This window comes from Nannobrachium achirus, assembly GCF_963921795.1.
Source record: "Nannobrachium achirus genome assembly, chromosome: 17".
NCBI lineage: Eukaryota > Metazoa > Chordata > Actinopteri > Myctophiformes > Myctophidae > Nannobrachium > Nannobrachium achirus.
The window spans coordinates 36,025,400-36,097,488 of NC_137824.1; the positions used below are offsets into that span (position 1 = coordinate 36,025,400).

The window sequence follows — 72,089 nt, forward strand, 5'->3', positions numbered from 1 at the left end:
ACAAACATTCACAGTCACACCGCATCAAATCGTGACATTAAATGACAGGCACACAACAGATTCATCATTATTCGCCTCTGAACAACAGAGAGTCCAACCGAACACTAACTTTTTCAGTTTTCACAAAACAAAGACAGTTTGGAGAGGAAGTAAGTGTTTCCTACAGCTTCAATGCCTGACCTGCATCGCCCACTCAGTAATCAGAACATATAGATCAATGAATCTGCCTAAGCAACACCTGGACCTCCCTCTGGCGCGCTGTGGGGAATCTGTCAAAGAGGTTCAGAGCTTTTGCCATTATGGCCACCTCTGATTAGAGACAAAGGTGTTTGTACCTCCTGGAGGTTCAGCCAATGTCTCTTCAAAACTATCGTTCCTGGCAGAATGTATCCTCTGCAGAATGCAGAAACAAAGCTAAATATATCACGCCCACGTCTGACAAACTTCTGACCAATCGCACTGTCTGAACTTAATTGCCTAGTCAGAGCATCTTGGAGGTACAAGAACAGCCAGACAAAGTTCTGAATGACGTCATTTTGTAGCTATCGCCCAACGCCTACCTTGTCTGAACGGTAACCGGTCTACTTGCCGGAAAACATTCCGCCTAGATTTCTTTCCGCCAACATCACACTGACCGCTTGGAGGAACGGTTCAAGTATTCTTGTAATTGTTTTACTGAGGATCAGGTTAGATATAACTTCAGGGTTAAGCATAGCTTTACCTATGGTTAAGGTTAGGAATAAGGTTAGGTTAAACCGTTTAGGAATACCAGGCAGAGACCGTTCTACCGTTCCGCCGGATAGACGCCTGCCCTACGGCAAATGCGTTTTCCGGCAAGTCTTCTGGTATTCGTCTGAACCACTAGCCATTCAAGGTGACTGAACTGTTTTAATGACATCCTTTAGGAAATATGTGGTAATAGTGTGTAATTGGCAGGAAGAGGATTTCATTTGAGATATGGTTTCGATGAAATCTGATTTAAGAGTATAGGGGTTCAAACTAGGTGAGTATTTTAACACACTCGTGCAACGGCACATAGATTAGGCTTAAAAAGTCATCATGAAAATCACAAGAGTTAAAATGAAAAACATCACATGGTAGACTAATACAGTACAACAGGGTGTTGATGTTTCTGTGTGAGAGAACTATTGGAGATACACCTCAAGCAAGTTTAAAAGCCGCTCTGTGATATTTGAGGACCGTTGTGTTTTTATGCAAGGTTTGAAAATGTAAAAGAGAGGGGGGAGGGGTGTAATGGAAACATCATCTCTCTCAAACAAAATGGTAAATGGAGAGGCAAGTAGCTGGGCAGTGTCATGTGATGCTAACTGACGCAGATATGACGACATAAAGGCCTACACCATTGAATGGGTGCCTTTGAAAGCGTTTGGCAGGATGGATCGCTCTGTGCAACACATAAGTCAAATCTATTTTCTTACAAGGGCAACACGCAACAGGCATAATAACCCTATCCCGAGGCTGCCATTTTTTCTCTCTCATACACTGCTCCATATGGACTTCTCTTACAGACGGTTCCATAGTTCATATCATATGCAAGTTCTGCATAGTTGATTGCTGCTTCTTCCCTTAAGTGATTCCGGATGTGGTGAGCATCAAAGGATACTGGCTAGTTCACCAAGTCATGAGTTCCCTTCCTTCCACGTGCCATGATGAAACCCTAAAACAGCGCTGCTTCAGAGGAGATGAGCTAAGTATGTTGTCATTGGAGGAAAAGGAGAGCAGACAAGAGACAGCTGGCCTCCTGTGATCCGAGGTATTCATGCTATCACAACCCGATGATCTGTCAGATGAGTGCTCCCCTCTCCTTCCTTCAGACCCATGGAGATATATGCAGGTGTGTGTGTGTGTGCGTGTAACACACACACACACACACACACACACACACACACACACATAAACACAGAGAGAGAGAGAGCAAATACTTAAAAAAAAATCATGGGGTGCCCGCTGGCCTACTGGTCCAGGCGCATACCACTTAGGCATTGCCACATAGGCATGGATGTGTGATCATTTATGTTCAAAGAGATGTTTATTTTCATATTTATGGGATGGCTGATATTCCATTGCTGGGAGTGACCTGGCAATGATTGAGACCCCACCCAACAATCACCCCATCAGGCTAGACTGATTGGGGTGTGGACACTTACAAAATGTTTGCTGCACCTGGGTGCCCGAGGGCTGCCAGACCAGTGTGAAACACTGAGAGGAGAGGAGCAAGAGGATGTTTTCCCAAGACCTTGCTTTCTGAAGTCTATGATAGATTATTGCAGTTTAGTGGCTAGTTCTTTTGAAGACTACGGAAGACCACTGAAGGATATTGGATCTTTTCCATCTCCCTATTCCATTGGATGAATGAACAGTTCCATGGAGGATTATTATACGGACCTTGAATCTGAGATCAAGAGGTGGTAAGAGGGGAATTGCCATCCCCACCACATAGACTGAGTTCCTTTTGTTTATTTTTTGGACATTTAAGTTGAATTATCAAAAGTGCCTGGACACTTAAGCTGAACAAGCTCCCCTTAGTTGAACCTTTTTGAGGACTTATTATTTGATTTTTGAGTAAGTGAACACTTTCTTATTTTAAGTTTTATTTGTTTATGTATTTAATTCATTAATTTCAGCTAATGCTATTTTCCTAATTACCTTTTGATTTATTCTATACTGACCCACCACCTCCCTCATTTTGCTATAACTAATGCTTCTGTTTATATAGTTGCAACCGCTATATCCTTTGCCGCATGTCACTCCCCGTCTCTCCCCTCATTTCCTGTCAGTCTACTGTCCTATCAATAAAGGCATAAAAGCCCAAAAACAAATCTTAAAAAAAGGAAAAAAAAGTATTTTCATGAATTTATTATGGACATCTCTGAAAATGTGACTAAATTTGTAAATATAAACTGCATGGCAGTTGTGTCACTGCCATGATCAGGAAGAAATAGCAAGCTATCACCTACTGCTGCTGAGAGAACATTGGTCAGGATGGTCAAGAGTAAACCGAGAACCACAAGCAGGACAGCAATGAATTAGAAGCTGCTGGAACACAGGTGTCAGTGTCCACAGTCAAGTGTGTTTTACAAGCGTTTTTTTTACAAGAGGCTGCCATGCAAGATGGAAGCCCTTACTTCAGAAGCGGCACCTTAAAGAGGTGGTGCCATAGCTTTGTTCTTTTTCTGGTTTTCATGTGTCTAGGAGGTTGACAGTATTTTATTAGACCCCCTGATGTGGTTTTTATGAGCAATTTTGTATTCCATTTGCATTTTATATTTCTTCCTGGAGGCTGACACCTTGTGGGTCAAAAGTGCCAATCCAAAAACACAGATTAAATTACATCATATAATCATCCCTTCCCCTTTTGCCATTCACTCAACACTGTGGGTGTGGCTAACTTCAGCTGGGTCACCACCCACCTAAACAACCAGGCATACTTAATGAACTGGTGGGTGTGGCCAACAAAAAACCTAATTTTAACTCTTTCTGTACACTCTTTTGGAAAAAATCCTCCTCCTTGTATAATCATAATACCTGATAATCCTGTTTTAGGGGGGAAATAAGTCATGGCACTGCATCTTTAAAGGAGTAGTTCACCCCCAAAATGACTTTTTTTTCTATTGTTATTATTTTGTCTTAGGAATGCGACAAAAACCAAAAAATATTATTGAACTCTAGTCTCCATGGCGTGACTAATCAATAGAAAAAAAGTCATTTTGGGGGTGAACTACTCCTCACCCTCGACTGAAGGCTCGACTGAAGTTTGCTGCTGATCACATGGACAGAGACAAGGCCTTCTAGAGGAAACTTCTGTGGTCAGATGAAACTAAAATTATACAACTTGTTTTTTCCGACGAAGCAATCTGATTGGTTGAAATAGCTCTCTACCCGTTCACCTTCTGCGCTACCTACGGGCACCTTCGGGCTCATGTCTGCAGCAACACAGGGCGGTACAATAATCACGTTAACCCACACCCTCTCGTGTAATATTGCTTGATTGAACACTACACACAACTGTCAGGCATGGTGCTGGTAGTATTATGCTCTGGGCCTGTTTCGCAAAGTAAAGGCAACAAGTAAGAAGCCCTAAGGGCGAGAAGTGACCGTCAGGTCACGCTGAAACAACAGAGCTGCTTGTTATAGAACAGCATAAGGAGAGACAAAGCTGACTGAGCAGTGTTTGCTTAAACAGTGTGTTAAACAACAATCTGAGCTGTCTGTGAAAGCCACAACCAATCAGCGACGCGCCACATACAGTAGGGTTACCAACCGCCCGTAAAATACGGGATCGTCGCGTTTTTGGAAACTAAAAGACGTGTCCCGTATTGAACAGATATGGGGCACGCTTTGTCCCGTATTTTAAGGTTGGGGGATTAAATATGATTGACGGGCGATTTAATTGAAAAATGATGGCGATTCTGCTGTCAGCTTCAACCCTGCTCTAGTGCTGCTGTCCCATCGTTGCTGTGTGAGGCGCTGTGCACGTCTGTGTGTTTGTAACTTTCAGTGTAGCTAAGACACAGTCTCCGCCCCTACACCAAACCCATAGGCTGTAGGTTCAGACCACAAGTTGCCTCTGAGCGAGCATGCGACTGTACTCAGCTCAGAACATAACTTAATGTCTAAAAGACCGTGTGACAGAAGATTATGTACAAACAGATTAGTCATGAATCCATGATAGCCTAAACAACAAAGTGAAAAAGCAGGCAAGCAAGCAGCATAGAAGCCATGGGACTGGGAGCACTGACACTGTAGCCTTCCTTGCCTGCCAACTTAAGCGAACCCAAACTGGCTAACAAACATGGTATGTGAAATAACATGATGAGCATGTGTTGATTTTCTTTTTAAAACCTAATGGTTATTACTGTATGCCAATATGACTAGTGTTGGGTAACCAGGCAGAGAGTGGGCACATGATAATAAGGTATATGCTTTGGGAAATGGAGAGAAATAAGGATGAATTTAAGTCTTATAATGATGTACCATTGTACATAGGTGCCCAGATGTCCCTAGTGCCCACCTACCCTGTATACAATTTGAACTTGTTAAGGCCTCATTTCAACTGCTATAAAACCTGTGGATGTCATAATGGCATTAACAATAAGCTACATTTTGGAGGTTCAAATCATTTATAGCCTACTTAACATTATTTCATACCATTTTCCAAAGCATTTTATTATTTACTTTTGCAGTTTTACATTGGCAGTTGTTAGCAAAATGTGAAAAACATAAATACATATCTGGTGTGGTGTATGACTGAAGCATTGCATTTAATGTCCTTGTGATTATGGTCTGAATAGAACTTGTTACAACCATGTTAGTTGTGATGTAGTTGTCTAATGCAGGTGTATGTAAGCCATGTTGTGTTTGTATTGTGTGTTATAGGTACTAGAAGCTGGGCCGCCCTTCGGGCATACATACATACACATTCACAGAGATTTTGTGTTGACTCATGTGGCGTACGTGATGTCAGAGCCTTTTATGAAGTGATGTCACAATGACTCAGCGCTTGCGCCGATTTCCTCCGGAACAGCCTGATGTCAACAATCAGCTCCGCATAAGGAGATTCCGAACGTTTCGCGCCGGTTTCGGAAAACCGCGAGTCGGGTCGGGTCGAGGCCCGGCACTGCACTCCGCGCGGCGGCGGGGAACGCGCGTGCCGAATCTGAAGCCGGTGGGACGAACGGTTCTCGAGATACGCGGATTACAAACAAACAGACAGACAGACAGAGATTTGTCGCATTTATAGATAGATAACTGTGCCAACATGCAGTTTTCTATGCATTTCAGGGGTTTTTACCCCCAAAACCCCCCAAAAATGTGTCTGCCCGGGTGGCCGGGACGTGTCCCTTATTTGAAACTGGGAGTTGGCAAGTTTGGCAACCCTAGTACCACAGACCCATGTGGGTGAGTGTTACACCAAATATGTTACTTACAACTTTTTGTGACCTGCCTTCATGGATGGAATGGGAAGGAGGAACTGAAGTCGATAGGTAACGAAATGTGTATTAGCGTAGCTCACTGAACGGGACGGACGGACAGACATGAGGTGGACGTTTTGATACTAAATGCTCCCTGACGTTCGCAATAATGGAGGATTCTTCCTCAATTCTTCAGGAAACTCTCAAATCATCAGCCAGAAGATTGGGTCTCAATAGTGGTAGAAAAAGGGATGGATAAATCTGTCTCGAATTAAGGTTTTATAGTCCTGACCCTAACCCCATCCATTGAGAAACAAGTCCATGTCAGAAAGCCAACACATTTTGATGAATTGCACTAATTCCGGTCACCGATTCAACCAGAAGCTTCCCGGAAGCTTGTGGATTACCAAAAGTGTCTAATTAGGTTGTAAATAGTCCAGGGACGTGCAACCAAAGTTTAAGAAACACAGGATAAGATGTTGATTTCCTGTGTGTGTGTGTGTGTGTGTGTGTGTGTGTGTGTGTGTGTGTGTGTGTGTGTGTGTGTGTGTGTGTGTGTGTGTGTGTGTGTGTGTGTGTGTGTGTGTGTGTGTGTGTGTGTGTGTGTGTGTGTGTGTGTGTGTGTGTGTGTGTGTGCGCTAATCAACCTATCACAGAAATGTTTTCGAAATTATTGGAAAAACTGTGATGACATAAAGTGTGTGTGTACACAGATTAAAGGGAAAACAAACATAATGAGTGGAGAAACATAACCAAAAGTTCCATACAGGTTGATCACATAATAAGATTCAACAATCAACATCACATCATGCTCTGTGGCATGTACTGTATTATGCAAATGTGATTTTCAAACAAGATGGCAAGGGGAAAATATCTAAGTGACTATGAAAACAGAGTTCATATTTGGGTCATGGATGGCAGGGGCTTCAATCACAGTGTTTCAAACAGGAACAGTGACTGAAGTGACATCTGCATTTTGATCTGTATGGGTAAGACATCAGTCAAAAGCGGTAGAAAGACAGCGAACGTTGGATGACTAGCTGTGATGCTCAAGCATTGGGGCAATATGTAAGGAAAAACAGAAGAGCAACTCTTCCTCAGATGACGGAGAATGTCAATACGGGACGTGATCAAACTGTGTCAATAAGAACAAACTGGCGACAACTGCATAGTGATGTTATGGTAGCGTTACATACATTTGAGAGTTCAGTGGTGCAAAAACCATAGGGCATATCAGTGGAGGTGGCGTGGCTATTGGTGCCACTATATATATATATATATATATATATATATATATATATATATACACACATATATATACATACATATATAAATAATCTCCCATTCATTTTCCCCATAGACTTGTACAAAAGTATTTATAACGATTATTTTAAGCCTAGAATCAAGCCATCCAGGGTCCTGGTGAATCATGACCATTTGATTCTGTGAAAAGAAAAAAAGAATAGAGTATATCATATAATTAAATATTCAGGCCGATTCTTGCAAAACACATTTTTGGACACTGCTCCTAAACTTTTTGCCCTAAAATCACACAAATCGGTACACAGTATGTCTACACTCATCCCATCAACATGAATCTGTCCCATATAGCGCCACCTTCAGGCCGATTTTTAAAAACACATTTTTGGACACTGCTCCTACAGATTTTGCCCTAAAATCACAAAAATCACTACACAGTATGTCTACACTCATGTCATCAACATGGATCAGGAAGATTTTGGAAAAACTAATTTTTGCCCTATTTGTGGAGTCTTACTGGTATAATTAAATATTCAAATATATATATATATATTTTTTTTCCTTTTTTTTTTTACATAATTAAATTAATTTGTGGTCATAATGATTTACCAGGATCCTAGATGGCTTGATTCTATGCTTAAAACAATTGATATAAATATTTTTGTAAAAGTCTATGGGGAAAATGAAAGGGGCACCAGTAAACCACGTCCACTGCTATGCCCTATCGGCCGTGGTGTAGAGAGATGTGGAGAAAATGTGATATGGCCAGATGAGTCATCCTTCAGTATTCTCTACAAGCGGGCGAGTGCATGTGCACCGTACACCAGGAGAATGGTGCAGGGCAGGCCCGAATGCTCCACACCTTCAGTGAGGCGTCTGCATGGTGGCTGTTATTCTGTGGGGGGCATTTTCCTGACAAGGTTTTGGTCCACTAGAGCAGTGGTTCTCAACCTGGGGGGCGGCTCTCCATTCCGACATGTCTCCAGAATGGAGACATGTAACCCTCAACCTGTGGGTCGGGACCCCAAGGGTGGTCCCCAAATTATTTTGGGGGGTCCTCAGATGATAAACTTAATGTGCAACATTGTTTCCTCACTCAAGTGTGCAGATACACTCAAGTGTATATGCACATTTCTTAAGTGACAATTTGAGGAACTTTTTTAATATTGGTCAAATTGTCAAATATTAGAGGCAGAAATTGTGATCTATATGCTCACAACGCCTCGCAAACGCGAGGCGTTGTGAGCATGTAGATCGGCTATTTTCACAATAGAACCATGTTATACAAAATGTCATGTCTCAGGGTGAAATATGTTGAAATGTGATTATTTTGGGGGTCGTGGGCGTGGCCTGAAAAGGTTGAGAACCACTGCACTAGAGCAGTGGTTCTTCTCAACCTTTTCAGGCCGTGACCCCCAAAATAATCATATTTTAACCCCCAAACACCTTGACGAGCACTAAGAGTCGAGGAATTACATTTTGTATGACACGGTTCTTTGTGAAAATAGCAGATCTACGGCTATTTTCACAATTTCTGCCTCTAATATTTGACAATTTGGCCGATGTTGAATTTTTAGAGGTATTAAAACGTCCTTGAATTGTCACTTTAGATATGTGCATGTACCATCTATATACTCAAACTTTATGTTGTTCTGTTTACAACAATTCAAGTTAATAATTTGGGGACCACCCTGGGGTCCCTACAAGTGTGGCTATGCAACATGTTGTGAGCTTGTAGATCTGATATTTTGTACTTTTGCTTTTGGTACTTTAAGTAAATTCTGATGCCAACACTTTCATACTTTTACTCAAGTACATTTTGAATTCCGGACTTTTACTTGTAACAGAGTATTTCTATATCACAGCATTGATAATTTTACTAAAGTAAAAAAATCAGAGTAGGTCCACCACTGCCATTTTCCAGCACTGAACCTGTTCTGGTGGCTTGTGGTGGTCCAACAACTTGATAAGACAAGTTATGCTCTCTCGCACTCTGTTCAGCATTCACAGTCACCTCACACACAGCTCATGCTCCCACTGTGCTTTGAGGTTATAGGCCTATCTTTGTAGCGGTTTATATGAGTAGCGGCACACACACACACACACACACACAAAAAGAATGAACCTTGAACCCAATGAACCACATGGAAATGTCAAGGCATCACCATGAGACTTGGAATAAGGTTAGAGGGGATTATCTATGCACTTTAGGGGTAGGAGCGATAGGTTTCTACTCTTCAAGAATAAAGGGATAGAGAAGCAGGCGTTGACGCCTCAGCCCTGCTTCGTGCTTCATTTGTGCTTCATTGTGAACCTGTCACTTGTAGATTTTTCTCTTCTTTTTTTACTTCAAGTTATTTTCATTGAAGATCAGACCATTTCGTGGTCTTTATATATTAGGGATACAATTCCAGGGATACAATTCCAGGCAAGATATTTGGTTCCATTTCCAGGAATCTTGCAGCCATCATTTAATTATATCTTGCAGCCATCATTTAATTGTATCACATATAAATGATATACAACACCATGCTATTTGCTATAGGGGATATGATGGGAATTCCTGTACATTAGGCTCCTCAGTTAGGCAAAAGCAACAATTGAGAGAACGCATTGAACTATTACAATGGCATGTTGTTAGTAGGAAGGAGATGTCACTGGGTTTATGAAGTAAAATCTCATGAATTCTGAACACCTTTTCTGATGTTTCTAAGACTGACAGCCGAAAATAGTATATCGACAACATGTCGCATGTGCTGCAGGGTTCATCGCCATGTTGACTTGTGCTGGAACTTTTTGTCAAAGTTCCATTTTTGCCAGGGGGGGAATAACGTTTATGTTACCAGAAACACAAAGAGATAGCCCTGAATGACCACAGAAGGTCTGTATTACGAGAGTGTACAAATCCATTTGTACACTCAGAGTTATGGGGGTCCTCGCAAATAACATGTTTGAGAACCCTAGTGCTTTGCTAGTGGACTCATAATGTGCCATAGTGTCGTAGTAAATCAGTGACATACATATTCTGAAGAAAACCCGGAGACTGACATTGAGTAATTGCTTATTAAGATCAAGATAAGAACATTAAAATGGTGTGTAAAACTGAAAATTAAAATTCGCCACGGACAAGGCCAAGTCTTTGCCATGGACAGTACTGTTTGACACTGTACAACGGACTGCCAACATTCACCACACTGACCCCTATGGACAGAATTTGGAACTTGATTGTAATGTTTTCTTGGAAAGCCATTTCATTTTTTCTTGTTTTTTGGTCTTACCAGTGTCTCTTCCAGCCCCCCAAAAAAACTAATTCATTGACTCTAAGCCTTGCCTTTCATTTCATTGATTTTCTGAATGGGCGTGTCTGAACGGTACTCTTTTGAAATCTTTCCACAGCCTATATAGATATAGATAGATACCTTTATTATCCCAAGGGGGAAATTCAGTAAAATAAGCCTAGGTAGGCAGTGGGCTCATTTCCTATTGGGCCCCCTCGGAGCGGTACTTTTTAGGAGGCTATATTCTATCGAGACTATATATATATATATATATATATATATATATATATATATATATATAGAGGAGGTGGAACCATGAGCTAAAGTGGTGTTAAAATTGGAACGATGCAGAGAAGATTACGATTGACTCTACACGGTTCTCATCGTGGTTAATGTTCTCTGTATTGTTCCAATTTTAGCCCAAAGACAGCGCCTCGTTGCCAACAAAGCGCATTTTGGTATTGCATTAAACGGCTTGGAATTAGAGAACATGAAATTTCAATATCCGAGTGGTTGTTTAGGCTAAAACCTGTGTACAACCGTATTATGGACCAATATTTATATAAAATATATATTTTGAACAGCATGGTGTGGCCCCTTTAAAAAGCATTTGGATGTAAGGGCCCCAGGTGGAACTGTACCGCTCAACATTCTGTCGTGGTTTGCAGCTCTAGTCTGGGCGTCTTTCAACAACCACAGTAGCCTATTCCAGGAGCATTCCTGAACTGCTGGATTAATTTGTGAATTATTAAATCATGATGTAATAGCTTAAAAAGTTAAAACACAAAATGGAACATTTAAGTAGAACTTTATGGAAGCTCTCCATAAAATTCACTACAACTATAAGATGGCCTGGTAATTCATCATCTTTTTTTTCCTTTTACATAGACAAATTCTCTTTTTTTCATGATTATGGGATGAAACAACAAGTCATTGTATCAGATACTCATATTTGTCTCCCTCTATAGGCTGACTCTAGGTTGACAACCATCATGTTACAAAGCATCTTCTAAATCAGTGGTTCTCAACCTGAGGGGTCGGGACCTCCAGGGGGGGTCCCCAAATTAGTTTGGTGGGTCCCCAGATGATTAACTAAATGTGCAACATTGTTTTCTCACTCAACAGTAAACAAACCAACATAAAGTTAAATTGTATAGAGCATACATGGGCAACTGGCGGCCCAGGGGCCACATGCGGCCCCCACCTTCACTTAATGCGGCCCTCTGGTTACTGCAGTGTGAGTGACTATTTTGATTTCAGCTGTTACAATTCCAAACATGCAAACATGACCTGCTTTTATTACTTCTACATACTTCTACACTACATTAGTAGCTTAATGACTAGCACTGGTCTTTTTCATGTCCAATGCATTTGTATTTAAGTTCATAAAGTTAACATAACAACATATACACGCATTTGAAAATAAATACAAATGTTACTTTTCAGGATTCCAATTCAAGAATAGCAAAGAAAAAAGATCGGATTCCCATTCAAAAATAGCAGATCTACAAGCTCAAGACGCGTTTTGAGCTTGTAGATTGGCTAGTTTTGTGACCCTCTGGAGTGAGTGTGAAAATATAGTGGCCCTCTCCATCATCAAAGTTGCCCACCCCTGGTATAGAGGGTATCTGCACGTTTCTAAAGTGTCAATTTAAGGACTTCTTAATACCTCTAAAATGACAAATTAAACATTGGCCAAATTGTCAAAAATTAGAGGCGGAATTTTGAAAATAGACGATCTACATGCTCTTAACACCTCGTAACGCGAGGCGTTGTGAGTATGTAGATCTGCACTTTTCACAATAGAACCGAAATGTAATGCCTCAACTCTTAGTGCTCGTCATGGTGGTGTAGGGGGGGGGGGTCCCAGTTAAAATAGGATAGCATGGTCGTGGCATGAAAAGGTTGAGAACCATTGTTGGCATAATTACACTTTTTTTCCTTTTTCTTTTTACTAATAGGCGTAGTGTGGGGATAAAAGGCTTAAAATGATACATACCGGTAGACTGTTAAGGGCTTGATAATATACTTTGCACTGCGACACAACATGGTTAGCTTGAAGCTCAGATATTTTCTGACAACTGTGTTCAACTACAACAACAAAGTAGAAATCTGGATCATTAATGTTAAATCTGTGTCACTTTAGATTTGAACCACTTCAACCATTATTTTATGCTTTAACTATTAAAAAATAGCAGATATACAAGCTCACAGCGTGCCACTGTGTGTCACGTTGCGAGCTGGTAGATCTATTTTTGAAAAATCGTGAACATTCATGCAAGTCTCGATTGACCCGATTCTGTCTTCTAAATCCTTCCTCTAAATCAGTGGTTCTCAAACCTTTTCATGTCAAGGACCCCCAAAATTAAATGTATTTGGCCAGGGACCCGTCTCAAAATATGTTGTTCCAGGGACCCCCCAGAAGCAAATATTTTAGTTACAAAGGTTCGCTTTTAAAAATATATATTCAAATATATATTCAAAAATAGTAGATCTACAAGCTTGCAGCGCGACACTCGGTGCCGCGCTGTGAGCTTGTATATCTGCTATTTTTCAATAGTTAAAGCATAAAATAATTCCAGGGCTAAATGGGGTGAAGAGTTCAAGTCATCTACTTTGCAAATGATTATATGTACTTTTGCCAAACACCAAAAGATGATACAAAATAAATAACATTTCCTCCCTTTTTTCATAAATCCTTTATTTTAATATATGAAAGGAGCATATCGTTTAACACAATATACAGTGTAACAGACCATGTTCCACAATTATTATACAAATCCTTTGTTTCTTGACCAGGGCTACCCTTTGGACTAGGCAGGACTAAGTTAAAATAATGGATGTCAGTATGATGTAAGTTTCATACATTCTCCGGCAAGCCAGGGTCAACCAAGAAAGAAGACAAAACAGGGAACAAAAAGCTACTATATAGGCTAATTTAAAAGAGGAATGCTTGGTGCGTCTTCTGTGAAAGGAAAGTGTCCATAAAGAATCACATCTGTATCCTTTTTAATTGGAAACAAAGCCGCAGGAGTTGCAAGTCAGCTGTCTCAAGAGCAAACCCCCGTCGCAGGCAATTTAAAGGCTTTCACACAACAGAAAGAAAAGCAAAAACATTAAAAAAAAGAGAATTACGGGTGGTGCTTTGACCAACAAGTGATATGAAAAGAAATGACGCCTGTAAACTGTGCTGATAGCCACTGTACAGAAAAGAGTCCATTACACAGATTCTCTGAGGATTACAGACTGATGCGAAGCGATGTCCGCACACCGTGAGGTAGACGCGGTGATGTTCTACACCGCCGCAAAGCCATGTGGGAAATGTAAACACAAACATCTTAAACCTACTAAAACATCCACAGCCCCAACTTAAAAAATGATTTTTTTTACACCAAAGATCATTCAAATCACCAGAAGTACTGTGGTGTATATTTGTAATAGATTATTACAATGATAAACCTGTTTGGGTAGATAGTGGTGATGCATCCTACTTTTAAAACCGTTTTGGTAGGAAAATGTCAAGCATATAGAGTAAAATCAAGCAGTTTTGTGTTCAATTATAAAAATAAACAGCATAATTAAAATTCATGTATACAAAGTCACTGGTAGGCATCCCACGCACATCTAGGAGCGATAAAGAGGTGACAAAACAGAACGCACAATGGAATGCTCATGTACACAAACAAGATTATGAGAACAAAGGTCTTAATAGAAAGCCATAATATAAAATCAAAATAATTATCTCTAAGACATAATCTTTAATTCACATTCCTTAATTTCACATCTGTTGTGCATTGTGCTGCATAAGGGTAGAGAGAATAAACCAAGTATGGAGCAATAGGTCCACTCAGATAAAGACTGCTATATTCAAGGTTTGCATAAGGCTTCTCCTCCGGTAATGACCTGAATCCCCAACAGGGAGAGGAGAGAAATCAAATCAGGCTTTTCACAAAATCAGGCATTTCACGTTGCAAGGCCATTCGGATAAAACGACGAAACACAATTAGCAACTGAATCCCTCACCCATTAGAGTAATAAAACAAGATCCACTAGAGGTGGTAAAAGAAACTAAGTATTCTAAGTAACTCAACAATCTGAATATGAAAATACTCTGCCAGCTAGTGACAGAAGCAGTATTTCATGGTAACCATCTAGTTTAGGGCAGGGCGATATGGACAAAATCTAAATCATCACAATATTTTTTGACCAAATACCTCGATATCAATATAGTGACACTAATGGTATTGTGACCATAATATCAAAATATAAAATAGATTCATATATAGAATAGGGAATAATGGAATTAAAAATAGGGAAAACAGCAGATCTAAATCCCAGACGATATATAGTCTTGTATCACAACATCGATACATATATCAACATATTGCCCAGCCTTAATCTAGTTGCATTCATAATTTCATATACAGGATGATGCCATTGCTGCAGGGTGAACAGGGGAGCACTGCAGTTCTCCACAAGACAGACAGCCTCAGCTTTCCACCTGCCCTCAGCCGGATCCATAAAATCACTGCGAGGATGCCCTCTATTTCATTGTGCACAACGGAACAACGATCCCCGCGAGCACAAACAGAGCTTTGTTGTGTGGGAAGAGATCCTGAGTGAGGAAACTCTGCCAGCTATAAGTGGTTACCGAAATTAAGCACTTCTTCCAAGAATCACTGAAGCAAACGGTGCGCAAACGAGCTGCCACATGAAAACCGGAGGAAAACACAATGAGGAATTGTTCGTGATCATCTGATAAAACTCAGAGGGAAAGATTCCTTTTTTGGATCCCAGTTTCAGTCAATTAATCGGGCACCAGTCTGAATTTAAAGTATCAGGGTGATCATAGCACCGCTGTGACTTTTCTCCCATCCATTCTGGTGCATACTTAACCACTTTAACTCTGGCATTCCCATTTAGGGCATGTCATTATAAATGAAACTTTTCCTAAAAAGGTTCTTAAAATAGCACCAGATCTACAAGCTCACAACAACACGGTGTGACGCGTCGTGATCAGGTATTTTCACTATTCTTACAATGAAGTATATGGCTTGGGTGTTTAACAGATGGTTCACATGGCCACTTGGGTGCAACAATTTACAAGAGTTTTGTGTGTTTATGCCCCGAGGGGAACATTCCCATCTGTCAGGTGGGGGAGAAGTTGGACAGACTTAAAGAAATAACACAGCTCTCTGACAAAGCTTGGAAATGGGACAATTTCATATGCTATTTTGGAGTGAGACCAGACTTTTCCCCCACACTGCCAACTACAAGATTCGTCTCGGCCAAGAATGAGGACCAGCCATACAAGCCATAGATTGAAGATATATATTATATATACGGTATAACATATCTATGCAGAAATCCACTGTCTTTCCTATAAAGCTGGCTTTGGGAGGGCAGACGGTCCCCGGTTGCATCCAGGCTCAACCCTCTCCAAGTTTAAACCCACCTGAGCTGCGGTGGAAAGACAGCCTGACAGGAGGACAGATGAGGGAGATCCAGAGAGATGATACCGAAAGTAGTACAGAAATATCCACGGGATTTCACACAAGCCTGACTCTCGGATACACACTGCTCGAGCAGGGCTCTCGTGTGCCTGCACGGTTCACTAGCTTGTAATGCTACCGGTCTTTCACTTAACATCACAATTCAAAATGTGACGTTTCTGTTAGTGTTGTCTCTCCTATGGGCAGAAAAGGATGTTTGTTCACAGAGTATTTGCATGGTTGAATAAATCCCACACAAGTACTACCTTATTGTGTGCATCTCATACAATATACAAATACAATCTTTAAAAACTAAATAAAAACTGTAGTGGTTAAATGTAGAACAGAACATACAAACGATCACTCTGACCCAGTCATCCTTACACATTCCAATAATGTCCATGTTCTACGAGTGATTAAATGTCGTATAGAAAAAGGGAGAAGGGCTACAGTTCTTCCCCTGATTTAAAAGCAGATGACCATCTTAGGATATGCCAGCTGTTCCTGACAATGAAAATGTAAGGGTAGTGTTAACCTTGTGCGGACAAATATTGAAACCCAAGCCCACGTTAGTGTATGGTAAAAAATAAACCATTACTGGTAATGCTTTGTTATCCATCTTACTGAATGTATGCAGCATGTGATATACTGTTGTTGTGTAACAAGATAGATATTGATATAACAAAGGTCACAACATATCAAGAGAGAGAGAGAGATTTAAAAAGAAGTCCGGTTGTGACCAGACACAATACGTAAAGAAAGATTAACAGCATATACTATGACATTTTTTACGCGCGTTGTTATTGAACTTAATCAGGCACCTGTCACATAGTGGGGGAATCAGCATTAGCACCACAAATTGACCAAGAAATAGCTCGTTAGCGGTCACGGAATCCCAAGCGGAAGCCAAATTGTAACAGACAGCTGAAATGTGGTCAATTAGCTTGTGGCTAGCTGCCACCTTTTAGTTTCCGTAGGATCGCTAATGATGAAGCTAACGAGCCATATATTGGATCACTGGGTGTCAATGGAGTGACCGGTGACCGGAGGAATGAAATAACGCCACGCACTGAAAATGTCATAGTATCTCTGGGGGTGGGGGAGGGGGGGAATCTAACAACTGGCTTATTCTCTTACTTATATATACACAGTGGACAAAATGAAAGCATTAAAAACATAATTGCTAAGACAAATCAAGTAAAAAAAAAAAAAAAAGAAAAGGCCCCGATCCAGCAATCCCACGTGCTTCAGGGACGCTCAGAGATAAACAACATGAAACCCCCTTTTCCCTGTACAGTGTAGACCTATTATATTAACCAGGCCATCCCATAATGATACACTACAATAGCCTGCAGCAAAACCACACCATAAGGGAAACAGGGCATCATTTGAGCAAGTATAGGATAGTTTTTTTTTCCTCTTTCCATCTAAATTGAACATGGGAAAATATATATATATATTTCAGCCTGCAATATAAAACAGGCAGTTCAGTAACATGCATTGTTGGTAGAACCTGAGGTCCACGCTGACATCGGCCAGCTCACAGATATGACATCAGGACCAGGGTGCAGAAATTCCAAGTCAAGAAGAGAGAAAAAATAAAAAATAAACACTCAAAATTAATGGCACTTTCATAAAAAACTAATCTTTGAATTGGAATTTCAGTTAGTTCCCAGCACCGTGTAGAAGTCACCCCCTCGTCCGGCCCAGTGTGCCCTCGTCTGGCCCAGTGTGTCCAAGTCTTTCAGTGGTCATGAAAGGTTTATGATGAGGAAAACGTGCGCCACTGTCCCTGACAGCCACTTAATTCTCCCCGGCGGTGGCGGGCGGACAAGCGGGAGGAAGGGAGAACGAATGAACAAACCAAAGCTTAGAAAGGCATCTCCGGGAGGTGCGGTTTTACTTCCCAAGTTGAGCGCCTGAGGCCGTGTGACATTGCAAAGTGTGACTGTTAAAAACCTGGAGTTACGCCTCCCCCCATCCCTCTGTGTTTTTATTGTTTATGCGTGCCTCTCTATCCGTCTCTGTTTTCTCACTTGACAGGAGTCCTCCTGCATCGGTGTCCCAGAATAAAGAACCGAATCAAAGAAAAATACGAAAGAGTCTGACTTTGAAGCGGGTTTTAAGGAGACGGCCGCAGGCGGTCCCCAGTGTGTCGGAGCAAATCACCAGACTCACTCCCCTGTCTCCATGGTAAACAAACAAGTGTGTGAGTGTTGACTGTCTAGGAATGTTTTACCTGCGATTGTCAACACCGGCAGGTAAACTGTGCGTGTTTTGGATGTGTAGTGTGCGTAAAATTGCGTTAAAGTATATGTGTGTGTGTGTATGCATGTTGCCCGGCTCAACGAAGTAGACAGTTGTTTTGTCATCAGCGGCGTGCTGGGCTGTCCTCACCTCTCCTCCGGGGCCTGGCGTCACCAGTTGGCTTTGACCGCTTTGACGTCGCTCACTAGGTTCTGAGCCAGGCAGATCCCAAATATCTACATGTGAACACAGCCGGGAAGGAAATGAGATCAACTGGTGGAAAAAGTACTCAAATATTCTATTTATCAATGTAGACATGTTCAGTTTAGGGATCGCCAACAGTTAACCATTACCGTTTAACCGTTAAGAATTTGATTACCGGAAAGCACTAACAGTTAATGGTGACCCGGACATCAATTTCTGTAACATCGCCCATGCAACTAAATTTCGCCCTGCAGCCACACATTTCTGTGCGGTCACCAAAGTCTGTGTAACCATGCATGCATCTGTCTGCGACACACATGCTGCTGACAGAGACAACTTGACAAGCTTGTTCATCAAGAAACAAACAGCGATTGGATTTTCCGAAACAGACCCGTCACCCGTCTTAAATAGAAAGGAAGAGCTTAAAACACAACTCACTAGTGTTACGTGTTGATGACATAGGTTTATAGCCGATCTGCAAGCTCAAAACACGCGACGAGTGAGTTTGTTGATGAGTGGAACGTTAAACCAGCCGTCTTTACACAGAGTAAATTAGGGACACACTGGAGTGTAGACGCAACATAACAATCCTCCGCCTCGTTGTATTGTTGTTTTTAATGTGTAAATAGGGCACTTTATAATGGGGGGGAAAAAGGGGTGTATTTTCCTTTTTTTAAATGGGTCAAAACAGCGCATTTTTTTATCACATTTCCTTAACGGTTATCAGTTACCTAACCAACAAGGCTCAATGGTTACCAGTTAATAGAATAGAATTTCTCCATTTGGCGATCCCTAAGTAAAAGTCCGGAATTCAAAATGTACTTGAGTAAAAGTACAAAGGTATTGGCATCAAAATGTACTTAAAGCACCAAAAGTGGAAAACTCAAGAGAATGTCCCATTTCAAGTTCAAATGTACAAACATCTTTTGAAAATAGCAGATCTACAAGCTCACAATGCGTCGCAACTAGAGGTGAACTGGTCTAAAATGACCTGATGCCTGGGGGTGCTTGATGTGGAGCGTTTTCACCAGCAGATGGCAGCAATGACCCCAAAATCACAAAGCACTGCCGCATTCTTGGCTTTGGGTAAACATTTTACTGCAAGAGGCAGACCAGCTGTCTGCAAGGAGATAAAATACTTCTTACCTGTAAAAGTGCAACACCGACAAAGACTCCAGCCACAATGATCAGGTTGTCCTGAAGCCACTTCTCAAACTGCCCCACACAGCCCTTGGTATAGATATATTTCTGCTGGTCCAACTCCTTTATATGAAACATACAAAATAAATGAAAAGGTTAAAAGAATCTGACAAATGTGTACAATAAAACAAAAACAAAAAAAATACCTAAAACAAATAAGTGGTTCAGAGACGGGTCTTGGACTTTGCATAATGAGTCAAGGCCAACATAATGAGCATTTGGCCTATGACTAACACACACATCGTTGGGTACATTTCCTGTGGCACAGATGGCCTGCTGACAGTTTAATGAGGGAACAGGACATACTTATTCAGAGATCACACTCTTGTACTAAGGAACAAGGTAACAAGTGACATTTATGAAGATAAATAAAATAAACAAATACATTGTCGCTACTTTTGAATCATTTTTGTAAGAAATTGAAAGTCAATGAAAATGTCGACCTATAATGGCATGTCTGAAGAAATGCCTGTTACCGAGTCATTACATTTTCACACAACCACAAAGCCCCTCTGAGCAGTTATTGCTTTTTTGCATTGGCAAGATAGAGGACATCAAAACACTTATTTTGAAGGTGTGGTGCAATATGCCGAGAAGACGGACAGCAGATTGCTGACTACTGCAAGGACTTGTCATAAAATCAGGAAGTGCTTCCTGACTTTACAGTACAGATGGCTGTTTTGTGTTGGGACATTAAGCCAATGACGTACGAGCTCCATTCATGGATGACAACAGAAAAGGTGTAATTTAGAACCTCCATTGACACTGAGGAGAGGGGGGGGGGGGGGGGGGCAGGAGAGGCGTTTCCTACAATGGTCTCTTTGTTAGTCCTGAGGAGACAACTCCACCAAGAAACTCTTTTGTTCCCACATTTTCCTTCTTGCAAAAAACCTGGAAAATTTCTCTCAAAACCAATAGGATCGGTAAAGGCGATTCCCCGGGGCGGCCAATGAAATGTCAGGAAGCCGTGTGTTGTTGTGACCATGACCCCCCCCCCCCCCCCCCCTGGAGCCATTTCAGCCGCTCCGTCTTTGTTGTTTTTGTCATCCTCCCTCTGTCACTGCCCTCTTCCTCTTTCCCACCGTAGACACACCGCTAACGACACGCCGGTGGGGGGGGGGGGGGGGTGCTGCCCTAGAGTATGGATTTGGACCAGGCCAGGTGTTTTTTGTCTGCTGTAGCTTCATTTTGTTGTATTTCATGAACGGTTTTTCAGAGATTTCAGGAAATGAAAAGTGTGTACCATTTGAACTACTGTATGTTCTGGTAATACATTAAATAGTGCCATAATAGCTGCTATGCCATACCGGGCGCTTTACCCCTTAGGAGGCATTTAACTTGACATTTTAAGAAAAAGGAATATACCGTGCTTCAAATTATACCATGACATAAATTGTATTCCATATGCCACCCAGGCCTACGACGCGGGAACGTAGCGTGACGCGTTGATCGATGCCAGTGGCCTTCACCACGCTTACAGGGGGGAAAAAAAGGAACGTGCATAGGAAATGGACCAAGGCGATTGGCAGGTGGCTGGCTGTGTTGTAGCGCGCCTAGCAACAGCACTCCTGCTGACTGCAGTGCAGTGAGTTGTTACCACCACACCCACACATACACACAAGAGGACTGGCATAAGCCACTGAGCCGCCAATTACAGAGCATAGATAGGCTGGTCTCTGAGGCTATAACTGGAGCCTAATTATCCCTGTTAGAACGCCAATCTGTCATTAAGGCAAGGAACAGTATGCCGGCAAATTAACCCGTTATACGCTACCTTCTCTCTTCCTGTGTTTGCTGGCCGGATGTGATTAGAATAGATACATGAATCTCAGCTACATGTGAATACGTAAGAATTCTAAGTCCCTTATATTTATGTGTATGTCTATGCTGAAGGAACAGATAAAGGTTAACACAGTTTAACCACTTCCAACCTGACGTCCCTATTATGGGCATGTCATTTTAGGCAGAAATCATCCAAAATAGCAATAAAGGATCTACAAGCTCACAGTGCATCGCATTGACAACAGGACTTAAAACCTTAAAGGCATCCGTGTCACAATCATTTTAACCACATTGTATACTTTGGCTATTCAAAAATAGCAGATATACAAGCTCATAGTCACTTGCAAATATTTTATATTATATCATCTTTATTATACTTTATTTTAAGCGAACATCGTTAACTCAAATCTTCGCTTCTGCAGGTTCCCTGGAACAAAATATTTTGAGATGGGGGTCGGCGGCCAAATACATATAATTTTGGTGGTGCGTGACATGAAGACGTTTGAGAACCACTGACATAGAAACATAAGTTTGTTTAGAAAACTGTTTGGATTTAGAAGAAAAGTGAAATCGGCCTCAGATGTTAAGCGGTTAACACCCCCCCCCCCCCCCCACCCACACACACCCTTCGAAAAGGAATCCACCATAAGTATAGAGCGTTTCAGATAACAAGTGGACTGGGTCTAGACTGGCACCACCACTCCTAAACAGATGATGAAATCCTTCCAATTGGGCAACATTGCAGAGTGAATACTCTTTGGCATGCCTCTGCATCATGTTGTTAAGGGGCAGAGAGCCGCCTGCCAGCCATGTTATACTACTTACTGTCTGTCTCCACGAACTGTGTGCACCATCGTCTGAGCTGTATCTCTTGGAAAACCATCACAACCAGAGATAATAATGAGCTCCAAAAGTGAGATTGTTCGACTTATATTATACAGCTGGTTAAAGGGAAACGTGCATTTTTGTTTTACCTGAATCCTACGGTATATATTCTATACGATAGCAGAAAATATAGAATACTTCCCGATGTGTTTGGTGTGTTAAGAGAAAAACACAGCTAGCCTGCATAAAACTATGTACAGTATATATATGTTTTTTTTTGTTTTTCTTTTCACAGCAGCAGGAAGAGAGTGATCTCTCCAGACCGAACACATTGGGAAATGTTACAGTATGTCAGAATCTCACATATCTTCCTCACAGTACTAGAATGCTAGTACTGAAGTTGAACATTGGTGAAGTTTTGGCAAGGCTTTAAATACGTTCCTCCAGACCTTTAAACTGTGTTATTCAGGGTGGTGGACCCCGGTAGAGTGGGTCCGCATCAGAGTTCCGACGGTCCGGTATTCCGACACTAAAACTATAACCCTAACTCTACCCCCAACCCTAAACCTAACCTCAGTAAACCTTACCTCAGTAACTAACCTGCCGACGCTAAGTAACTAACCTGCCTTACGCTAAGCAACTAACCTGCCTTACGCTAAGTAACTAACCTGCCGACGCTAAGTAACTAACCTGCCGACCATGTCGGAACAGCGGATAGTCGGGATAGTGAGCGCTTCCCGGTAGAGTGAGGGATAGGTACTGTATACGGTCAGACCATTTCTCTATCAGCACTTATTAGAACTAATCAATTTAATCGATTAAAATGAAATAAAAATAATAAACTTTTAAAGATTTTTTTTTTTTTTGCATTATCTGAATTTATTAACACAAACTCTGCCATCAAAATACCCCTTTGTACCCCTTCTCTGCCATGCCCGTAGAACCCGTAAATGTAATAAAAATTAATTAAAAATCATTTTTTTATCGAAGCGCAACTAAAATAGGCCGGAACTAATGCTCCGTGATCGGTTTCTACACGGACACATTATTGAGCGGACAAATTTAACATTGGAGTCCCTGAACCGGAAGCGGAAGTCCGTCCTCTATTTTGGCCCAGCTTACTGTCTGAGCTCCGCGGCTTACAGATGGAGAAGTTATTGATCAATTGAAAAAGTTTCAACGGATTTGAGAAGCTGATGGAATACGCGAACACACGAGCAGTGTCCGATCACGCACGATGGGAACTGGACGAGCGCCCACGTTAACAGGTAGGACTTGGAGAAGCCGGCAGTGAAAGACATAGAGAAATTAACGGGCTTTACGGCCGTAAACTACGAATGAGTTAATAGGTATACAGTAGGCAGGCAGGAAACGGAGAGAAATGGGGGTGACACGCAGCAAAGGTGGTCAGGATGGGGACTCGAACCTGCGACGCTGCAAGGGCTGCATTACCAGCCTAGGTGCCTGGACCAGTACCCTGTGGCCCAGGCCAAAATAATAAACTTTTATATTTAGTTGTGAGCTTGTTGATTGCCTATTTTGGTTATCTAACAGCATTTATACTTTGATTATCTGTCTCTAATTTATAACGCATGTGTCACAGCTAATGTTTGTCTTTTTTCTCTATCTCTTTTTCTATTTTTGATTCTGATAATACACAAGTCTCTTGTCGATCACTAGATGAACAGAAAAAAAACATATGAAGTTGCCCTTTATGCATGTAAAGCAGGATCTAGAGCAGCTGAGAATACAAATAGAAATACTAACCCCTTGAAGTCGAACATCATATCCACACTGTGTGTTGATGACGTCCTCCTGTAATAAACAGCATAGAGCACACATTAACATGATGAAACAATGAAGAAACACCAAAAACAATACACCTTTTCACTAGTAACTTGTTGACTGTGTCACCAGCACATGATAATGGAGGAAATTCCATACCAGAGAGGTTGAGGGAAATTACTCAGTTTTGTGGTCTGAACAAATGTTTATTTCAACCAATCAGTACATCAGACTTTGCGAGTTCTAGGGGTACAACAGTTAATCAAAATGATCAATTTAATCATTTTAAAAATTACAATAAAATAATTGAAATTTAAATTGTATGTTTTTTTGTCATGTTTTCCCTTTATAGCAAAAATTGCTAATCCAGAAACGTGTAAATCAGCTATTTTCACACCACACCGTTGTATAGAATATTGAGTTTAATCAGACTATAAATTAATTAATTCAAATCGTTTCACATGGATTTAATTACATCGCTAACAACAATCTATAGTTGCAATCCTGGCTAGCTCAGTCCTTTCTGGTCGAGGAGGTGATACCTGGTGTTATGAAACAGAATACAGAATAGAAACATGAGTACACTCTGACCTTATTGGCTCGCCATTGAATAGCGTCTCACTGGAGTACAGTATGTTACATAATTTTTAGGTGGTGAAGCTTTATGTTTTTGTACACCAGGGTTTCTCAAACAGTTTCAAGCTTTTGAAAAATGTAGAACATTTTTAACTCAAATCTTTGCTTCTGCGGGGTCCCTGGAACAAAATATTTTGGGATGGGGGCCCACGGCCAAATACATATAATTCTGGGGGTCCTTGATTTTAAAAGGTTTGAGAACCACTAATTGGGTCCTCAGGTGAAAGGAACCCCCATCATGAACCACTGGGGGTCCCCGGACCCCATTTGAGAACCACTGTTGTATACTATACAGTCAGGCTTGTCAACTCTCCTGGATCTCCCAGGAGTCTCCTGGATTTTGACCCCATCTCCTGGCATGCTCCTGGATTGGCAAATCTCCTGGATTTCTCCTGGATTTGGTATCAAACTCCCAAAATTCACCAGAACACAGGAAATTACATCTACTATGTTATTTTTTTTCTGGGGGAGGACCCCCAGACCCCCTGCTTTAGAGGTGGGGCAATGAATGCAAGAAAGATCAGACACATATTCACTTAAGTAATGACTTAAAAATTTGAAGTCATCATTAAATCCTTTGGTTCAGTCATCAAATTTGGCATTTTAAGGCTGAAATTGTACCCTTGCTAGTAAAACAAGCCTGATAAACGTATAAAACATGCACAAAATTCACCAGAACACAGGAAATGACATCTACTATGTTGTATTTTTTCTGGGGGTGGACCCCCAGACCCCCCGCTTTAGGGTTGGGGGCAATGCATGCAAGAAAGATCATATAAATGTAATGACTTAAAGATGAGAAGTCATTATTATTCACCTACATTTGGCATTTAAGGCTGAAATTGTACCAGTGCTAGTAAAGCAAGCCTGATAAAAGTATCAAACATGCACAAAATTCAACAGAACACAGGAAAGTATATATCTGTTAAGAGGTTTTGGGGAGAGGACCATAGAGTAAAAGGAGAGGACCCCCAGACCCCGGTAGGAGAGTTCCGCGCACCCCCCAAAAAATAAATCTCCTGGATTCTGACCGTCCAATGTTGACAACCCTGTATACAGTGAGTGTATTGGCCGGGACTTACGGCGGGGTCTTTGACGCAGCAGGAGAAGGGCACGCCACATCGCTCTCTGCTGGGGTTCAGCTCAGTGCAGTTGAAGTAAATGTTCAGATTCCAGTCGTTGGGACCGTGAGCTCCACAGCATGACCACTGTGCCAGGGAGGACAGGACAAAGTCAAAACACTGTTATTCCCTGGAATATCTTTCAAACTATTATGAACTGAAATATCATAACTCGTTCCGTCCATTGATTGTGTTCAATTGATGGCTGTTGAGTGTCTATCACATAGCCTGGAAGGGTGTTAGGAACAGGATTAATCTCACTTGCTGCTCCCAATAGATAGGATGGGTGAAATAGAATTTATGAATGAGTTATTAATTTACAAATAAGACAACAGAACAACATTCATCACTAGAACTAGGTTCAAAATGAGATGAGAATACTGCATTATAGCACTAGGTTCAAAATGAGATGAGAATACTGCACCATTTGTATAAAATGGTGTTGAGCAAAGTGCACAAATCAGGATTTAAGCTTTAAGTGAATTCAATATTAACCCTATGTTTCGGCATGTTAGGCAAGTATTTTCAGAAATTCTCAAAAATAGTGACACAGTACGACAAAGAAAAATAATAAAATATGCCATTGGGGCTGACATTAAAAGCACAAAGAGACAGAATATCAGTGTTTATGATCCAGCTGCATGAACTTTCTCTGATGAACAATCTTCATCAAAGAAACATCTTGCTGAGCTGTCCTAAGGCGAATACCGTACAAGTGGAAATAGCCAGCGGCTTTGATGATGAACAGAACACTCTGCTCTGGTGAGTTGGATGGCATAAATCATAAGGAGATAACAGCACTCAACTTGTATCTAAACGTGGATACATTCTGTGTTGCACGATAAGGAGGGAGTTGGAGAGAGTTTGATGGAAAGAAAGAAAGGATTCTCACACATTTTTCCAATTAATTTTCAAAACTTTTCAGCAATATTTTACACAGTTTCCATTACTTTTGGAGCGCATATTTTTCATCTGAACCGAAATGTGCAGGTCCATCTGTTTGAGTTCAGGCTTTCATTGAACATCATTGTGTAACCAGCCTGGCTGGTCACCGCTCTGACAACAAGCGATTTTTAAGTAGATTGCAAAATCAATTGTGGAGAGGTATGCACATTTTGTTTCCCACAAGTACATTTGGCCACTATTCGGCATACTGTAGCTCTGAAAAGCTCACCTGTGTTAGCATAGAAGCTGTATGAATAATGGGAGTCCATTGTTTTCAGTGCCCACACACCACTTCAGCTGATCATGCTGATGCGGTTTAGGATTGGTTGAGCATCAGTGAAGTTGTCTTGCCGTGCTTGTCAATCTTATCTGGTCTTACATCCGGTGTGAATCGTGCAGAAACTGGCAGTCTATTCAGCAGCCTTTTGTTTGTCTTTATGCTTTTTGCCTTTGGCATGGCTGACCAGAGCTACTTGTTGGCAGTAACATAAATTTTGGTGCATAGGTAGCCTATACACAGTGAGGCTTCGGTCTCACTTATTATACAGTATGTTGTGTTCGAAAGACATACATTATTGAACACACACTTCCCAGGTATTTTCGCGGATAAGCAAATTGTGTGTGTGTGTGTGTGTGTGTGTGTGTGTGTGTGTGTGTGTGTGTGTGTGTGTGTGTGTGTGTGTGTGTGTGTGTGTCTCTTTTCCCCATGTCTTTTCCATGGAGCAAACAGTGATTATGCAAATAGTTGTAGACACAACTTAAGAGCAATCACATTACTGAGATCCATTTGTGTCAATATTGGCTGATGAACTGATGCCACCTATTAATCCTACTTCTCGTTTGCATGTAAACACACGCACTGGCGATATTGCTGTGTAATCTAAAATTGCAGACTGGTGAGGTTTCTTTAGGCTGCAGGGCGTTTTCGGGCAGTGGGCCAGGTCATCAAAGCAGCTTGGATATTTGTATATCTTATGATATTGGGATATCCAGTGGTGCACTTTGCGTATGGCGGACTATACACATTGGGGTCTAAGCTGCAGAGAAAGAATAAAATAGATACAAAACTATTTGTATCTTTCCCTGCCTATAACTGCAGACCATTGTCAAAGCGTTTTAACATAGCTGTTACGGTATGGCCAGTGAAAACGGTCTTTGTTTGTTGATCGGGAGCTCAGGTCAGCTTAAGCGTGCACAGTCTGCACAAGCATACATGCTGCAGATCGTGTGCCATTAATGACCAGGCAGGATTATGCGAGTTACATCACACCAGAGCGATTACACACATGACATGGGATCCAATTACCTAAATCATCTCATTCAAATAATTGCGTAACTATTCAAATACCACTACAATGCCATTCATCAGGGGATCTACTCCGCAATGGGGTGTCTAATTGATTGTCATTTCTACAGAGACGCTTAAAGATAAACAAAGAGACAAACAACACAACTTGACATGTGAGATACTAGCTGTAGACTCACATATTCCTGGGCAAAGTCGATGAGGTTCTGCAGGTCGATGTCGTCGCGGTAGGCCTTGACGTTGTTGTTGATGAAGAAGTTGAGCTGGTCTTTGATCCAGTCTTTGAAAACGAACGCCAGGATGCCAGCGGTTAACTCTAGGAAGAAGATCAATCCCAGAAACACAGAGAACTGCACACACACACACACACACACACACACACACACACACACACACACACACACACACACACACACACACACACACACACACACACACACACACACACACACACACACACACACACACACACACACACACACACACACACACACACACACACACACAGAGGAGTACAGTCAGCCTCTATTATTTTAGGATAGGATGGGATAACACTTTATTTTCCCCCAGGGGGGAGATTCTGCAGCACAGACTAAGAAAGAGTAAAAATAAGAAATGCACAATGAACAATAAATGGAGCAATAATTACAGTACTAAAACATTCAACAATGAATAGACCCACCCACACAACAACAATACATAATACATGCACATTATTCTCACTCACAAACACACGCACACATGTTGTGTGTACACACACCAGTGTGCAGTGCGAGAGAGAGAGAGAGAGAGAGAGAAAGAGAGACATTTTCTTGGGTGGTGGTGGGGGCTCTGAAAAATAAACGCACAGAATCGCTTTCTTTTGCACCTAAATATCATTCACACAATAAAGTCCCTTTTGGGGAGAATCGTGAGGATGAAACAAATTCATTCTTATTGTAATTTGCTTAGGAAACTACAAAAAGAAATCTGACTCCGACATATTACCCCTGTGTATACAGTAAGTTTGGTTCCAAGGCACGGAAGCCTGGCTGGCTGAATGAGAGCGTGGCTGTGTGAGAGCACCAGTCCCAGAGGTGCCATCGCGCCGTGCCTTTACAGTAAATGCGAGAGGAAAAAAAAGAGGGGGCTAATGATAAATGCAGCGGGTCATAAAGAACTTCCCGAGCCCAAAAGCCACATCAGCTTCCCATATCTCCTCTGTTGCCGGGGCCTAATGGACCTGGACAGCAGCTAATAGGTGCTGGCGGCAACCAGGCTAGTTTGTCTCTTGTCAGTCACGTGACGTTTAGCGCTGCACAACAAAGACAACCTCCTCCAAAATGATGTGTCATAGCTCTGGGGAGTGATTTTAGTTTTTTGGCTTGCCAACAGGCCATGGTACAGATGATGGGGAAGATATGATTTGATGAAAGGGAGAAATGCTGTGGTCAGTGCTGGAAAAAGTACATATTTTACTTAAAAAGTAACTATCTATACATATCTGCAATATAGAAATATTCTGTTACAAGTAAAAGTCAGGAATTCTAAATGTATTTGAGTAAAAGTATGAAAGTGTTGGCATCAAAATGTACTTAAGGTACAAAATGTTTGAAAATAGCAGAGCTACAGGAACTTGTCGGCTATTTTCAAATAGCCTAGCAATAAAATATGATGCGTCATAGCTCTGGGGAGTGATTTCTTCCCCTTCTTTATCCATGGCTTGCCAACAGGCCATGGTACAGATGGGGAAGATATGATTTGATGAAAAGGGGAAATGCTGCTGTCCACCATGACGATGTTAGCTGTAGTGCGAATTCTCCGGGTCCAGGTGTGAGACGTGCGTGAGCAATGTGTGAATTGGTTTAGCAACACTTTGTGTTACTATGGGCATGTCATAATGCAAACATTTTTGAAAATTAGGCAAAGATCTTCCAAAAATAACCAAAATAGCTGATCTGTTTTTGTAGATCGGCTATTTTCGACACACCATCAAGTATAAAATAGTTTTTAGTTTTTTTTTGTATTTTTCTGCATTTTTATCCCACGACTTTGTAACCCATTTTTCACCCGGTGCCAATTGCCTAAGCTGTAATCCTGGGCTTTGCTCTCCCTCTGCCAACATGGGGAGGGCCCCGAACTGCGCTCATGCTTCCTTCGGAGCATGAGGAGTGAGCATGCCGCTTCTTATCACCTGACAGGGGGAGCTTCCCCGGTTGGACGTAGCATGTGGAAGGAACACGTTATTCCAACGAGTTCCAATCCATTCCCTTCCATCAGGCACCCTGGCTGACCAGGGGGAGGCATTATAGAGACCAGGGTTACTTCATGTTTTTACCCTAGCAGACACGGGGAGAACATGCAAACTCCACACAGAAAGGCCCTTTCGCCAACCCCACCTAGGGTATGGGCACTGATGACGCGGAGGAAAGAACACGCCTCCAGCGCCCACAGCTTCCCCTACCGAGAATCGAACACAGGAAATTCTAGCTGTGAGGCGACAGCGCTACCGACTGCGCCACCATGCCCCCTAACTTAAAAGTATAGTAAGTGGTTACAAACAAAACCCCCAATAAACCAGGTGTTGACTTACAAACTTTAACAGGAAGGTGTTTTCTCGCAGGGCTCCTATACAGCCGGCAAATCCCAGAACGAACATGACCCCTCCGACCACGATGAAGAGCCACACAGGGTCGAAGCCCCCCAGGTCTGTGATGGACGAAATGTTGGCCAGCACCCCCTGTAAGGAAAGGAGGATAAAGATTAGACCACTGGTTCCCAAACAGTGGGTCAGGAGGACCCATTTGTAGGTCACGGACACATTATTATGGATCCCTGAATCTTTTGTTTCCTACATTTTGTTTTTAATTATTATTTCAAAACATTTTCGAAAAACATTCCCCAAAAATGCAAACATTTTAACTCATTCCCTGCCAGGCCCGATAGTCCCGAGATTATTCCAATGTCTTTCCCCGCCAGGCCCGATAGTCCCGAGAATTTTTTTTTTTCAAAAAAATTTTTTTTTCAAAAAAATTTTTGGACCCCAAAGAATGGAGTAGGCATGATAGCAATCGCGAAATTGCATGTTTAACCCCCATAGCAACCCCATCTTTCAAGCATGGCAGCCATTTTGGCAGCCATCTTTGTTAAACATAGTGGCTGTTATCTCATGAATGCCTGAACGGATTTCCATTCGGATTTTTTTGTTTGAAAGCTGTGAGCAATGTGGACACACGTGGTGCATTATCTAGGCATGGGTGTGCATGATCCGTGCACACCCAATTACATGGAAGTCTATGGAGACGAATGGCAGGTGGGAGTACGGAGGTATGTTAAAATGGCGGTCAATGTGTTAATGAATGAAAAATAAATTCAATCATTCAGTCAATTCATGAAGAAATCAAAGAAAAAGTAGCGGGAACGCCGCCGCCTCCCGCAATGTTGTGGCCCTCGGCTTGGTACCCTAGACATAACTCGGCCCTTGGGGAAAACTAATTGGGGAACCCTGGTATAGAGGGTATCTGCACATTTCTAAAGTGACAATTTAAGGACTTTTTAATGACAAATTAAACATTGGCCAAATTGTCAAATATCAGAAATTGTGAAAATAGTGAAAATATCTCCATACTCGCATATAGATCGGCTATTTTCACAATAGAACCGTGTTATACAAAATGTAATGCCTCAACTTTTAGTGCTTGTCAGGGTGGGGGGTCCCCAGTTAAGATATGATTATTTTGGGGTTTGCGGTCTGAAAAGGTTGAGAACCACTGAGATAGACAACCCAACCAAGTTTGTTATAATAACCTCCATGCACACTCACAGCAGCCATATTGGAAAGAAACTGGGCCCCTTCCTTTTGCTTCCTTCACAGGTGTTACCAATTATTCTAATGAAGGCTCCTTTCCATTTAGTGTAGGACAGTGGTTCTCAAACGTTTTGAGTTTAAGGACCTAATGCCATGAGACTCGAAACATCACATCCATGGTGAAAAGGGACCTAATAAACTTTAAAGCTGCGGACCCTATTTTTCTATGTCGATTTCAAGGACCAACCATGACTCTGAGAAGTGGAACCACATGGGTCCATTTGGTTCCATTTGTACACTCTTATGGTTACAGTCAGACCCATAAGGGGACATTTGGAACCCCCTCAAGGACACACTGGTGTAGCAGAGTGTTTCCAGTGAGCCAAGATGCACGATATCAACAGCACCCCGACTCTGTTTGACCAGAATGGTCCAATATTGCTGCTGTGCATAGAGCCTATTCGGGTTTAAAAAGATAACCCCCCAAAAACAACACCACTTCCCTTCCTTCCTCTCGTCAAGTGTCTTCTGCAAGACGCACACAAAACATACGCACCAAAAAAGACCTACAAGGGAGCTTCTGATGTTTGAGCAATTCAAATAAACACGTAAGCTGTGTGCCAGCAGGCCAGAGAGCCTTAGATTGACCCGTTAAAAACCCCAGGGGGTGTAGATGTTCAGGTGTTCACTGAAAACGTCCCAACTTGTCCTACGCTTTAGTTCTGTTTGTTTTCTCTTTTTACACACAAAGAACAAAGCCTGCAGCCCGATGACTTCTTCAGCATTCTGTCTTGATTTATTTACAATGTTTGCGTTTTTAGCTTTTTTCCCCCTCTCTCTCTCTGGCAGATCTAACACATGCCTAAAACGTGAGATATTTTCCGCAGAAGGCAGTGTTTAAAACCTTCCACAAACATCCAAACAGACATCCATCCTTCCTCTCCGACAGCCCTGCCCCCACAGCCCTCTGTGTGTGTGTGTGTGTGTGTGTGTGTGTGTGTGTGTGTGTGTGTGTGTGTGTGTGTGTGTGTGTGTGTGTGTGTGTGTGTGTGTGTGTGTGTGTGTGTTCAAGATGACTTCCTGTCAGTCTCTGGTCTGCTCCAGTTCCTGCATCCTCCCTGCTTCTCCGATAGCATACAGCAGTGTTTCCCCATTCTGGCTAACTATCGTCCAATAAAAGGGAACACCCTCTCTGTTTGTTCCTCTTCATTTGATGATGTATCAGGGTCTGCCTTGAGAGATTAGTGTTTCCCAAACAGTGGCTCAGGAGTCAGGAAAGTAAATGTCCATTTATTTATTTTTGTTTCCGACATTTTGTTTTTAATTGCGACCGTCAGGTCGCAGTTACTATCAAAACCTCCACCGGCTGGCTGGCTGGCTGTCTGTCTGTCTGTCTGTCTGTCTGTCTGTCTGTCACGTCACACGTCACACTTTTACCCTACTCGTATCTCCGCCACCGTTGCCCCATTCATGCCAAACTTTGCACACACACTCCTTGGCCGCCAAACCACAACCTCCACCCCTCCTTTCTTACATGGCCCGCTTCTAGCGCCACCATGAGGCAGATTCTTGCAAAACACATTTTTGGACACTGCTCCTACAGATTTTGCCCTAAAATCACACAAAGCGGTACAATTGCCTTCTTAAGTTTATGTATGTGACCTGACGGTCGCTTATCTCCCGATTAGGGAGTCGTACTGGTTGTTATTATTCGTCTTCGTCACTATATGTAGTGAAAATAGCTAGGGTAGTAACTAGTTTGAGTCCCGGGGAGACATCAAATTTCCACTGGAGTACAGGACAAAACCGACTACAGCTTGAGCTGGTAGTAGTGGAGGAAACCACAGGAGGAGGAAAGCAGTGCTATCGTCCAGGAATGTGACGCAGTGACTAGGGGCGTCGCCAGGTTACAGCGATCTGGTGGGAAAGGCCCGGCCCGGTCACCTTCCTGACTGTGCAGGGGCAGTGGTTCCCAAACTTTTTAGCTTGTGACCCAAAAGAGAAATCAGATGTTTGCCTGGGACCAAAACTAGTGAAAATAGCATATCTACAAGCTAAATACAGAAATTCTAATAAAAAAATAACATTTTAATTCATAAAAATGTTAGCTCTTTTGGGAATGTTTTTTGAAAAGGTTTTGAAATAATAACAATTAAAAACAAAATTAAGGGACCCATAAAAATGTGTCCGTGACCCACAAATGGGTCCCGACCCAGTGTTTGGGAAACAGTGTGCTAGGAAGGGTATGACTTCCTAAAGGGCACTATAAGTATAACTATAGTCAAATTTAAAATAACATTGAACGATTTAGTTATAGTTAATAGCTATGGTTACAGTTATAGTGCTTAGTGTGAATGCCAACAGCCCTTTAACCCTTTCCAAGCCACGGGGAGCCTCTTAATATTAAAACCGTTTTATACCGGACTTCTGAGCAAGGGTGTCGCAGCCGCGCCGTCTTTTACCCTACTGGGTCATTAAAACCGAAATAAAAGATTTGTATACGAAAATCGAAGAAGATCGTCTAACCTTCCCTAGTCACCGCTCGTCCATCGATAGCTCATGGCTGCTCTGACATGAAGCAGAAGTGACGTCAGGTCCTTTCCTTCCACAGGCTTCCTTGCAGCCATCTGTTTACTGTTTAGACGATTACATTAGCATAGCTGGAGTGCTAAGGGCTAAGCTAGCCAAAATGGTCACATCGACCGTTCAGTCATACCTGGACCATATGCTTGGATTATATGCGCACGGATTGCGCACGCGAAACGCACAGGGAGACGATGCCTTGGCCAAAACCTCCACTTTATGTCAATGGAGATCCAGATATTCATGGTGAGCAAACGACCGGGGGATTGAAAAAAAAGAAAAAAACAACGGCGCCATCCAAGAAGGAGGGGTGGCGGGCTCATGTTTAAAACATAATATTATGTCTCAGATCATAATACAATAATAGAAATTTCACGGCTAATCTACCAACAACCATTCTATTTCGGCTGGCGAAGTGCTAATCTGCAGGGAGAGCCTGCACATTTTATTATTATGAAATCATATGACAGTGATAAATAATGCAGAGAGAGACAACAGTTTGATTTGAATTAAGCACAAACCCTGCAACAATAAAGAGGCTGTCTGAGGTGAGGAGGCCGGAGACTCGTCATCTCGGTGACTCAGAGACCCTGCCTCACCCCTTTTCAGTCCTTTGGCGCCTGCAATTCATTATTATTATTCACCGTGTTTGACTGGAGGTACTCCTGGGCTGGCCAATTTTAACAGAGTTCATGACCAGACGTTGCTAATCAGCACATGTTTCCATGCTGGTGGGGCATTTGCTAAATCAATTGGTACAATTTCCAGCTAATTAATGAGCACATTGACTGCTAACCCGGCTGGAAGAAGATCCGGGCAGCACCACATTCCTTCACACACGGGAGGGCAAAGTCAGCATTTGACCTTTATATGTAGTGTCGAGTGAAAACTAATACAATTGCCCACAGAGGATCCGCTGCTACAATAATTTCCTGACAAATGTGTAGCCTGCTAATCCAATTTGTCTGCAGATGCTGTCACACTGCCAAAGACAATGCATGCATCACATAAAAGAATTGTCCATGTGGCTTCCGTCTTACCAGCCTTAAAAGGGGGTTGTAAGCAATATTATTTTGTTGGAAAACAAAGGTTGATTCATAATATTTTTTTTGTTTTGGATTCTTCATTCTCCGTAAAGGAATGTGATGCAAATTCTCTCTCTCCATGTATTAGATACTGGTACAATTGAGTATCATATGGGTTTTCATATAAATTCTGTGTACTGAGAGAAGAAAAAAAAACTATTTGTGCACCAGCTAAACCTGTAAAACACAATGTTGTTAATGGTTGTACATTGTACTGGACCTTGCAACTGGAACAAGCTGTACATTATATTCCATTCTCTGAGAGGTCTAAAGGGCCATTTATAGTTACGTATGGTTGATTTTGTGTACGTTTTTGGGTGAGACAGTACGTATGGTAGTTATGTCGACATTCATAGTTGCTCTATGCGTTATGTACGTGCCGACCCACTCTCCGCTCCAATTCTGCTCCCGTTGGAGCCGCGCGCCACATGGAGGGGATCTTCTGCACAGCACACACGTGTAAAAACCGAAGCATTTTTAGCCAAAATATGTAGAACCACAGAATTTCTTGACCCGGCGACCGACGTGATGTTTTGGACTGGTTCTGCAGCTGCTGTCTGACTGTCGCAACATTATCGCGGTAAATGCAACTCCGCGAGGGTACAGATTTAACCACCCAGACTGAGTAATAATAACAACACAGTGCACTGCACCCATCTCGCTTTTGGATGAGAGGCGGTGTGAGTGTGTGCGCGCGCGTTTGTGTGTGTGTGTATGTATTCTCATGCCAATGCACAGCCGTTCCTGTGAGGAATGACGTCTTCTTGGTTGACAAAAGTTCGCCACGGCCGGGTAGTTCAAGCGTACGTACGTTTTTATCGGTTTTGATCCGTCAGGTTGAGTGTTGTCCGTAAGGTTACGGAGACAAACAATTACGTCCGGACCTACGGAGCAACCGGATTAAATGACTCTCCCCCTCCGTTTCTTGTGTATTGCTGCGGTCCTTATGTATTACTATGCATGGTACTTAAGACAAGCATATTACGGCCTAGCCTCGTAAACCAACCCCCTTCCGGAAATCGCATTTGCATTCAATCAAATGCAAATGCAATTTCCGGAAGTGGGGGTGGTTTAAGAGGCTAATTAAGGCCCTTATCAGTTAATAAGTTAGAGGAATGGTGCTACAGTTGTGCACATGGTGAAGCACAAAAAGACAAAGTTATACGGCACTTGGCGAGCCTGTGTCGCACACCAAAAATAACCGATCTACAAGCTCACAACATGCTTTTGTCAGCTTGTAGATAGGCTATTTACGGGGCGCAACACAAATACTGTCACTCTTAACCACTTCTCCTTTCTCCAACTAAATGCCCTCCAGAAAAGAAACCTAATTTCTTGCTTAGGTAACATGGGTAATAATAAGGGGAGGAATGTGAGGCACGCAATCGAAACAACAGTCTTGTGTTTGTATGTGCGCGTGCATGCGTGTGTACCGGTATGTGTGTGCACTTCAAGTGTATACTTTACCTTTTCCGCCCATGCCCACAAGCCTATGGCGAGGAATGCAGCTCCAAGTAACTGCAAAACAAAAACACACAGGAGAGGCAACAACGTTAGCTAGATAATGATGCTACCAAGTGCTGAGACGTTCTAAAGGTTTCATCACGTAAGCAATTTACCCCGAGTGAGAGGACATTATGCTCTGATAATGTCCTGTGTTAGGGTGTTATCGGACGAGGCGAAGCCGAGTCCGATAACACCCTAACACAGGACATTATCAGAGCATAATGTCCGACCCCGAGTGGTAAATAGCTTTTCTACCACTTTTTCCCTTATACATGAAAGAAAACACATAGTTGTAACTTGCAAGGATCTTAAGTTACAATCATTATTGCCTATAAAACTTCCGCGAGACAGCAGATAGTTCCACCAACAACATCTTCTACTCACCAACAGATGGCGCCAACTCCATACTAATCCATGCGTCTAGCTTACAGCTAAGCTAACGTCAGTTAAAAGCACCGTTCCGGCCGTAAATAGAGGCTGTTCGCTTCCAGAAAGGCATAGGTTCAGAGAAAAGGGGCTTTAAAGTTGGCGGATTGCATTGGATCCAAATAAATCGGCGACGATAGTACGCACGTTAGTAAACATAGGACCGCTGCGACCTTCATTTGTTGGTTGGGGGAAAGGTGTTCCGACTACCTCCTGAAGTCCCCGGATGTACACTGAGGCGCATTGATCTCCTCACACAACTTTGCGGCAGTTGTCCTCTCATAACCTCCGGAATTTAGCCAATCAGAATCCAGTATTTGAACACGTGACTCGAAAAAGTGGTAGAATATGCAATATTGTCTCTCTCTCTTAAGTTAACCCAGTGTTTCTCAAACTTTCAAATTTGAATGTTTCCCCTTAACTCTGACAGTGTAAATGGAACCAAATGAACCTGTCAGGATTCATTTGGTTACATTTGTACACTGTCAGAGTTACAGACTCTGTACCCTAACCCACAGAGTCCCTGGAATCCACTTTGAGAACCACTGTCTTAACCCATAAAATCTGCCCTAAGCCCTAAGGCTTAATCGATGTATTGGTCGGTCTGACTTTGTCAAGACTTTGTTAGTTGATGAATCATTATTTAATATGCTTTTTTTCTCTTGTAACTCTGGACAACATGCAGAGAACAGCATACCCATCTGCTAGCATCTCATCAAAGTCTTGCCACTTTTGGGACCACATTATTTATAAATGAATATGTAAATCCTTCATTTGTTGTATCTTTGCTTTTGACTTTCAACACTATAACTTGATCTGTATTACTCCATTTATTGTTAATTAATTACTTCTTGCTTTTTTGTATCTTTTTGTTTTTAGTTCTGCATGCTTTATGTTTTTTTCTGTATTGTATTATGTCTCTGTCGATATGAGGTGTCAGCTCATGTGGGATGGATCAATAGGTCGGGGTAGGAGTAGGTTTACAAGGGAAGGGATTATTTGCAATACCATCTCAGACTCAAATGCTGTTTTCTTCTTGTCTTTTCTTTTTGTTACTGACCTATAGTGACACCATGGGGAATTGTATTATTTCTTTGTTTTTGAAAAGTAAAAATCTATAAAATGAATTAATGAAATAGAAAAGAGAGATGATTTTACTTTGCCATCAGATCAAAACAGTGAGAGGCTGTGGATGGAAGCAGACGCACTTGAGGCACATACACATTATATTGGCAAATCATATTGTTAGAAGAAGCCCTCGCCCAAGTAAAAGAATGGCCAGTGCATACACACATCAAGTCAAATGTTCAACAACTGAAAACACTAAGATTTTGTTGTACATCAAATACAAAAATTAAACATAGATCTACAAGCCCACGTGTTGTGAAGCATTGTGATCTGCTATTTTCCTAAGTGTTCCAAATGTTTGATTACCAGATGTTCGCCTATTATGCCCAGAATAGGGATACATATGATATGGTAAACAAAGAACAATGCTCTATGCTAACTCTAATGGAATTCTGAAGACATACTGAATTCATTTGGCATGGTGGTGGTGACTTCCATTTGCAAGTGACAATGAAGGGGAGAAATGTCAGGGATCAGGTGCAGTGCTTCAGACTGACTGAGAGACAGTCGTAATCTGTTTAGCCTAGACTCTAAATCGGCCACAGAGAATTAACGGTGAAACGTACATATCTGAAAGTGATGGATGGGGGTTGTTTGTGTCCGGGTGCATTTTGTTCAATCAATTTCCAAATGTAAATCGCATTCCGTTTACTTGTAATACAGCAGGATTTATTTCCAATTAAGGATAGTTCTTGACAGCTTGGATACAAACACCTTTTCTTCTTCTTAGCAGAAAGGTTTTTAATCTGTTCCCAGAAGTGAGCCCTGTCCTCTGTCTGTGTGTGTGTGTGTGTGTGTGTGTGTGTGTGTGTGTGTGTGTGTGTGTGTGTGTGTGTGTGTGTGTGTGTGTGTGTGTGTGTGTGTGTGTGCGTGCGTGCGTGCATGTGTGTGTACTGTAGATCAATGTTTTATCGCTTTCTCTCGCTCGATCTATGCTTCATTGCTTCTGTTTAGATGTTATCATATCAACCGTGCCGTTTCCCATCCCGGCTATTCAAATTTCAAAATAAACTATGAGCTCTCTCTCTTACTCTCCACCACACACACTCTGTGTGTGTGTGTGTGTGTGTGTGTGTGTGTGTGTGTGTGTGTGTGTGTGTGTGTGTGTGTGTGTGTGTGTGTGTGTGTGTCCACTCTGAGGCGTTTCAGGGGGGTTCTCTTCACGTGGGGATTATAAACACTTGAGGAGATGCCCTTCTCAGCCAGCTGATCCTATTAACCTCGACTAACCAACAGTCAAACCAAGCGCCACGCTGCCTGTGGAGAAACACACATCCATACATGCACGCGCGCACACACACACACATGCACACCCACACAACGCTATAGACTTTACTCAAGCATGACTGCCCTCTCCATGACTCCACAGACTGCTGAATTTCAAATGTGCGAGGCTGTGCTAACAGGCCTTGCATTGGTGATATACGATAGCAGCTTTGCACGACCAAATATTGTGGAGCTCACCTCAGCTCAGAAAAACACAGAATCCCTTGGCGTCGTCGGTTCCCACTTCTTGATCCTGCTTGGTCCATCATAAAACGGGCTACTAACTGATTACACAGGGACACAAACTGCTGTTTTCCCCGGAGCAAAATGAATGTGCTTCATCAGATTTTACAAAATGACCAAACATTTTTAGAGACCACCAAATATTGTAGGCTAGAGACCACCAGATTGACACATGCATGAGGCCACGTACTCCCAATTGATATGATTCTTATCTCTGGGACCCCAAAGAATACTGTGAAATCCTTCCACGTGCCAGTTTGCCCCTCCCCGTCTCGGCAGAGTAGTTCCGGAGCAGTGGAGTGTCTTTCCCTAATGGGACTGATCGTGGGTAGCCACTGGGATGTAAAGTTGGTACTTGATCAACCCTGGCTGGGTCACCTGAGCGAGGCGTATGATGTTACGAGACCTGAAACCCCTATGACCAGGGCAGGAATTTCATGGAGGCCATCAAGGCCATGGCTGTCGTTGCCCCTCAGTTTGGCCTTGTGCCCCTCAAACCAATGGCATGACCTGAGGCCACAGTGGCCTTAATGCCCCAGCTGACTGTACCACTTTATCCTCTGTCTCTTTCTGGTCAATATGTAGACAGTAGACACCAGTGTCTCTTTCTAGTCATGTAGACACCAGTATCTTTTGAGGAGATTCTGAAATATTAACTCACTAGAGTCCCAATCTTTAAACCAATCCAGTGACTTTGATTGGTGCAGGCCAGGGCTGAGCATGGATCAGATTGTAAATAACATCATTTATCTGTTTCACTGCAGATTATGTTATCATCCCTAACCCAATAAATTCAACAAATTATTTCAATGGACTTATTGGACTAAAAACTTGTTTTGTTCTATGACCTTCCTGCCCTGGCATTTGGCCAGTAAATAGCCTGCATGTTTTCCAACATTTTAGACAGAGAGAGCAAATAGTAAATACAGTGCTGGTTACTATGCAATAACCAGCAGCACTGTATAGCGAGCTTCCAACGCAGCCCTGCACCCATCCCATCTCAGCAACTCATTTACAGCCTAACAAGCTCTTAATTACAGCACGCACAAACTCCCCCACATCTCAGCTGCTGGGGTGGCTGAAAAACGTGATTAATTAGCTGGATGTGGGGATTGGAATGTGTCTTTTCCAACCACAAGACAAGGTGTGTTGTCTCTTGGCGAGAGTGCCTGGCTGTCGACAGTAAGCTGCAGCACTGGAAAACATTCAACGGCTCTGGCATGTTTTACTCCATTAGTATAGCTTCTGTTATTAAATATCTAGGGCTCATAACACTTTTGACTAAATTTAGACTCCAATTTCAAGCCTGAGAAAAGCTCTACGGCAAAGATAAATGGGCTGTTTGATGGAGTCTAAAGCTCAGAGCTCTCCATTTTGCCATCCCGACAAAAGCAGGTTTCACAACTCAAAAGCTAAAGCTAGAGGCACGCCGCGCATCTATTGGTTATTATTAAGGGAAACAAGCTGGAACTTGTTCCTAAACACGCAGAGACAACCCTGTAGGCCTGACTTGGCCTATAGGTGTTCAACAGTCACAGTCAGACGAGAGAAAGCATAAATATGAGTCAGAGACAGCAGGGCTGAATGACGGTGACTCAACCTTTCCCTCTCGATTAGCTGGTCCAATTACAATACAGAGTGTTCTTTATGGGGAACAAGTGGTTTGTTGTGTGTGTGTGTGTGTGTGTGTGTGTGTGTGTGTGTGTGTGTGTGTGTGTGTGTGTGTGTGTGTGTGTGTGTGTGTGTGTGTGTGTGTGTGTGTGTGAGTGAGTGAAAAAAGAGAGAGAGAGTGATGCTCCCTGCTTCAGTCTTGAGTGCAGTGTTTACAAGTAAAGACTCTACTCTGTGGTTACTAGTGGCAAACAAAAAACAAACAGACACTTCATAGGCGAGGTGTGATCATCCTTCGTGAGCGTTTCAGTGAATGTTGGAATGAGGAAGAAGGGAGGAGAGTGCATGAGGACCACATCTGCTGATGTGACAAGCCTGGCGGGTCTAGCATCAGTACCACCCCCCACAGCCCAACCCTTTGTTCTCATCCCTGTGTGTGAATACGTTTTGTGTTTTAATGAGGGGGAGTGTGTTGTGTGTGTGTGTGTACGGTTTGCGTGTCACGTGTGGGTGTCTGCGTGAATGTGTGTGCGCGGTTTGGTGTGTAGGGGTGTGTGTGTGTGTGTGTGTGCAAGAGGGGGAGAGAGAGAGAGAAACAATGGCATCATGCAGTGCCTGTATACAATAGCGGTGGTGGGGGAGAGAAAGGGGTGTTTGAATGGCGGAGGGCTGGGTTGTATTCAAACCCGTGTGGCCTTTCCTTCAGACAGTGTGTGGGAAGCTCTTCTGAGGCACACACAGGCATGCCATCGCTTCAGCCAGTGACTTTTTAAACTACTTGCAGTCACTGACACTGGGACAGGAGTCAGCGTGGCATTGAGGGAGGGGTGGTGGGATTTGAACAGCAGGACCTTTCAGAGTAGGGCACTGAGACGCGGGGGCTGACGTCGTGTAACTCACATAACCTCAGTGCTGAATGGCAGCTAATAGAAATGAGAGCTGCAGTGACACTCTGCAAGTCTACAGACGACTAGGGTTGGGGTTGGAAAGGATTTGATCAAATCTGAATATAATAATTCACGTATAGAATCCTTTCAAATGCCTTACAGAATCTTTTGCATAAATTGTTAGTGGACAGATTAGATTGAGGAATACTATTTCTCTGAACAGAACTCAAAAACTGTTTCGAAACTCTGTTTTGAACAGAGAGCAAACTTTTAGCAAACTTGGTGACAATATTTTAGCTTTCAACTCAGCCTTTAGTTTCAACTTCAGAGAGGAAAGATTTGTCGACTCAGAGCTTCTCAAATCCAAATAATCTGCCCACTCAGAACAAATTCCTAAATGTAATCAGCTATCAAACCCTAACCCTACTATGATTGGTCGTTAGTCGAAAGGATTTTTCAAACAGAAAGTAAATCTGCTTATCAAATCCAAATCCTTTTGAATCCCTTGGCGAATCTTTGGGGTACATCATTAAGGTAAGGGGACAGAGTGAGAAAAACTATTTCATATCGATATCAACAGCTTTTGGTGCAGTTGGTGATGATACCCTTTTAAGTTTAGGCCTTCCAGGACAACAGAAATATTATCAATTAAATCATGTGATGCAGACTTCAGATTTGGGATGAAAATATATTCATTTGATAAAAAAATTATTGAATCCAAAAAATGTACCTATACAGATTCAGAACCGCTTTCACCATGGAACTGGCTATATATTTCTCAACATCGTCGAACCCTAGCTCCTTTCGGAACCTCTCCCTCCGCTATACAGCTCCGAGATGAGGTCCGTGGTCATCGCCCATATGAGATTTGTAGAAAAGAGAAGGTCTGCACACTGTCTAAATGCTCCTCAAATAATTGTATTATAGCCGGTATAGAAAACAATGTTTCGGCCTATAAAGGCCTTCTTCAGGCCTTCAGGACAGGTTCTCTTCTTTTCTAGTATTCCAATTTTTGGTCAAGCACCCGTCGCAGTTTTTTGGATGTGCGTGTATCCACCGACAGCCATAATGTGAGATTTTTCCCGGCAATAGTTCACCACGTTTACACGATTATTACCTTCACCAAACATCGCATCCAAAAAGTAAAGGTCACATACCCATCTCTCTAGGCTTGGCCGAGCGTGGACGTTCTATGACCCAGAAGGGCGGGGATACGAGCCGCTGAATCTCAGTGGCCAATAGCATTTGTTCACCAATCTCTGTTTTTTTTTTCAGGAGCTGGCCAGAGCTCTTAATTGCTCCCTTTGAACTTCAAAGGGGTTGTGAACTGAGGTAATTGATTGGGCCATTAAAGTGTCAAGAGTTCGTTAGTGATCCCTCTTATTAATGAAAGCATCAAAGACAACAACCTGTTTTTTGATGCCTGTCATAGAGTGGAGGGGGAGGGGGGGAATGTGTTTGTATATGTCACGGTTAGATAGAGAAACGGTTAGATAGAGAAACGGAGCGCTCGCCGTGCGGCACGGGGCGGAACAAGCGGTCGCCACAACAACGTCCTCCAGGCGGAGCCGCTCGATTGTCCACGACATTGCAAGCGGCGCGAAGGCCAGCGGACCTTGGTCCTGCTCTTCGCCCCCGAGCGCCGCAGTTACGAAGCCGTGGTGAATGCAATCGTTATATTTATGCCCAGGCCGTAAGGCCTGGGCAAGCTAGGCTAGGCTAGGCTAGGCTAGGCTAGGCTAGTAAATAAAGAAAGAGAGTCGCAAACGAGTGACGTCAGCGCCTTCACTAGTGAATGGCTGTCGTCGCCATCTGGTGGTGATTGGTGTGTGGTGAACGACAAAACAAGCGCTCTTACCACAGTCTAACCGAGTAACCCAAACTAACCGTAACATATACACACAGACTCGCCTGATTGGCTGAACCACAGTTACTGATGGGCTTTACCCAGGCTTTTCTTTCTTGAATGAAATGCCTGGATCCCGAAGCTACTGTCTCTCAGATGTCTACTTTTTAAGTGGTAGGGAAAATCCAAAGGATGTGTTGAAACAATACTTTTAACTCGCTCGTTTTGTCAGGAAGCAGTAATGTGCATACGTGACTGGCCATTCATCTGTGTAGTAGAAATGTTTCGCCACGAAGCGGTCGGGGCGAGAAGACTGGCCACAGGCTGACAAAAACGTGGAACTGGCTGTCAAAACAAACGATTTAAAAGTATTGTTTCAACACATTGCTTGGATTTTCCCCAGCGCTTAAAAAGTAGACATCTGACAGACGGGTATGCAACCTTTACTTTTTGGATACGATGTTTGGTGAAGGTAAGAATCGTGTAAACATGGCGAACTATCTCCGGAAAAATCTCATATGGGCATGCAATGACCAGGAACCTCATCTCAGAGCAGTATAGCGGAGGGAGTGTTTCCGAAAGGAGCTAGTCGAACCCCAACCGTACACACAACTGAAATGGTTCCACAGAAAGATGGCATGAATAATATCCAATAGAGTTTAACAAGCAAGAATTATTTTATACAGAGAGTACAGAGTGGAGTTCATTATGTTCTACTAATGTTTTCTCTGGCTCAAACCAGAGGGAGAAATTCACAGAGCCAACCAGCTGGCTGCCAAGTTTGACTACTGCTTGATAAACTGGAAGCACTTGGAGATGCAACTGGTAGTTTAATTGGTGATAAAATAGTTGGGACCTTTGAGTAAGCTGAAACAGTTGAATTGATTTAATCAATACTAAAAAAAAAAAAGAATTGATCATAATTCAATAAAAATCCCTCATTAATAATCTATCCCTATTTTGGGAATGTCAGAAATGAGAATAATGAAAATAGGCAATCTACAAGCTCACAACACAGGCCCTACGTGTTGTAAACTTGTAGATCTGTTATTTTCACTATTTTGAATGAAACCGTTGTGTGACAAAGTATAAAAGAATGCCGTTTGCGTGGCTAATAGATTTTCTCGATTAATTAAAAAGGTAATCAGTATAATACACTAAGAACATATAGTAGCCCTACTTGATTTAATCATCACAGTCACAGTGCATTGCCTGACAATGGTTCCAAGGGCCCACACAGGTCAGGCAAGGATCAAAGGATGTGGCAGAGGTCAATTAAGGCTTAGCCTGGCTTGGCCAGACTATATACTAATGCAGCTAACTAACTGCAGTATATCCCCACCTTGTTTTAACATGGGTGGATTGTTTAGCTGTGCTAGGCTAATTAAGGCTGATCAGATCAACAAAAAGGTCAAGGCAATGCAGTTATGTCTGCCCTGTACGGTCAGCCAACAAATGGCCAAGGGACAGTTCTAACACAACTATTAAAGTACCAAGCAATCAAAACAAAAGTACCAAACAAAGTACTATAGGCATTATAGGACACAGCACGTAGTACACACACGTCCCAAAGTAACCCTTTGTCATAATGTCATGTATGAAACATTAAAAGTTAATCAGAGAAATCAGCAATACACACACACAGCCACACACTTACCCAAAAGATGATGTTGAATCCGAACAAGAAGTATTTGACACAGCAGCTGACCTCTGCTCCTTTATAATGCTGATTGTGTTTTCTGCTCATTCTTCCCAGATCAGTGGCTAGCTGGCTAGCTAGCTAAGCTAACTACTTTAGGCTAACAAATGCTACTTCAGTAGCTCAACTAAAGTTGTGGCTTTTATGTTAACTGGCTCCATCAAGCTACGCAGCAACGACCTGCCAGTCGGTCAACATTCAAACCCAAAAGACGAGCAGCTCAGTTGACTCGACTTTCGCTACTATTGCTACTAGCATTAGCAGCTAAGTAACAACAACAAATCCAGAGCTACTTCTCGAGGCATTCGTCTGCAGTTCAGTCGATATCCAACTAGCTGTCGTTCAACCGCCACTAACATGTGCATAACGAGGTCGAGGCCGATAAAGTCCTTGAAGTTTGGTATTTACAAATCCTGAATTTAGTTCCGTTGTTGTTGGGCTCTTTTAAATGGTCATCCTGGTTGTTTTGTGCTGCTCCAACAACAAATCCTTACTGTCAAACGAGGAGACACACTGGCACTGCACTGACTGTATGGCCATTGGCCACTCATGCTGCCTCAACGACGACCTCTACTGGAAGTGATTAGAAATACATGTATTATTATTAGATTATAAATAAAATATAATAATACGAAGTAGTGAAAATAGCCTGTCTACCAGCTCTCAACGGAGAGGGTTGTTGTGAGCTTGTAGATCTGCTATTTTCACTATTTTGGGTACAGGGCAACAGGCTATAATTTTGGGAAAACCTGCTATAATAACCTACTACTACCGGTACCTCCATAGTAAGTACTGCTCATCACTACTACTACTGCTGCTGCTGCTACTGCTGCTGCTGCTGCTGCTCAATATCTTCTGACGAGGTTAGTTATGTACTGTATGTGTTCTAATCCGTATAACCATCTGTTCTGGTACAGTATGTGCTTGAGAACTGGCACCTTACCTCCTGGTTGGCAGATTCAAAGGGATAAAAGAAATCATGGATATGTTTTGTTTTTGTCGCACTCCTAAGCCAATACTTTGATGACCAGCAGTGGTTCCCTAGGCTATTCTTCATTCCCAATGGAGACACAAGGAGTCTCCTCAAATGATTGGCTTAATAAGAACGCGACAAAAATATATATATATCCTTGAATTCAAGTCTCCATGGGTTGAGTAATCAAAGTCATTTTGGGGGTGAACTATCCCTTTAACAGTATATAGGTTGTAGGATTGATTGATTGATTGATTGATTGATTGATTGATTGAATACTTTTGTTTGCATAGGAATAGTACAGGACAGTATACAAGGTCTACTAAAAGGATTTAGACCACAAGAAAGTACAATAGCTTGTTTGCATTGGGGTCCTTTTGTACTGAATTCATAAAAAACATTAAATGACAGACAATTAAACACAGTGCTATATAAAACTAGACCAGGTCAACCTGGTTGTGCCAGACCCCCTGTCTGTCATCATCATTTATGACATCATGCCTTTTGTAGGCATGTCATCATCATGTCATCATCATATATACCCTTTATATAGAAAACCCGGACAGACCGACATTTGCTTATGTAGGCCTACCCATTTCATGGGTCTGGCAAAAACACACACATCAATAAAACAATCAGAAAGCAGAAATAAAAGAAATGATTGATGTTTACAGTAAAAGGGTCAGGGAGAGGTAAGGTCTTTTTTACCAGTTTGGAGATGCAGCTGCCTCCTGCCTGTAAGTGACTTTTCAGAGCGGTTTTGAATGGGAGTAGGGATTTACACTCCTTTAAGGCTGTGGTTAGGGCATTCCACATTTCTGCAGCATAACAGGAGAACGAATTGAACCCTTTGTTTGTGCCAAATATGGACTGGATGTGATTTGTGGAGCTGTCCCTGGTGTAATTGTGTACATCCTTGACGTTTTGAAAGTATTTTGACAGGTGCATGGGTAGTGTATCTTGTACACCAGGCCCATTGCAATTGCAGTAGTCTGTCAGCTACCATGAGCCATCCCACACTCTCAAAATGATCAGTTATAAGGTGAGCCCGAGATGGAAGATTAAGCAGTAGCCTAACCAGTTTGTTTTGGGCTTGGAGCCTTGTCTTTAAGGCCTTTTAGGCGCTGCGATACCATACGTGGACTCCATAGTCAAAGAAGGGTTGAATGAGTGCTCTTGCTAGAGTCTGTTTGTGAACTAGCTGTTACCATACCACCATTAATTTAATTTCATATTCCATCGCACTAAGCTGTAGTAAGAATATATTGAAATGGCAATGGCTTAATGAGGAGGGTTTTGTTTTAGCTAGATTTCCAGAAAAGGCTGCTGAAGACAAAATATTGTGTGTGTGTGTGTGTGTGTGTGTGTGTGTGTGTGTGTGTGTGTGTGTGTGTGTGTGCGTGCGTGCGTGCGTGCGTGCGTGTGTTTGTTTTGAAAATGTATGCTATCTAGTGCAGCAATGCATAAACACTCAAGAGTGTTACCGGATTGGTTTGGTTGTACTTACTTGTGATGTCTTTGCTGGCATCCCAATACACCAGATGTTGTTTTTGTTGACACCAGTCACAGAGAGGTCCTGATTCTGGAGGTTGAATGTGTTTTCGATCTGTATATGGACCAAGCTTTCAGAGATCAACATTCTAAGTACCAACCATTACTTACGTAGAATCATAACAGACTTTGGGTAAAGATGCAGATTCTCTTTGTTTATATTTGATTATATTTGGAAGCCTGGGTCATGTACATGAATTGACCACGAGTGGCTGGTTAACAATAGCTGGCATGACAAAGAGCAATACAAGGCCAAACAACTCGCTAAACATTGCTCTGTTTCAGCAGTTATAGGCAGTTTGTCTGTGTGGAGGAGAAGGTGTCATGTGTATCCTTAGGTGTCCATGAACTATCAACCTGTTACATTTGTGATTGTAATTTATAGATTCAGATAAAGAATTAAAATAAACTGAAGCGTGACCTACATCTGGCCTAGATATGGCCTACATCTTGGCCTAAATGTGGATTATACTGACAAGTGACACAACTTTTGTTTTTCTTTGCTCTTAGTTCCTCATGGACCCACACACTTTGCACCTTAATACCATGTACAAGTTACAACACACTGAGTTTTGTCTTTTTGGTGTGTTTTTGTTTTTGCACCTTAACTAACGACTAACGTCCATTAGTATATCATGCACAGTATACATCTGCTGCTATACCATAACCATATATATCATGTATATACTGTAAGTATATCATGTATTATAGAATGCAAGGTATACATCAGCTATATGCTCACACACCTTTATATCTTATCTAAGATACCATATGTAAATATGTAGATTTGTTATTAGTTTTTTCTTGTTTGATCCCCCCTTCTTCTTCTCTCACTTTATTCTATGGAAATAACAATATGATGGGAACCAAGCGCAAAAAAAATCATCCACTTCTTTACTTCTGTGAACCTGGGATTTGACAATAAAGCTAATTCATATAGCATACATGATTCACATCATTTTCATACTCATCAAACCATTCAGTGACCCCTTGTGCCCTGTGGATGGCGGCATTGTCTTCATGGAAGAGACACCCATCAGTTTAGAAATGTTTCATCATAGGATAGATTTGATTATTATATCAGATCAGATTTGCAGGGATCCTTCACCAACCTTTTCCTTAAATATTGCACTAATGCATGAGCATTGTGGTCATCATCGGCTGTGCACTTTCCACTTTATTCCGAGGTCACTGTTCAAATAGTCCACTGAGCATCGATTCGTTGCATGACTTTAGCTCCTGCCATCCTTCCTCCATTAATCCATTTGTTTCCATACAAATGTATTCAGGTTTTTCCCTTAATTTGTCACTCATCGTATGTTATTATGGTCTACTACTTGTTGTACTACTTCTATTACTACTACTACTAGTACTACTACTACTACTAGTACTGCTGCTGCCACCATTACTACTACCAGTAAGACGCCTAAGGGTGAAAAGCGACCTCCCCTCTGCAAGGTCACGCAGAGCGCGAGGTTGCGCAGGACGGAATTCATTCAGACCAGTTACCCATATATGGAGATCCCTGATACCCATATATGGAGATCCATGTATATGGAGATATGGGCATATTAGTGGGATTGGCAAAAAAAAAAAAAAAATCATACATACTGTGAAGAGAAGTCACTGCACCAAGCTAAAGGCCCGCAACACTCCAAATTAAATTAAGTCTTTATGGTGCACAGCTCAATAATATCATGAAACAGTGAAAAAGTTGCCAGCACAAAAGGAATCTCCTTTTCACATGATTTATTTACTTACCTCTTGGACAGAGACAACGAACGTACTCTTCCTCAGCGTTGTCAACAACGTGCAAGTAACGGCAGGGGAAGCAGCAAAGAACAGAGGCGAAAATCCGAGCTATCCGTGTGCAAAAGTTGGAGTCTGTAGAACCAACCGTGTGCTGTGAGACCTACTCTGTTACTCGTTATGTGAAAGTCCTATGACGTCTATGTCTGACATCATACATACAATCCCTTTTATGCCCATATGGAGATCCCTGTCTGAAGAACCAACCGTGTGCTTTGAGACCCCAGACATGCATCTGTGCATGTCAGTATCTGTCTCTCAGTCCTTGTCCCCTTTTATGGGCATACAAGGGATTCTATTAGTGTGGTTGCCCTAAACAGGGCATCATCTGGGAATCAGCTGTAGAGGTCAGCTCCATATAGCCTAGGTGATGATCCAGTAGTCTCCATGTATGGATATCCAGGGTTTGATCTTTGATGAGGTGATGTCACGTGATGTCACAATGTCAACAAAATTGAGGCGTTACAGACGTCACAGAAGGAAGGACGTACCGACAAGATGTGCCGGTTCTCATAGTTAACTGTGACCTGCGGTCGCAACTAGGCTACTACTGCCACGGTGTGCCACCATTACTACTACTACTACTATACTACTGCCACCATTACTACTACTACTACTACTGCCACCATTACCACTACTACTGTAAGCCTACTACTATTCTTCTTGGATGGCAGGTCAGCACAGGTGAAGAGCTGCAAGATTTGTGTTCGGGGGGAAATCATCCGAATCAGTTCTTAGACCGACATCAGGTAAACACAAGTAATAACCTGATTTTAGATACATATCTTTTCCTGCATACAGACAGTGAGTGTGCAGGAGTTCTCACCTGTTTGTCTTTGGGCCCTCACTCCCTACAAGTAATTTAATTGAGTTGAACTCGGTATGGGTTAAGTGAATTTCGCTCTGACGTCCTACAGATGGCAGTATGATCCTAAAATGAATTTGACATTGACGGGCATGCAGTTCCCTGTAAACAAGGGGCAATTGTGCATTTCAATGTAATGAGAATGAATAGTGGAAAAACTATTGAGTGATAGTGATAATTCACTTTTATTAAGAGAACAAGCATCACCTAAACTGGTTTCATCATGCAAATCTTAGCATTGGTCAGGGCTTCACAACAAAAGGAGTAAATATTAATATGTAAAAAACATTATCAACCATATATATTAGTGTTCCATATAAGGTACATATTATGTATTAGTATTAATTAATCACATATTTATCACACAAAACCAGTTAAATTTGCATTAAAAACATCAGAATATTGTATCTCATCACACTTTGGAAACTGTAGCACCATCTTGAGTTCATTTTGCAATTAGCATGGTTGGCAGGTTATGGTGGTGGCCCCCGAGAAGGTGCAATTATTCATTCAACAGGTTAATATATTGTTTAAGAATTCAATTATATTGAATTGATACACCTGACAACTTTGAATTTTAGTGCTTCAAATAAATAATATAGAGAAAGTATGCACTATACAAAATATAGATAATACAAAATACAAGAGATTGGAAGCTGGTAGTTTACACATTTTTCCAAGCTGCTTAATTGCAAAAAGTTACACTTATTAGTACTCTGCAGCACTTCCAATCGCTTGTAATTTGTCCTGTTTTGAAAACATCACACGGGGAAAATAAAGTAAAAACCACAGCCACTATAAGTCATTTTAATTAGTGTGTCATCACTTCTTTTATTTGGTGTTCAGATTCTGGCATCACACAGTTACGAATTGGAACAGAGTTTTATAGACAGTTGGATACATGCAGTATCAGCTCCACTACTAACTAACATGATCTCCTTCCAGAGAGGTCAGCTGATCACCGACCAGAACTTAGCCCAGTTGGAAACCAATCCATGACAGTGACAGGGTTATTCCTGCACAAGATGCAAACTGAACACACCGCACAGCTGGTGTCCTTGTCACTCAAAACATGCATACATGTAAATACAAATCTGCTGATGCCTTTGGTCGTGTCAAAGAACAGGTGAGTGGTCCCTCTCGTGTGATGCATTGTGGGAAATGGAGCTGGTGCAAAATGACCTTCAGTGAACCTTTACTTAAAACAGAAAGTTAGCTGTGCATTTGGAGGCAGCTCAGTCACGCTTGTGGCCAATTATCACCTTTATGTTAACATGCTATAGCATTGCATTCTGCTGAATGTGTGGTCTGAGTGTCTATAGTAGGACTTATATGTGGGACAGAGCCTGCTAGTGAATATCACCTATTTTGGTTGTTCAGGTCAGAAACAATGCTTAGTTTGCCACAAAAAAAATGAATGAAAAGTGCAAATCAAGTAAAAAATAACAAAAAAGTAATACGTTTAGGAGCATGTGCATTACAGATACTGTATGTACGTATGTGATATACATACCGTCCTTACAAACCTTCCCCTTTGATACCATCCTTAAAGCTTTAGCCGTAGGTCTATATCTTTTAACAACATTCTGCCGTCCTCTTTGCTAAACGTTCTCTAACACTCTGCATCTAAAACTAATCCAACACAGTAAAATCCCAAATCCAAATGGACCAGTTTCCACTTGTACACTCTTTAGAGTTAAATTAACACTAAAGGATTTTTACTGTGAAGCTCACATTTCAAAATGCTGTATGTTGTGTAGCCTACACAGTCCTCGTTAATACGTCGTTGGTGCATTTTTCAGAGCCCCGTTTCAGCAAACACTGTTCAACTTCAGCAAAGCTATGTCGAAGCATAGTTCAGTGCACGGTATGAAAATTCTAATCAATTTGCATTTTCATCTTTTGACCCCCAAAACACTGAAGATTGAATAGCGCTTGCATTACAATACTGTCAGGTTCTCTCCTGAAACCTGTGTACAGTGTTTAATTGAACAGATGCCTTAATGCTCCAGACTTTACTCATCCTCGCATTCATCTCCCATCTTCACAACCAACTTCTATCTGTCCCTAAAGCAATACATTCATTAGAACCAAATGCAGTAAATAAAACAACTTATATACATTGTGATTATTGTATTATTGCACTGCGATATTAGGCATCAGAAGCTTTTTCCTCCCCTATTGATTAAAAAGAATAAAACTGTGATGAATGTTTTTAGCCATTTATGATATCACCAACACCATGCTATGGCTGTTCAACACCAGGAATCAAAAAAGGTTAAGGAATGTGAAAGTAAATCTTACTCTATTCTAAGTCCTTTTTCATTATCAATGCACCGCATACTCTGTTTTCATCTACTAATACAGTACTATGTCAACTTTCAAAAGAATAACTTTATGAAAGCACAGTCCAGTAATCTATATATTTACACGTCCCTAATTCCCTTACAGGCATCATAATTAATAATCTCTTCCCCACTTGACTTGTGTCAGTCCAGCAAACATCTTGTCAATTCCTGACCTTTTCGAAAAAGAGCAAAACTCCGCTATCTCACGGGAATAGATAACAGGAGAAGTGACTGTGAAAGGCAGATCACTGTAGGGGTAAAAAAAAATCTAACACTGTTGTCGAAGAAAGTATTTCAAATATCTTTGGTACTGGTACATTTGTTGGAGCTGTGTGGAACACAAGCTACCCTATACGTGGCCGTGTGTGTAGGTATGTATGTGGGTGGGTGGGTCTGTGGGTCTGTATGTAGCCTGTATGTAGTAACCCTGGGTGACCAGAGAGGTGCTGTTGAGTCTAGCCTGCCCTGAGCATCAACTGCAATACACACACACACACACACACACACACACACACACACACACACACACACACACACACACACACACACAGCTCCACTTCGAACAGAGGTTCGATTTTTTTGGTATGTTAAGAAGCCTAAAAGCAACTGCATTATATAGAAATGCTTGTCTTAATAGGTCCATACAATTAATATAACATCAAATTCTGTCATTCACAGGGTCATTTTTAAAAGTTACAGACAGACATTTCTATACCTTATAATCCCTTAATTTCCTTTCATGTGGATCCAAAATAGTTTAAAATATAATTCTTATCAAATTCCGTCTGTGTTTTGGTGTTTGGTCCCATATCCCCCCATATGCATCTCTCAGGGTTGTACAAACCCAACGGACACCTTTTCATTTATTTGCATCTCGGCGGTCTCCGTCAGCGAGGGGCCGAGCTCCTTCCTACAAGTCCGTGGAGACGCTGCCCCTCTTCACCCTCAAGCTGCCGCCCCAGCCACGGGGACAGGTGTTGTAGGAGCGCAGGCCGGGCGACCTCAGGCCCGAGTCCTCGGACTCCACAGATGCGTCGGAGTCGGTGAGGGAGCGGGTGTTGTAGAGCCTCACCGGGGAACAGATCCTCTGCGTCGGGGTGGGCGGCGGGCTGGTGAACGTTGGCGATTGGGCCCCCAAGGCCCGCGACTGGAAGGGGCTGATGGATGGCTTGCTGCAGTCATAGCCGTGGTGGGAGCTGCCAAGAGGCGAGATGGGGAGACTGTGCCCGCTGAGAGCACCAGGGGAAGGGCTGTTTTTGCGCTTGGCCGCGTTGATGATGTTCTTGGCCAGGAGGCGATGGTTGGCCTTTGAGTTCAGGTTACTAACGATGGGGGACATGCAGCGACTCTCCCTGGACGGAGAGACGGGGGAGGCAGCGGTGGATGTATACAGGGGTTTAGAGGGGGAAAACGGCTGGTTTGTTTGGCAGACCATGGGGGACTGGCACCGGGAACCCCAGGGAGGAGAGACGGGGGAGGCCGCCGTGAATGTTTTGGAGGAGACGGCGGAAGGCTGGGTGGTCTGCTGGCTAACCATCGGGGACTGACATCTTGAACCCCAGGGAGGGGACAAAGGGGACGTGACAGAGGGTCTAGAGGTGGGCTGGTTGGTCTGCAGGCTGGGGGACCAGGTACCAGGGGTGGGGCCCTCCGGGCTGCTGAAACGCCTGGTGAGACTGGGCGTCCTGGTCGGTGTGGGAGGCTGGCTGGCAGCGGCAGTAGGAGAAAGCTCCTTTTTCATCTGCTGGAAAATGACAAACATTATGCGTTTAGTCTTTAGTCCTATTCAAGGCGGAAATGTGGTCTTGTTTGTAAAGCAGCGCTCCAGAAATAAGTTTAAAGAGCTGAATATTATGATCTTGGAATAGAAAGACCTTTAACATAGCATGTTTTGTTCTGTTGTTTTTAGTGTTTTTGACTCTGGATAAACTGAGTGGAGCCTTTTCACAGCAGCCATATTTATGCATAAACATAGTAGAAGGTAATAAGGTTAATTGAGGGTGTGTTTCATTTATGTGTGTATGTGTACCAGCATGAAGTTACAGAACAGCACACATTAGCACATGAAATTAAACACACCCACTATTAAAGGTGTTTATTTGCGAAAAGGTTGTGTTACGTCACATCTGTAAATCTTAATTTACAACCAACATAATAGTCAAAGTTGCTTGCATACTGACTCCAGTGGCAACCAGGCCATCCCTATGTGAACCCCCCACCTCCCTCCTCTTTGTGCTTCTTCAACGAGTCTGGGCACCTCTAGACAAGCCTGGTCTTCAGTGTCCATCTTAAGTTACTGTCATTTGGTCTGACTGGGGTGACTAACCTTTACAGGGATATGATGTTACACTGCGAAGGCCTTTCACCTCAGGCATGTAAAAGGCATGTGTAAAACAACATTACCCCTGACAGTGCTAAAAGTTATAGTACTGTATACAGAGAGCATTTTTTGTAGTTGACCATAATTGTACGGTCAGTATTCAGAGATACATTTACTCATCATTGATTTCTTATATTATAAACTATTGGTTACATCACAAAGAAGCAGACATTCCCTTGAGAAATCAGGGCTAGGTCAAGGGTCAACCCATTTGTCTGAAAGTCTGAGCCCCTAGGGCCCCTTGAGTAAAATCAAGACTACTCCTGTAAAAGGGAATGTCTGAAAGCACACACACACACACACACACACACACACACACACACACACACACACACACACACACACACACACACACACACACGTCACTCAAACGTTTATCTAAAGGTATATTTTTTGTCAAAACTAAGCAGAAATCGGTACTTGTCACATATATTATATAAAGAGTAAGACTAATTTCTTGTTTCATGCTTCCAATTTACTTGGCAAGAGGCTTAAAACTAAGCTGTTACTGTTCCAGTGAAATGAAACGTGTGAGTGCAGATTCCAGAGAGGCAAGAGTGAAACATGAAAACACAGAACAGGCAGAGGAGACGTAAGGAATCGAATTAGCAACAGTCAGGGGCAGCCAAGAGCAGATAGGAGGTCACAGCAGGGTGTAAAGGATAAAGCTTTAATCAGATGAAAGACATAATCAAACTAAACACCTCAACCAACAGAGGCACAATCAGCAGGGAAAAGTGCATCAGCATACATGAAAAGAGAAAGAGACAGATACCCCGTGGTCAAAAAGCAGAGATTTGATGCTAGCTTTTGAAGTCTTGCCTTTTAAGAGCTGAGATGTTCCTGTTACATGAATTTTGAACATTTTTAAGCATCAAAGAATCTAAGCAGGAGCTATATATTTTGTTAGGAGATGTTGGAAAGCAAAGTAAATTACCCTGAAGAAAAGGAGTCATAAAATGAGTTTTTTTTCACTGCAACTTTCATGTCTGGTGAGCTCATATTAAATTTCAAATCATAGATCATAAAACAGACGCCAGAACAGCTGCAAAAGTGCTTTGAAAGCAGCATTATTCTGATGCCCACAGACTTTGGAGAAAATACTGGAAAAAAGTGTGAATCTCTTCTTCAGCTCTAACTGACAGTAAATGTTTTATAACAGACATAAAATGTAGGTTGTCAGTATTGTAATGGCCTTTTCAGTTAGACATAGGCAGACTATATACAAAGAAGACATCCAACTAAATTCAAGTCACATTTATACACTGATATTAAATTAATGTGCCCTAGGGATTTCTAAGCAGAAAATAAACATTTACATATTCAGTCAACGCGTAGACCATTTCTCCTTAACCACATTAAGCCTGGCATCCCTATTTTGTGCAATTGTTCACAAGCTCTCAACAGGTCGCAATAGACGCACTGTGAGCTTGTAGATTGGCTATTTTCACTATGTGTCATATGGCCAAGTACGGTATAGGGCTTAAGTGGTTAAATAATATTTAGATCATGCACAGTATTTTCTATTTGCATGAAATGAAATAAAAGAACGTTTTGTTTTTTCGAATGGGTTCCCAAATTGAATATAGTAACAAAGAAAATTTGTTCTAAACAAGAACACTTTAATTTAGAACTGTCTGTAAAATATAAATTAGCCCAATGAACCATTTCATGTCAATCCAAGGACTCATATTGAAATTATATTTAAATAATATGTTATAATATGTAATTACTGTAACTGCTCTCTCTTATTATACACTACAGCTACAGGTACAACATAAACAGGATAAAGTGCAGTATATAATAAATGCTGCATCTGCATCTATACACATTTTCAGTAAGACCTGTTGACTCTGATGAGCCCTGTTGCCCTGTTGGTGTAAACAGACAATCTAATAGTAGTAGAAAGAGGGCCTCCACACCTGGGGTTCAATCCCTGCCCTTTTAGCAGAAAACGTGGGTCTGGGCGCTTGAACTCCCGACCGCGGAGAGGCAACCCGTTCTGGAGAGAAGGCCGACACTGGAGAGGTAATCCTGTGCAGCCCCATGGCTGAGGCTGCCCCGTAGCTTGTGGGAGAATCCGTTCTTCCTATGGGGCTGAGTGGGGGCTGGGGAGACATGCATTGGGCCGGCCTGTATCCGGCAAAGGGACTGAATTGGCCAGGGCTGTTAGGCAAAGATGTCTGTCTGGAGGAGTAAGATGATGAGACCAGAGGCTTGGGGGGTGGTGCTCCTCTGGGTAAGGAGTTCACAGGCTCCTTGATGGGGTTCAAGATGAAGAGGGAAGAGTTCAGTTGATAGGGCTGGTGCCTGGAGAGGTCCATCTCTACTTTTGTGCAGCCGTTCTCCAGGGGAGGCGATTCCGGTACCGGCGGGGGAGGTAGAGCCTTCTTGACAGGCTTCCTCTGGACAGACTGCTGGGCCTTCAGGTTCTGCGAGAGCTGAGCGCACACGTCAGAGTTTTTGGCGATCGCTTTGACCCTGCCGGGCATGTTTGACGGGTAGACCCAGGATGGTGGCAGAGACATGGTGGGAGACGGGGACCGCATCTGATTCTGTGCTGCTTTGTGGATCTCAAACTGCTCCATCCTTGACTGACGCTTAGCGAACAGCTCCGCACCCTTCCCTGAGGCGTTGGTAAGTGACTGATCCGGTTTGTGTTCGACCCTCGCTCGGGTCCTGGAGGTCTTCAGGCAGGAGGCCCACTCTGGAGATGTCGCCTGCTCCGTCTTCTCCTCTTCGGCCAGAAAGTTGGAGGCTTCGGCCCCAAGAGCTAAAAGCTCCTCCTCGGACACCGGCTCGGGCACAGATTTATGTCCGTGTTTCTTCCTCTCATCTGCCCCCTGAACCATGGATAGCAGCTCAGGGTTGGGAGATACAACTGTCTTCTCCTTGAACGTGAACATAGCCTTTCTGTTTGACCGCCTGGCAGCGCCCTCTTCAAGTATTCCTGTTTTGATTGGCATTGCGGGCTTCTTCTCTCCAGCAGGCCGAGGAACAAAGACGGAGGGTCTAGGGGCTGTCGGTGGGCCATAATGGGGCGCTGGTGGGTTGGGGGGACTATGATGGGACATATGCGAAACGGCACTGGGGAACTGGGACAACGGAGGTGGAGATGCAGGGGACATGATAGGAGACATAGGAGGTGGACTAGAGTAGCCCTGCGGGGGCTGATTGGTGAAGGCCGGTAGAGGGGGGGTGGGGTACGACGGAGGGGGGGGTGGGGGTGAGAACGCCACAGGCCGAGGGGCCGTGAACGTCGGGAGAGGTGGGTTGGAGTAGTTAGTGACTGGAGGAACCTCCACGACCGGACTGATGAGCTCTGGAGACTGCACCGCCGCAGGAGAGAAAAAAGGCCGGGCAGTTCTGTTGACGATGGCAGCCGCCGGCTTGGAAATGGACACAGAGGCATTCTCTGGGCCAACGCTACTATAGCAACCGTTAAGAAGCGCTCCGTTAGGGACTGGCTCGCCGCACACCCCCTCTATCCCGGCCAGAACGCCGTTTGCACTTTCAGGAGGGATCTCATCCCTAACTGTGTCCTCCAGATCTCTGAGGGCTTCTTCTCTTTCTTCCTCCTTCCTTGCCTTAATCATCTCCTCCTCCTCCTCCTCCTCCAACTCCTCTTTCTCACTGACGGGTTGGAAATGTCTCTCCTGGATGACTTGGTCGTCAAGGTCACCCACCGTGTGGAAGTGCTCGTCCGGTTCCTCCATGATGTCACCTACTACTCCCTGCGTTCTCCCAGCGGGCGACCAGAGAGCCTTGGTTGCAACGTTCTTGCGGTTCAGTTCTCTGTCCTTGTCCTCACTGCTCTTCTCTGCCCATGTCAGTTTGTTGGACGAAGGGCTGGCTTTCACATTCTCCACTCTGTCCTTGCCTGACCCCTCTCCTCCACAGCTTTCTAGCGTGAAGGCGTTGACTCTCTGCTTGCGTCGGTTAAAGAGCTGGACGCCTCTGGAGTTAGAGTTGGAAGGAATGGTGAGCTGAGCTGCAATGATCTGACTCCTGACACGAGCCTCCTTCAGTTCCTTCTCAGACAAACTGGCGCTTCTGGTCAGATCTAGAGTGCAAAACAAGAGAAAGAGAGAAAATCCTTGTGAGTTAAATGTCCTGGTCCACTGTGTTTATGACAAAATAGCGATTATGACTACAGAAAATATTAATCAGGTTCATGATACAGTACAAGGCTATATGGACAATGCATGCCTGCTAAATGCATTATTGGGAATTGTAGGAGACCAACATATGCTGAAACAGACATATTGCATATTGCAACAGCATGATTGTGATAGTTTAAACGAGTAATCAGATTAGTTCAAAATATCAGAGCTTCAACACAAACAGCTATTCTTCCTGTCTTTCATTTTGTGGCAGAGATTTTACAGAATTACTAAGTCTTCTTTTGAGGGGCTTATGCACTATATAGCCTATAGCCGTTTAAAAAAAGCACCCTCAACATCTCCTAAAAGAGCTCAGCACACAATGCCTGTAAATGTACAAACAGTGTGAACCAACAACAAGGACAAATTCTTAACAAGTCTGGGAAGGAATATGCTGCTTAAAAACCCACATAATTGTTTCTGCAACCATATGTTTTTGATTATTCCCGTGCTGTACATATGATTCCACCCAATGTAGCAAGAAGGAATACAGCTTGCTTACACGTTTTATTCAGCAGACCAGAGAAGTAGACAAAGACATTGCTAGACTAGACTGAGTGCAGTTCTCAAATAAACATTTTAACTGGAAGTGAACGTAAAAAGTATTAAAAGAAAAAAGGCTAAAAAATTAAATAAAACGGTTTGACTCATGCTGAGTAAATAGACTGAATTGGTCTACTTCTATATCATTTTTTGGTCAAACTCGATGTTGACTTTGCAATTTTGCTCATCATTTCAAAAGTATGAGATAAAACAAACACGTTTCTGTTGAAAATGACTGTAGTTTATTGTAAGTGCTTCTGGGGTCCATTCTAGAAAGCACAAGTATTTCCTCTGCCATCTGCACTGCTCCCTCCCAGAGCATTCCTCAACTGCCGAGAAAATTCCCTGCTTGAGTTTCCAACATGCCTTTGGTAATTTCTTCAAGGCTGCAGCTCAGCTCCTTAATAATAAAGCCTTTATCACAATCTGCAGTGTCCAAAAGGCACATCTGTTGACAGCCCAAAATGCAATACAGTCAAGAAATACTTCCAACTGTAAGCAATAAACATAGTTTCTACACTTCAAAGACAGTTTCAGTTTCTAATTTTATATTACATATTTTGTAAATTGCTTCTGGTTAATAACTCAGTCATTTCTAAGCGTTACCATGCCCTGGAATCCTGCTCATCAGCGTGACATAGTTTTATAGGGCTTTATAGTTTTTTGGGAAGGGTATTTCAGTTTCAGAGCAACTGATTGAAGTGACTATTACATCTGACAGCCGAACTAGTTACAGAACTACTGTTCTGGTATAGCGAAGGATAAGAATAAAAAGAGTCATGGAGTCTTTGAATAGTAATTCAAATACATCTCTCTGACAGATGGCTCAGGCATAATTCCCTTTACATTTATCGGGTACGATGATCCAGAGACATAATTGTATGTAATTGTGAGCCAATCAAAAATGATTGCAGGTAAATCAATCTCTTGTTAAGGCTTTCCCATGCATTGTGAACACGATGAGAATGGATTTTCCTGGCTCTGGCTTTACGCTAAGCATGATCATTGCTCCAGCCAACCTGGAATAAAGTGCATCTGTCTTTCATTTTACAGGCAAAATCTCCCCTTAATTGAATTAACTCACAGAAAGGTGCCCTCCTGTCTGTGGCTGAGAGTTACTTCTATTCAGATCCACACAGCACAAGCAGCTTTTGTTTATTTTTTCATCTTTAACTTAGTATATGACTAAAGAGGGACAAAGCCATGCTGATTTTATAAACATCCAGAATGGAACTCAAGCTAAGAATTAGACCACATTTTTTGGTAATCAGGGTTGCATGTCCACAAGGAAATGCATCAATGTAATGTCAGTAGCCCTACCCACCATGCCAAATCAATCAGTCCCTGAATAATTTTCTGTGATCTGCCTGGCCTCTCTCAATCTCTCTCTCTCTCTCTCTCTCACACACACACACACACACACACACACACACACACACACACACACACACACACACACACACACACACACACGGAAGAGTTGTTGCTATAAACATGGAATAAGACCTTTCTCAAGCACAAAATAACTATTTGACAACAAGCAGTAAAACAAAAATCACACTTGTGTGAACTGAGCTGTGGTGTGTGTGTGTGTGTGTGTGTGTGTGTGTGTGTGTGTGTGTGTGTGTGTGTGTGTGTGTGTGTGCAACAGCGCCCCTCCCTTAAAATGTGTGGTCAGAAAAGGTTACTGCAGGCTACAGACCCGGAGACAGACAGACAGACAGACAGACAGACAGACAGACAGACAGACAGACAGACAGACCCACACACACGGCCACGTATAGGAGCATTGTGACCACCGCTCAAAAATAGATTGAAAGCCATCACCAAGCCAAAGAATTTTCAGATTTATAGTGTATTAGTGTGTGTGTGTGTGTGTGTGTGTGTGTGTGTGTGTGTGTGTGTGTGTGTGTGTGTGTGCGTGTGTGCGTCAGCGCGCGTGCGTGTGTGTGTGTATGGCGGCTTTATCGTGCCACATGGACGTTGCTACACTCGCGCGCACGCATTCGATTTTATCTGTGTTGTACTGAACGCATGAACGTCTCCTGTAATTTTCAAACGGCTTTTGAATCAGAACGCGCAAATGTCGCCGGCACGCGTCCCCGTGTGCCTTCTCTTTTGTGCCTCACAGGGGAACGCGAGGACGCGTAGTGTTAGGCGTTTGTGGCGAACGCATGTGTTAACGCACGCATACATCTAATGGCCATGTGGCCATCATGCGTGAGACGACACGGTCAAATGCAGCGCCGCCATGAACTGTACGCGTGATTGACTTGTTGCTCTGCTCTGGAACGCACGTGTGAGATGTGTGCCACCCATTTGATTCTCAGCGCTAAACCTGCGTGTGTGTGTGTAGACGTGTATATCAAATAAAACATCCAGACGTTCATGCGAGCATGCGTTGGTCTGTCTCCACTGTGGGCTGCATGCTCTCTGTGCTCCTTGGCTGACGTAGCAAATTTGCTTTATATAGGCCTATTTGAATTGGGATAAAATACAGACCCTCAAGGACCACCGGTGGTCCTTTGGTGAGTTGGTGGTCCTGGTGGTCCCCCCCCCCCCCCAAGGACCACCGTTGGCCAAGGACCACCGTTGGTCCTTGGGGGAAGTTCCAAGTGGTCCACAGCTAAATTATGGAGAGTTGTTAACCAAATGGATCTTTTAAATCTTTAGAGTATAAAGTGAAACCAAATAGATTTCGTTTCATTTTCTGGAAACACCCCGCCATTCCGAATATATTATTTATTATTATTTGGGCGATGATGTGATGTTGAAATGTAACTTTCAGATCAGCGCATGCATGAGTCACGGCCTTGCGCCCTGCTGGTTGGGACTAATATATTAAGTAGAAGTGTGTTGTGTTTATGGACTAAAATAACAGATGCTGGTTATTTTATTTGTTTTGCCCATTTTTATATTTGCATTTTAACCAAATGTTTTAATCCTTGACTGATTGAGACTATACATATTTCGTTAATTTATTTATATTTATTTATTTATTTATTTATTTATTTAACTGTTTTTGTTTTGTTTGGTGTTCCTAAGTTGAGCCCTTCGGAATGGCTGCCTTCTGGTTAAGTTGTCAGTTAAATTGCTTTATTTATTATTTGTTTAGTTCTGTTCAGTTATGTTGTGTTTAGACCTTTATTTCGTTATTTGTTTGTTTAGTTGTTAACTTTAGCTCTGAGCAGCGGCCTGGCCTGCCGGGCTCAATTTGTCACGCACATGTCGGGCTTTGGGCTGGGTCGGGCTTGAGAAAAATAAATAAAGAAAAAAATTGGCAAGATCTGTGCTTTGCATCCCGGCCAGCAGCAGTTCCAGTGAACGGGTTTTCAGCGCTGCGGGCAGAACCATCTCCGAGCGAAGGACATCGTTGAACGATTTTCTTCATCACAATTTATAAGATCGGTGAGTACAGCCTAGCCTTTAACTGTTGGCAATATATACCCAATGGCCAACGTAGAATGTAGTCATCTTGGTCTCTTGTGATCTTATCATTTATTTATAAATGTATTTTATTTAATTTCAGCTGCTTGCTGTCTGATTGGATTATTCGCCGGTGCGGCCTCCCGGCGCGGCCTTGCGCCCAGCGCTGGATTTTTGGGACTATTAAACTGAACGAATAAGTGTTGATTCATACAAAGAAAAGTGCTGTGTTACGGACTAAAATAACAAATGCTGTTTATTTTATTTGTTTAGCCTATTTATATACTTTAATTTAACCAGGGAATGGGAATGTTTCGTTGCTTGACTGATTAAGGCTATTCATTCTAATATTTTATACACATACTTAACTTGAGATTGTTTATTTTAATTGCACAAATGTCGCACAACGCAAACTCAAAGGATTGTTCATTGTTAAATTGTCCTCGGGAGTCGGGACCTGTTTCACAATTGAATAAAGACAGTTGGAAAGGGGTATCATGTCTCTGTTCTTCACCAATATTTAAAGTGTAATGAAAACAAAAGGCCGCCGCTACACGCACTCTGCAATTAAGCTTGTTTAGAAAAATGTCGGTCTTCGGGACGGGCAGGTCTCCAATTGTCAATTATGTATCGGGCTTTGGGTTAGGGTTAGGTTACATTAGATTTCTGACCATTCTGGCCGCCTCCTCCCCTCATTGATTTAATTTCTGATCACCCCTCCCTCCATCGCACATAGTGTATTATTTGTGAGGAGTTGCTCACATTTAGATGAAAGGAAAGTGCTTCTGGAGTCACTTGTATATCATATATAGGCTATAGGCTAATATAATATAGGCCGATGTGTGGGTCTCTCGCCCTAGCTCGCGCGCGCTGCTCTCTGTGCCAAATCATGTCCAAATGGAGACGCTTTTGCGCAGCGAGTGAGCCAGCGGAGGGCAAGACGAGGGGCAGAGAGAGAGAGAGAGAGAGAGAGAGACACGTTGTCCTCTTCGTAGATATTCATATCTTGCTAAAGTATTTTCTGTCTGGTTTATTGCTGGTAGATTTTGCGAGACTCTCCCGCCGCCGCTGGTTTTATTTTTTGATTGCCCGTTTACGAACGTTGACCGCTGATAAATAGGCTAATGCGGCGCTTGCGGGGGTCCTGCGGTTACACACAGGGAGATGGAGGAGGCATTATTATGCAGCTTGGATACATTCATGTCCCTGGACAGACGTGCACGGACGATTCCTTGTTTCGGATGACAAAGTGCAGTGCGAGCGCAAACGTATCAATTAAATATGCAAGAATGTGGCAACTTCACCCCTCCCATTCGCACGACTAAACCGAATTATATTATGAGAATGTGGCCTCACCATTTAGGCCTACTGCTAATCTGCATAGATTCTCTGCCATTCCGCCATTTTTTTTGTACCATGCATGTTCCAAGCTCCTCCATGCTCCGGTTTAGACAACGCATTTGCCCTTCGCAATAGGGCCAGGTCTGTCTGTCTGTCTGTCTGTCTGTCTGTCTGTCTGTCTGTCTGTCTGTCTGTCTGTCTGTCTGTCTGTCTGTCTGTCACGCAGCAATGCATGCATGCGCTCAGCGGAGAGGCAGCCCCTTGCCTAGTTAGTAAAGCCTGGTGTGCGAGGTTACCTAGTTAGTAGTATAGTAATAAGGGTAATAATAACCCCTCCCCCTCTCTCTCTTTCCTTTAGTTGTCTTGTTATAGGCATATAGGCATAAAACGTACGGCTAAAGTGGATCAATGGATGTTTTATAATATAATAGGCCTAATCATATCTTTTAATTACCTCAACATTTTACTTGAGTATACAGTATAAGTAAATCTACTTAGTTACTTTGCCCCACTGCGCCCAGTGAGAGCAGAGAGAGAGAGAGAGAGAGAGAGAGAGAGAGAGAGAGAGAGAGAGAGAGAGAGATCTCGGCAAGCGCCGAGGTCCATTTGGTTACCAACTGTCCAACTCCATCATTAATAAGCTGGGGATTGTGGACCACCTCAAGCCTCAAGGACCACTGGTGGTATTTGAAGCAGATGATCAGATCGTGCAAAACTCGGAATACCCCGAAACGCTTTGCGTGGTGTCACAGGCGAGAGAGATGAAGCAGGGATCCCCACAACCTTCATAGATTCCATATAGTTTCATTGTTTGACAGCACAATCATTTTTTTTTGCGCATCCTCGCCAGCATGGTGCTTTAAAACGGCGAAATTAAACAAATATAGGCCTATTCGCTATATAAATATTTTGTTCGTGGGCCTGTGTTTCGCCATTAATAGTTCTCCTTGGCTTTATTTATTTTTTCCTATAGGCCTACGCCAATGTAATGTGCACAGGAGTATTTTAGTTGCACAAAAAACAACCGCTCGCCCAGAACGAACCAACGGCGCAGTACAAAACCAAGGCAGGCAGGGTCCATATTTGCCCCTTCCACTAATCGTTGGGATATATTGACAGCGCATGTTTCTCTCAACGTTAAACCACTGTCCGAAACGAGGTGGGAATGTAGGGTAGAGAGTGTCAAAGTACTACGCCACGACATTAAAAATGTTAAAGATGCTTTGCTGGAAGTATCAGAGAAAACTAAAGACGCTAAAATTAAAAGCGAGTCTCTTTCCCTGGTCAACTTTGAGCTGGAAAATTTTGAATTCATTCTGGCTATGGTTATATGGTATGACATTTTGTTTGCTGTTAACACTGTGAGCAAAGATTTGCCGTCTAAGGATATGCAGCTGGATGTGGCTTTGTCTGATATTAAGGGACTGGTTAATTTCATGGAGAACTACAGAGAAACTGGATTTACGTCTTCAAAAATAACAGCAAAAGAGATTGCCGAGGAGATGGGTGTCAGGCCATTATTCACAGAGTCGCGCGTGACGGGGAAACGGAGAAGAGACGCAGACATCCCTCTATCTGGAGAGCGGCTTTTCGAAACGGAATATTTCATTCCAATAGTGGACCAGGCCCTCTCCGCTCTACGCGATCGATTCAAACAAATAAAACAATTAGAGGGCACGTTTGGATTTCTTTTTAACCTGTCCAAACTTTGTGAAATAGATGACATTGAACTGAAGAGAAAGTGTGAGGCTTTGAGCTTGTCTCTGACAGCAACATTAACAGATGGAACCCAGTCTAGTGACCCTAAGGACTACAAACCATGGATTGACATCTAGACCTACTGCACATACAGTATGAAACAGAGCTGATACCTTTAAATGCATTTTGAGGGGAAAAAAATGCTGCTATTTGTACCCTGTATATAAAATGTCACAATGCGACATAGCTCTGTTTACTCAATGCTGTACCCCCCTCCAACTGTATATATGTTCCCCATTTTCAACTGTTTTTTATTGTATTTGTGATACTTGCTTTGGCAATGTAAACGTATGTTTTCTCATGCCAATAAAGCTCCTTTGAATTGAATTGAATTGACATCAATGCAGAGGACCTGTTCACTGAGCTGCGCGTATTGTGCGTAACAGTGCCCAAGGAAGCCAAGACTGCGCTGGAAACACTGCGTTATCTCAAAAAGAGGAAAGGGACATTCCCTAACAGTGAAATTGCCCTTCGGATTTTACTGACAATCCCCGTCACAGTTGCATCTGGGGAGCGCAGTTTCTCCAAGTTAAAACTGATAAAAAACTATTTACGCACAACCATGTCCCAGGAGAGACTTTGTGGACTTGCCATCATCGCAATAGAACAGGATGCTGTATCTACACTGGATTATAAAGACGTTATTGCAGAATTTGCTGCAAGGAACGCCAGGAGGCAAATCTTAGCATGATTCTCTGCTTGTTGTGTCAACTTGTGTGAGTATAGCCTATTATAATAGCTGCTGCCTGTGTGCTTATTGTTATTGTTAACTTGTCAATTCTTTGAAGTGGTATCCCTACGCTATATCTACGTCACTGGCTGCCTGGGGCAGTGGCGTCAGTTCAGAAAAAGCTAAGGTATGGCAACATGACTGGTGGTTGCCATACCTTACTTACATACCTGCAATAGGCACGATGAAAAGAACATTTTATTATTTCCCCCTGTAGCCAAGGTATGGCAGCTGCCATAGCTTGCCATACCCAATTGACGCCTCTGGTTCCCCCATGCAGACTGCAGTAAAAGTGTGCCCGCCTTAAGTAAAAGTATAAATACTTTTACTCAAGTAAAAGTAGGCCTACCCAAAAAAAAACGAAAAAAAAAAAAAAAAAAAAAAGGCCTCGCCCCCCGCTCCCCCGCTCAGGGCCCCGCATTTGTGCCGCACGGCCTGCGTCGGTACAGTCTTTCTAGTTTCGGCGCAAACTAAAACTCGAACCATTTAGGGAGTGTTCGTCTAATACTTAAGGTGGGTATAGTCCATAGCGAGGGGGGGTTCTCAAATAATAATTTGATTGTCAGGGGGGACCATGACTTTTTTATTTTGGCTGGAGGGGGGTCCATGCAACTTTAATTTGTTGAATTTTGTATTAAAAAAATGTTTTCTTTTGATATTTTTCATACGTGTTTACTCCCCTATATTTATCAAGTTCCCCCTGATTAACTTGGTAGCCTATATTCCGCTTCTGTAAATCTCCCCACAAGAAACGCATTCATTGGGCGCAGTCGGCGACTCGGCGGCAGTCGGCGCTGACAGCGCAGTGCTTCGAGTTTGTGTTGCATTCTACAAAAGTGATTGTGAAGCGAACAGTAGAACCAACACAGGGCTTTACACACGAGTGCTGCAGTATATCCTATACGTATATTAATTAGGCCTACTTTAAACCATACAGCTTTTGGTAGGCTGTATAATAACTTGAATAATATGAATGCCATATTAATTTCGTATCGGCATTGCCAGGGTGGCATTGCGCACTAGGCTAAAATACCCTATATAGCCTATAACGTTCTCTACAATAAGTAATTGTAGATGATAGTTATATCTATCAAATATGGTTTTATATAGCAAATCAATGTCGGGAAATGTCCATTTTGGGAGCGCACTGCATGGCGCACTGGTAGATCAGCCAACGTTATACATCTTTAGATGTAATAGGGACACAATACAGTCCATGGAAGTGGGGCTTTCCAAGGAAGAGGTGACGTTTTATTTGTTTTAATCGCTTCATAATTGACCGAGCCATGATGAACTTAAACCAGAAGAACAAAACGTAATCCTGTAGGCAGGATTTTTTTTGCTCCCTCGCTTTCTCTCTCCATCTCTCTCTCGCTCTGTTCCAAATCATGTCCAAATGGAGACGCTTCATGCGCGGAGCGCAGAGACACAGAGAGAGAGAGAGAGAGAGAGAGAGAGAGAGAGAGAGAGAGAGAGAGAGAGAGAGAGAGAGAGACGAGAGTGGACGTTTATTTAAACAGCAGCACACAACTTAATTGGCCCATCAACAGCCTTGGCCTATATCATTGATCTCCAGGGGAGTAAACCGATGTTCGGACTCTCTTTGATTCATTGACTGAAGCCCTTCCACACCTAATTGTTTGTTTATTATTTGAAATAATTAGCAGTGCAGGAAGCCAGGAACTGTCTATAGTTCTGGTCCACCTCCTCGCTCGCACTCTGTTGCCCGGCGCGCGCTGCTTGTAGATCGGCTACTTTGGCTGAAACTATAAACGACCGTAGAGCTCCAGAATGGCTGGCCGTTGGATCGCCGCGACCCCTCGTTAGAACCGGGGCGACTAGACAGACGGTCGCTCCGTGGTGTTCAACACAAATGGAGCTCGCCGTTCTACATTGCATTGCATAATTGATACTTTTACATTAAAAAGTAAAACAGTTGAGTAGGCTGTATACCTTTTCCACCACTGCCAAAGACCCGCAGCATCATCAAAGACCTATCCCATTGTTTGAACTGCTGCCTTTTTAAAAGATCCACAGGCTTAAAAAACAGCTTTTTATATAGCTGCGCTCATGCACTATTAGCTGTGAGACGGGACTTTTTTTTTTTTTTTTTTTTTTTTTTTACTTCGTAGGCTATATCTATACTTTTTTTTTTATAAATTTAACTTATTGTTTTGTCTTAACAATAAAGGTTTGCTCCACTTTCGTTGTTCTTGAACTTGTTTTATGCAACAATGATACCGGTAATAAAGCTCATTCATTCTTCATTCATAGCCTATACTTTTCAAACCAAATTAGAACTTTCTTGCGATAAATTAAAGCCCAGGCATTAAGTGTTCTGTAAAAGGCATATTTATTTCAATGATGACATCAGTTTTAAATAACAATAATAATTAAATAACAATAATAAGTAAGACCCACAAATCGGCCCATGGCTATATTATATTAGGCATAGCGTATAGGATACATACAATATAATAGCCTATACACATGGCTTATTTGCAGGGAACAGTTGGAAAGCCCTCGTCATTGATGAATTCCGTTACGGAATAAAGAGATTGTGGGGGAGAAGATTTAGGTGGCGGTGCCCGGTGCAACTGTCTGTCTGTCTGTCTGTCTGTCTGTCTGTCTGTCTGTCTGTCTGTCTGTCTGTCTGACTGACTGACTGACTGACTGACTGACTGAATGACTGCACCGACGCTATCGCTCTCTGTGTCATGAAACTAGGCCTAGCCTACTTTTTCCTATTTGCAACCTTCTCTCTCACTGTTATGTCATGCAGTTCCCTGTTTCAGCTGTGAGACTCACAACCCTCGATTACCACCATGAATTGCCTTTGCTTTGATCACTTGATTGGTGATCAGTCCACCATATTCGTCACAGCTGCAGGAGCTAATGACTGGCTAATTCACACATCTATTGTTTGTTTTTCCTTGAAAGCAAATAATGACCGCGCTAATTGATTCATTGGTAACTGAGAGCTATACAAGTGTTTCTCAACCTGTGGGTTGGGACCCAAATTATTTTGTCCCCAGATGATTAACACGACACCATTTTCTCACTCAACAGTAACCGTGACAAATTAAACATTGGCCAAATTGTCAAATATTAGAGGCCTATTTCTGTTTCATATAAGTGCAACCACTTTTAACAGCTGTCTATCTGTGTGATGAGGGGCTGTGGTGCTGAACTGACTGACTTGACGTTCTCTATATGCATGTGCAATGGGAAAATGAAATCAATCAGTCTGTCCGTCTGTCTGTCCGTCTGTCCGTCTGTCTGTCTGTCTGTCTGTCTGTCTTCCTTCCACACTGGATGTGTGGACAAATTGAATGAATTTTGATATTTTGATGAAATTAATAGGCCTACTGTCTAGGATAGGATAGGAATAGGAATGTTTGTTTACTGTATTTATTCACCAAAAAATAAGTGAATAAAGTGGGTGCAAGTGAACTGCCTGTGCGCCACCGCCGCCACACAATAGCCTACGAATTAATCTACGTATGGTGTCACGGAATCCATAGATTATCCACGATTATAGCCACGGAATCCGTACGGTTCTGTAACAGTAAACCCCGACTCCAGGGTCTCCAGCGCAGCTATGAAGCTTGATGGCCGTATGGCCGTGTTGCGTATCTATAGCAGATATACAAGCTCATAGCGTGGCGAATTGCGACGAGTTGTGAGCTTGTAGCTCTGATATTTTCAACGCGCGTCACCATCGTACGACGAAGGAATAGGCTGATTTTAACAGCGCACAGCACAGAAGAAGCACGCTCACCCTTCGGGATTTAAACCATGCTGACAGATCATGATACAAAAATGATGATGTTGTTTTAATGGTTGTAGCCTACTACTTTAACCAAATAATAATAAGAATAATAGGATTAAATCTGATAAAATAGCCTAAAGGGAGCCAAATGATATAAGGGAGACATTTTCCCAGCCGGTCACAGTGTCCGGTGGACTTTATAATTACCGGCCAATTAAACATTTTAACGGTCAATGGCACAACGTATGCTTCGCCAATATCTTTATATATACAGACAGACAGACAGACAGACAGACAGACAGACAGACAGACAGACAGACAGACAGACAGACAGACAGACAGACAGACA

At 42.6% G+C, this 72,089-nt stretch overlaps 2 protein-coding genes across 3 annotated transcripts in view; both read right to left on the minus strand.

The window, feature by feature from the left end:
* Positions 1-13,240: 13,240 nt before the first annotated feature.
* Positions 13,241-46,494, minus strand: tspan17 (tetraspanin 17). The gene is made up of 8 exons (XM_080746872.1): positions 46,040-46,494; positions 36,937-36,987; positions 30,587-30,733; positions 28,194-28,364; positions 25,725-25,850; positions 23,989-24,036; positions 19,561-19,677; positions 13,241-18,446 (listed from the first exon to the last, which is right to left on the minus strand). The coding sequence occupies exons 1-8, from the start codon at positions 46,127-46,129 to the stop codon at positions 18,381-18,383; spliced, it is 816 nt and encodes a 271-aa protein (XP_080602998.1). The 5' UTR covers positions 46,130-46,494; the 3' UTR covers positions 13,241-18,380.
* Positions 46,495-52,126: 5,632 nt separating this feature from the next.
* The window catches only part of synpo (synaptopodin), a 25,641-nt gene continuing 5,678 nt past the window's right edge, over positions 52,127-72,089 (minus strand). Inside the window, exons 2-3 of one of the 2 annotated variants that reach the window (XM_080746443.1) lie at positions 57,930-60,070; positions 52,127-55,368 (exon numbers count right to left, since the gene is read on the minus strand). In XM_080746443.1, the coding sequence (XP_080602569.1) occupies positions 54,538-55,368; positions 57,930-60,070 (2,972 nt within the window). In that variant the 3' untranslated portion in view covers positions 52,127-54,537. Of the gene's footprint in view, positions 55,372-57,929; positions 60,071-72,089 lie in introns of both variants that reach the window. The other variant, XM_080746442.1, reaches the window with a different exon arrangement.

Excerpts from the sequence above, each read along its gene's own strand:
- tspan17 (XM_080746872.1), bottom strand. The coding sequence starts at position 46,129 with ATGAGCAGAAAACACAATCAGCATTATAAAGGAGCAGAGGTCAGCTGC. Across the intron at positions 24,037-25,724 it reads GCTGCGTCAAAGACCCCGCC|GAGGACGTCATCAACACACA; the intron begins GTAAGTCCCGGC and ends TGTTTATTACAG. Across the intron at positions 19,678-23,988 it reads ATGATGTTCGACTTCAAGGG|GAGTTGGACCAGCAGAAATA; the intron begins GTTAGTATTTCT and ends TTTCATATAAAG.